At 39.6% G+C, this 72089-nt stretch overlaps 2 protein-coding genes and 1 non-coding gene across 3 annotated transcripts; 2 read left to right on the forward strand and 1 right to left on the reverse strand.

Moving 5' to 3' along the window:
* Positions 1-12369: 12369 nt before the first annotated feature.
* LOC149832610 (uncharacterized) lies at positions 12370-14739 on the reverse strand. Its single transcript, XM_090012527.1, has one exon. The coding sequence runs from the start codon at positions 14526-14528 to the stop codon at positions 12660-12662; it is 1869 nt and encodes a 622-aa protein (XP_089868653.1). The 5' UTR covers positions 14529-14739; the 3' UTR covers positions 12370-12659.
* A 2139-nt stretch (positions 14740-16878) lies between these two features.
* TRNAI-AAU (transfer RNA isoleucine (anticodon AAU)) lies at positions 16879-16952 on the forward strand. The gene has a single exon. It is a non-coding gene; the product is annotated as a tRNA-Ile (tRNA).
* Positions 16953-19846: 2894 nt separating this feature from the next.
* GEX3 (gamete-expressed 3) lies at positions 19847-57902 on the forward strand. The gene is made up of 11 exons (XM_090013273.1): positions 19847-19993; positions 26725-26810; positions 28252-28433; positions 32351-32680; positions 53944-54187; positions 54754-55038; positions 55152-55238; positions 55573-55605; positions 56309-56371; positions 56461-56603; positions 57065-57902. The coding sequence occupies exons 2-11, from the start codon at positions 26732-26734 to the stop codon at positions 57695-57697; spliced, it is 2079 nt and encodes a 692-aa protein (XP_089869399.1). The 5' UTR covers positions 19847-19993; positions 26725-26731; the 3' UTR covers positions 57698-57902.
* The last annotated feature ends 14187 nt before the right edge of the window (positions 57903-72089 follow it).

The following is a 72089-nucleotide window of genomic DNA, read 5'->3' on the forward strand; positions in this document are numbered from 1 at the left end:
TTCCCCATCAGTAAGTCCTGAAAAGTGCAACAGGCAGAATCAAATATTACTCTACAATTCAATTCTTTTGCAATACGACTAATAGATAACAAATTTTGAGGGAATGAAGGGGCATGGAGAACATTTGATAACTGAAGAGTCGGGGAAACAAAGATATTTCCCAAGCCAACAATGGGAGAGGAACTTCCATCGGCAAGAACAACCTTTTTATGGTTAGCAACACTATCCAAATTTGAAAAATCACAGGCATTTTCACACAAATGTCTACATGCCCCCTAATCAATAATCCACCTACTACCTTGGCAAGATAATTCATCACCTGTAGAACATGCAACATCAGCCACGAGGGAACTAAACGGAAGATGTGCCAACAAATCATCATACTCAGCACGAGTGAGTGTAACCGAATCACTAGGAGGAACAGTGGGAGACTCGGGTTTGGCAACTTGAGTAGAAACAACTTTAGCTGAAGATGCGAGAGGTCGTCCATTCTTGTCAAAGCAACTATCTTCTAAATGCCCAAATCTCCCGCAGTAGGTACACTGAAGCTTGCCTCGTCCACCCGTGCCTCGACCACGTCCACGACCTCGAGGATTAGGAATAGAACCTCGGCCTCGGCCATAGGAAACAGACATAGTAGAGGTTTGTGATTCCGATTGAGATGAAGGAAGGGACATGGCAAGCCTGCTCAGTCGATTATATGCCTCAGCAAGAGTGGGAACATCTGAGCCTGTCAACATTTGAACTTTGACAACTGAGAATTCAACTAACAAACCAGTAAGGAATCGTGCGACCATGGTATGCTCCTGATGTAGTTTCTGTTTGTCACAACATAATGGTCTATGTGCATTTAGGCCCTCAAAAGTTGCCTTCACAGAGGCATAGTATTGGGCTAGAGTTTGCTCTCCTTGCTTCAATTTATAGATTTCTTGCTCTACTTGAAAAATACGACTTACATTAGTTTCTTGAGAATAAGTATCTTGCAAATTATCCCACATTTGTTTTGCAGAGGTGTAATAAATAAGCTCGTTGGCTATGTGAGGTTGCACATTATTCATAATCCAAGACATGACAATATCATTGTCCTCTTCCCATGTAGCATACTTTCCAATTTTGCCTTTAGGCTCATTTTCCAACAAAATATGTTTTCTACGATGCCCTCAAACAGACATCATGAACGTACGAGATCATCTAGCATAGTTAGTCTCATCCAACTTTACAGATGATCCATATGAAAAGGGATTTGCAAAGGCTTTATAATCAACCACTGTTTTGGTCTTCATGTCTGACTCTACATTTCAGCCATGGAAATAGATGATGGGTCTGTTCCAAAAACATAGATACAACCACACACAACCACAACCTGCTGAAAACTGGGATCTGAAGTGCACACCAATTACCAACTATGAAACCGACTATATCAGATTTTAATCACACTAATAAAATATGGTATACAGGGGATAGTAATACGTTGTTCAGATCCAAAACTTGTATATCTAACTTGAATTGGACTTTACCTGAACCATCCACCTTACAAAAAAATTTTGTGACAAGCTGCATACCACGACCACACCCCCAACTTCATATTTGAATTACACATATTAGATCTGATCTAACCACGACTGCATCATGACGGAAGCTGCAGGCCTCTTCGACGTCCACACTACCATCATCGGCCACCATCGACACGATCTGAAGTCAGATCCAAAACAGTCTGGTCACCATAAAGAGAACGTGATCCAGACTGCAATTTGGGTCTGACTTCAGGTCTGAAAAAAAAGCAGGAGTCTCCCAGCTCCTATGTGCACAGTGATCGCTGAAGGCGCTGTAGTCGTTGTACATGCCACCACCCGATCTGTGTTCCTGGGTCTGACTTCAGATCTGGAAAAAACAGGAGTCTCCCTGCTCCTATGCGCACATCGATCGCTGAAGACACTGTACACGCCGCCACCCGATCTGCGTTTCTGCTGGAGTGGCTTCAGTTCGTTGTACACGCTGGCTACAGATCGTTGTGTTTCTACTGTTCACGCTGGACCCGATCTACATGTGGGTCGATCAAATCAGACGCCCAGAGCTACGTCCTGCTCTGATACCATGTTGAAGTCGGCTAGGGTTTTGAGAGGAACCAGGAGAGAGAGAGAATCATATATTTCTCATTAGGTCTAATCTCACTTAAATAGAGAGATTAGACAGAAATTAAAGCATGTACAATAATACCCTTTGCTACACTAAGAAAATACGATAGACCCGACCTATTAAATAGTTACTAAACTACCCTCAAGCATATGCATAGATACAGTGACTGCTTCTCAACAATCACCATCAGCCACTACCACAAAAAAGGGATCCATGTTTCATCTGCGTAATAGTGGTGCTAATTTACTACTGTTTTTAGATTAGGAATAAGGGTAAAATATAAAGAGCATGTCATTTAATAGTAATAAATTACCAAGAAGCAAGAAAATGTCTTATGAGAAAAAGAAGGAATTTTTTTTTCATTCAATTGGTTGAAAAACAGAATACACAACTAATTTCCAGTGTTGCATCTTTTGTACATGAATTCTAAACACCATCACCGCCTCCAAATCCACTTCTATACCTCCACGCTTCTTGAATCCACCATTGCCACATTGATGACCCATAATAAGCCTTAGAGTTTTCTTATTAACAAGAGATAATTAGCTAAAGAAAAGAAGAGGGGAAAGAAAAAAAAAACACTCAACCTAATATAAATGAAGTATAATCCGTTTATACAATGAAGAATGTTGTATACATCCTTCCATAACAGAGCACACTATTATTGGTGTAATTCGATTCCAACCAGAAATAAATCAGGCCCAAGCCTGTGCAAATTACATACTGGGAATATCAGATTGGTACTGAAGAGTCGAACTGCTAGTCAGACCTAAACTTATTTGGGAGTTTTTATCCTTGAGCTAATCCAACCTGAGATTTGCCTGGGTCCAGGAAAAACATGGATGTTACCAGAGTCGCGCGGTTTTGGTTTGTACTGTACCTGTTCAAACACCGAGCTGGACCATTACCACAAAAGTAGGATCTAGACTTGGATACACCTTGCTCTGCCCCGGTCTGTCTTATTGACAACTGAATTCCTTTCATATACTGGCTCAAGACTCGTCATTTTGAACATGAAAAGCTTTTTATTTTGATGCAAATCAGAAAAAGAAATTTATATGGTTCATAAATGTTGGCCGTAACAATAATGTGAACCACTCCTAGTGTAAAACCCGCAATTTAAAAAAAATTTGTTTTGGAACCGGGTCGGGTCGGGTCCGGACCCGACCCGAGCCCCTTTTCTTTAGGGTTTTAAAATAACCCGACTCAGGATCCCGAGCGCCGCGACACCCCCCCTTTTCTCCCCCTTCATTTTTGGATGGATTAGGGAAACCCACGGGGGTTTCCCCTTTCATCGCCCCCCTGGAGCTTTTAAAAGCTCTGCGGGAGGGCAAAGGGAGGCACAACCCTTCGCCCTCCCTGTGCCGCCTCCTTCCCTGCGCTCGCTGCCGCTGCTGTCACTGCGCCCCGCCGCCGCCGCCGGCCACCGCCTCCCAGGTACGCCGCTCTCTTCTCCTCCCTCTTCTCTTCCTCACACCCCCCTCTCTGTCACCTCGTCGGGAGACCGACAGGCGGCTCACAGCCCCTGCCGCGGCCTCCCACCTCCCCTGTACCCATCGGGGGCCCGACAGGTGACCTTTGGGGCCCCTATCGTTCCCTTTTTCATCTGGGGATTCGCCGGAGTGTCGGCAGGGAACCGAGGCCCCTGCGACACCCCCCTCACCCCTGTGGGTGATGGGGAAACCGACGGGAGGTCGGTTGCTCTCCCTGTCACCCCCGTCCCGAGCCCTCTCTCTCTCTCTGGCAGGGTTTGGTCTCCCTTGCCATCTCTCGATCACAGGTAGGTGTAATGAAAAGAGGCGGAAGCACCAATAGAGCAAAAGGTCACTCTTTAAGAGTGACTACAAGAGCCAAGAACACAAACACCAAATGTGCACACACACAACTCACAAATATAGAAAATGACTTAAAGTCATAAGTTGGATTTATTGAAGAAAGGAAGAGAAGGGTGTAAAAACCCATACATTTAAGAGGGGAACACCTCCTCTATTTATAGAGGAGGAGAGCACAAGAAGGGACCACAAGGGGGCTCCCTTGTAGTCGTTGGGAGCCCCCAACGGTCAGAAATCTGACCGTTGGGGCCCCAACGACTACAAGAGTGGGGCCCCTTGTGGTTCAAACAAAAAGCAAAAAAGAAAAAGAAAAAAAGGAAAAAAAAGGAAAAAAAAAAAGAAAAAACAAAAATATAAAAAGTACATTTTGCAGTTTTACAAGAATACCCCTATCGGGTATTTTACTAAAAGCAATATGTATATATATACATATATGTATATATATACGAATGTATATATATAAGTATATATATATATATATATATTTTAACACGCCCCCTCAAACTTTACGGGGAGAAGACCGAAAGTTTGCTGAGGAACATAAATCGTGGAGTTGGAAGCGCTTTGGTGAAGAAGTCAGCTAGCTAATATTTTGAAGTAACATATGGTAATGAGATAGTCCCTCTGAGATATTCGTCTCGAACATAATGGCAATCCATCTCGATATGCTTTGTCCGCTCATGAAAGGTGTGATTGCTGGCAATGTATATCGCACTTTTGTTATCACAGCAGAGCTTGGTAGGAGTGGAAATGAGGACTCCCATGTCAGCAAGGAGACTTCTGAGCCATACGATTTCCATAGTTGTCATCGCCATAGCCCGATACTCAGCTTCAGTAGATGATAAGGAGACCTTCTGTTGCTTCTTGCATCTCCACGAGATGAGAGATTCACCTAAAAAAATACAAAGACCCGTAATTGAGATACGATCATTAGGATTTCCTCCCCAGTCAGCATCAGTAAAAGCAGTCAATTCAAGAGATGAGGAAGAGGATAAGAAGAGTCCCTTGGAGATGATATTTTTGATATATCGCACAATTCTCATTACGGCCGTCATATGAACCGTGGTAGGTGCGTGCTGGAACTGGCTCGCTGCATGAACCGCATGAGCTATGTCAGGACGGGTGATGGATAGATAGGTGAGGGATCCAATTAATTGACGGTAGGGAGTTGGATCTTCAAGAAGAACACCATCTTCAAGTCTTAGTTTCGCATTGATAACTTCGAGAGTCTCAACTTTCTTTTCATCAGATATTCCTGATTTGGTACAAATTTCAGCAGCTAACTTCATTTAAGATAAGATGTATCCACGTTCGGAATAAGCTACTTCAATTCCTAAAAAATATCGCAAATAACCAAGGTCAGACATATCAAAGGTATCTTTTAGCATAGACTTAACATCATTTACTCCCTTTTTGTCATTCCCAGTGATGATCATATCATCAACATACAACAGAAGCATGATAATGGAGTCACCGGTCCTTTTAACAAAAAGAGCAGTGTCAGTATAGCAAGAAGAAAAACCTAAATTGATTAATACATTACTAAACCTGTAATACCAAGCTTTAGGAGCTTGCTTAAGTCCATATAAAGCCTTTTTTAATTTCAAAATTTTTCCATTTAAATTCATACCTGGAGGTGGTTCCATATAAACTTCTTCATTTAAATTGTCATTCAAGAAGGCATTTTTAACATCAAGTTGAAAGATAGGCCATTTTTTAACAGAAGCTATAGCAATAAGGGCTCGAACACTAGTCATTCGAGCAACTGGGGCAAAAGTTTCATCATAGTCTACCCCATACTCTTGGGCATATCCTTTGGCAACCAACCTAGCCTTATATCTTTCTAATGAACCATCACTCTTAGTTTTTACTTTAAACACCCATCTACATCCAATGGGTTTCTTGCCATTGGGAGGATCAATGATTTCCCAAGTTTGCGCCCTTTTAAGGGCATTAAGTTCAAGTTCCATAGCTTCATTCCAATGAGCATATTGTTTGGCATCATTGTAATGAGATGGTTCGTGAAAGGAGTGAAGAGCAAGAAGACATGCTCGATAATTAGGAGAAAAAGAGTCATAAAAAACAAATCTATTTGGTATCTTGGGGATGCGATTTGATCTTCTTTGAGAGGTTTCTTCTATCGACTCACTTTGAGAAAATCTTTCAAGAGCACACGGAGGATTTCTTTCATTCCTTCTAGAGTAGACTTGTATTTGTCTAGACACATTTTCTTCTAAGTTTTGATCATTATTTGGATGTTCAACAAGATCTTCATTAAGAGATTCACTAGGATCAACATGATCATCTATGATGTTTTCTTGAGGTAACAAATCAAATAAAAAGGAATAGTCAATATTCTCATTTGGTTGATGCGAAAAACCATTTTCTTCTTCGAGGAATGTGACATCTTTTGAGATATAAAGCTTATTCTTAAGAATGTCAAAACATCGATATCATTTTTGTTTTTCGCCATATCCCAAGAAAATACATTCAATAGCCCTAGGAGAAAGTTTATCATTTTTGCGAGTTAAAACAAAGCATTTACATCCAAAAATTCTTAATCTTTTATAGTCGGGAGACATATTGTAAAGTTTTTCAAATGGAGAAAGATTTTTCAAAGAGGATGAAGGGATTCTATTGATGAGATATGTTGAGGTTAGAACCGCTTCGGCCCAAAAGGATTTTGGGATATTTTTTGAAATCAATAATGTTCTTGTAGTTTCTATTATGTGCCTATGCTTTCTTTCCGCAAGACCATTTTGTTGCGGAGTGTTGGGACAAGAACATTGATGACAAATTCCATTTTCTTTTAAGTAATTTTGAAAATCATTAGACATATATTCACCTCCCGAATCGGTCCTAAGAATAGATAGATTTCCCAAAAATTGATTTTTAACCATTGCATGAAATTCTTTAAAAAAGGAGAAGACTTCGGATTTGCGACTTAGGAAGTATATCCATGTAAATCTAGTGAAGTCATCAATAAAAACCACATAATACGAAAAACCTCCTTTAGACAAGATTGGGGAGGGTCCCCACACATCGGAATGAATAAGTTCAAATGGCCGAGTGGTAAAGTAACTCCTTTGAGGAAACAGAATAGCTTTAGATTTCCCAAAAATGCAATCTTTACAAGTCATGTGATTGTCTTTACAAGTATTGTTCAAAAAAGGGAAAAGAAACATTTTTACAAAATTTGGATGACCAAGTCTCTCATGCCAAATTCCAATACTTTTGTCTTTAACAAGATTGCAAGATGACTTAGATGGAAGCGTCAAAAAATCCATAAAATAGAGATCACCCCTTCTATGGCCTTGCCCAATCAGCTTCCCTGACTGGAGATCCTGCACGGTGCAATCTTTAGGTGAGAAAGAGACTTGGCATCCATGGTCAGTGATTTGAGAAACGGAAAAGAGATTAAAATCAATTTTTGGGACGACTCTTACTTTAGGAACAAAAAAGTTTTGAGATTTTTTGAAGTCAAGAGTTCCAATACTTTCAATTTTCAATGACATTCCATCGGCCGTTGAAACATAGGAGGACATGGGTTCGGAAAAAACATTTGAAAGAGAGGTTTTATGAGATGTCATATGAAAAGAAGCACCAGAGTCTAGTATCCACATACCTGGAGGTGATGAAGAGTAGGCGATGGCGGCACCGGATGTTGAAGGAGAAGACTTGAGAAGATGTTGGAGAACTTCGGAGATATGATTAAGAGTTTCTTTGATATCTCCTTCTTTGGTACTTTCTTCCTTCTTTGGAGAACTTTCTCCAACCGCGGCAACCTTTCCTTTAAGCTTTGGACAAACCGGTCTAATATGCCCCGGTTCATTACAATAGTGGCATATAATTCCCTTTCTAGGCCCATTACTATTTTTGTTAAAATGGGGAGGTCTATAAGCTTTAACATTTGATCCGGGCCTATTAACGGCCAAAACTTCATCACTCCTAATGCTCAAGCCAAGTCGAGTTTCTTCTTGACATATCTCGGCAAGGGCATCTTCAATAGGTAGGGCTTTGCTTCTATGGAGAAGAGATGCCCTTACTTGTTCGAATTCCGGGCGAAGACCATGAAGGAATTGGAAAAAGTGCTCCTTTTCAATTTGTTCCCTTCTTAGTTCAATATCTTGTGGAGCAACCCATTTGGGTTCAAGAAGGGCAAGCTCATCCCAAAGAGGGGTTACAGAGCTAAAATAGTCCCGGACACTCAAATCCATTTGTTTGGTGGAACGAATTTTTTCTTGACAAAAAAATTGCCGAGCAAGATCCTTTTGGGTATACATACCCTTAAAGAAAAACCAAACCTCATTGGCTCTTCTAAATTTGGCAATATTGGCACAATTTTTAAGGTCTACATTGTTCATAAACCATGCCAAAATTTTGGCATGGTTACTTTTCCAATCCTCAATTTTGGATTGATGTTCATTAATGGCTTTGATGCGCTCATCGCCATCTAAAGCCTTTTCAACTTCATTTTCAATTTTGGTAAGAACAAGAGAGGGTTCGAGAGTAGTTCCCATAACAAAGCCCCAAAGTTTTTTACCTCTTAGATGATTTTCCATAGCGGAGGCCCACATGAGATAGTTGGACCCATTTAGCTTGAAAGAAAGTTCCACTTTAGAGTCACGTTCCATCGGCACCAAATATTCTTCCTTTCTTCAAAACTTTGAGAGGCACGCGTTCCAAGATGTCAAAGAAAAAAGCCCAATCACCAACCGTGCTCTGATACCATGTAATGAAAAGAGGCGGAAGCACCAATAGAGCAAAAGGTCACTCTTTAAGAGTGACTACAAGAGCCAAGAACACAAACATCAAATGTGCACACACACAACTCACAAATATAGAAAATGACTTAAAGTCATAAGTTGGATTTATTGAAGAAAGGAAGAGAAGGGTGTAAAAACCCATACATTTAAGAGGGGAACACCTCCTCTATTTATAGAGGAGGAGAGCACAAGAAGGGACCACAAGGGGGCTCCCTTGTAGTCGTTGGGAGCCCCCAATGGTCAGAAATCTGACCGTTGGGGCCCCAACGACTACAAGAGTGGGGCCCCTTGTGGTTCAAACAAAAAGCAAAAAAGAAAAAGAAAAAAAGGAAAAAAAAAGGAAAAAGAAAAAACAAAAATATAAAAAGTACATTTTGTAGTTTTACAAGAATACCCCTATCAGGTATTTTACTAAAAGCAATATGTATATATATACATATATGTATATATATACTTATATATATACGAATGTATATATATAAGTATATATATATATATATTTTTTAACAGTAGGCAGGGGCAATGCCCCTGCCGCTGCATGTTTCCCGGCAAGCAGGGGCTCGCCCCGCTGCCTCTGGGGTTTTGGCGCGCAGGGGTAGTGCCTCTGCCGCCTGCCTGTCTCTGCTGGCAGGGGCAATGCCCCTGTCACCCTTTTTGTTTTGCTGGGCTGGCAGGGGCTCGCCCCCCTGCTGCCTCTTGGCTTCTGGGAGGGCAAGGAATACCCCCCCTGCAGCTCTTGATCCTCGGCACGCAGGGGGCCGGACCCCCCCCTGCGGCTCCGTGATTTTGCTAGGCAGGGGTTGAGGCCCCTGCCGTCCCTTAATTCGTCAGGCAAGGGTTGGGGCCCCTGCCATTCCCCATTTTCGTCAGGCAGGGGCTGGGGCCCCTGCCATTTCCCCATTGTCATCAGGCAAGGGCCAAGGCCCTTGCCATTCTTTCTGTACCAGGCAGGGGCCGAGGCCCTGCCTTTCCCTGCCACTTTGTTGTTGTCGGCAGGGGCTCAACCCCTGCCGCTTCGTTGTGATCGGCAGGGGCTGATCCCCCCTGCTGCCTCGGTGTTTTCGACAGAGGGCTCAGCCCCTGTCACCCCGCGGTTGTCTGCAAGCAAGGGCTCACCCCTTGTCGCTTTTCTGATTTCGGCCAGCAGGGGCACACCCCTGCTGCCTCTCTCTTTTTCGATCAGCAGGCCTGTTTTTCTATTTCTCCGCATGATAAATAGAGTAGCGCTGAATACTTATACTTTTGCAGACTTCGTATCGAACCCCGCTTTGGCTCCGTGGCCTGAGCCTCGTATCATCTACACTCGTAGACGCACACAGCTGCACGACATCCCGAGGTAGGGGAAAGTCGCACGAGGATTTTGGATGAATAAAATAAAATAAGACTTCTGAGATAGAATAGTTATTTTACATACCTGCTTATCTGAAGAAGTATTTAATTTATGAATTGCTATTTAATGTTTTACTCGTTCTGATTCTTTTAAAACTACATGTCTAGAGTAAACTCTATGGGTAGACTCATTCTAGAGAGAATCAAGTAGTTTAATTGGTTTACCAGTAGGACTTCTTGACTTGTGATTGTCTGTTCTGCATGCTTATCCTTTTGAAACCACATACTTAATGCATAGACTCATTTCTGGAGAGAAACCACTGCAATTACTATTATAACCAAACCTTAAGTCAGGTATGGTATAAATTTGACGAGAGGTCATGGAGAACCTTGAAGTAGGAACTCAACACTTTATATAGATGAGTAGGCCAAATTTCTCAAAAGAGCAATACATGTCATTTATGAACCAAAAGAATCATAAAACATTATATGTTGCCCTCTCATCGTAGTCGTACCTCTAAGGAGGTACAACCGTACTTTTGGACAAGTACATCCCATGTGGGTTACGATGGTTGGAGGATGAGATTGTAGCAACCTCGATGCGTGCAATTAGCACAATGCTGAGATCCCATAAATGGTGACAACTCGCCTTCACAGGCAAGATGCTCGAGGGGGTCTAATAGACCAGAGCATGTAGGATGGGCGGCGGTTAAGAAACCCCCGTCGTACACATTCGACCTTCACGGTTCATCAAGGGAGAGGATGGATGGTACAAAAACTCCGATGGACAGGTTGTTAACAACCACCCCACGGGCAAAAGACCCGACTTCCCCAGTCATCGGAGTTAGGAGAATTGGGATTACCATAAATTATCCTAGGTGGTAACTCCCAAGTACTTCTGCAGAAGTCGGATGCATCCATGGGCCACGAATGCCTTTGGGGATTTACTCTCTTGGTCACTGACCGTCTCCTTAGGAGCGGACTCAGTCAGCCATCCGGGTTAATGAAAACACCTAACATAATAAACCCTCGGATCGGTCTCGGCTGTTTCTACGTTTCGCGTATGTGCGTACCCACAGGCCAGTTAATATCAGAACTTAAAGAATATCGTCATGGATAGTTGCAGATGATCGAAACTTACACTGCTCGAAATGCTTCAACTAACAACTCTTTGCACATATTACACTTGTTAGAATAAATTACAATTGTATTGATTGCTTAAATATCATAACTGCTTATCTCATGAATGTCCTGTTTTATTTTTATTCTACTTATCTGTTCGTGCACCTACTGGTTTGTTATGAAACTGACCCATTTCATGGGCAGGTGACGAGTAGGACTTCACAGGCGGCCGATGGCGTGGTGCAAGATGGATCAAGATTTATCTTCTTTCTGCTGGCGGCTTGGCTCTAAGTCTTTTTGGAGTTTTCTTTAGTTTTATTGAACTTTGGAACAAAATGCTCATTTTGTAATAAACTGCAGATTTTTAATCTATTGCCTTATTTCTTAAATTTCTTTAAGTTGTTGTACATGTGAATGATGATTTTCAGCTAACGTACCCAGGATTGTTGACTTGTGCTCCTTTCTAAATATCTTCCGCTGTCGTTTTTAAAAATTAAAACTTTAAATCTTTGAAAGGTTTTTCGATAAGGTTTTCGAAATCACAAGTCGAAATTTTGGGGCGTTACACCTAGTCTATTGAACGGATCCCTCTTCAGTTTCATAATTGCAGTAAAGAATAGTTTTACATGATACAGCAAAAGAAACTGGTTTTCTTAACAAAAACACACACCCTTTCAGAGCAAAACCATGCCATGATGCCACAATAAGAAAATTCCATCTTCATAGGAACTTGGATTTTGATCATAGAATACAACCACGTGAATAACCTCCTCCCAATGCAGATATTCAATATAAAGCTCAATCACCTCAACAAAAATACCTTTAAAGTCCAAAGGAACAACAATATGGAGATAAATCCTAAAACTTCCTTACATGCCACATGAATCTAACATTTGATAGCCAATCTATTGAATTGCTCCATTAACAAGAATGGGGCTTCATATTAATCTAATGATCTACTCTAAGATAATGATGAAGATAAGTAGCATGAAATGCTTAATCAGTGACAATATGTTAATTGTATGGAAAAAGCAACTACTTCCCTTCCAGTACCCTAGAGCAAAGCAGATGCAGTTAGGTGGAAACGGAAAGCAATCAAGAAATTAATAGACAAGAACTTTACATGATATTCAGGACAAGATATTGATACTACAGAACTACGCAAAATATTTCCAAGATAGTGATTTATAAGAAGGAAAATAAGAAAGTTTAACATCTTGAGAATTCTTGCTCTAAATAAAGCACATTATACCATGTTACAGAAGCATGTACTTAATTAATGGGGTGAAGTATAAAGCATAAAGAGCTGTAGCTGCATGAGAAAGAAAAAATAAATAAGTAAACTGCAAGACTCCTTCCAATAGTAAATTCACCATGCATATCTCAAAAACGAGAGCAAAATTAAAGTAGATATGGATGGCTTTACATTGATAAACACTGGTAAACACGAGATTAATAAAAAAAAATGGATGGATTAAACCTTCACAGTGACATCCTGGTCTATGATTGCATGCCTCATTAAAACAATCTCTTTTAACAGGTTTTTGTAAGTAAAGGGGCGAACAGCTGCCCTTAGAAACAGTTCAGGTGGGATTTTGCTTTTCTTAACTCTCCTCCTGCCATAACCCACATGCTCCCACTCTGGTATACTCTGCTTAGCTTCAGGTTTCTTTATACTAGCAATTTCCTTCTTCTCCATTACATTCTGCTTCTCAAACTTGGAGTTGTCATTCATCCACTCCAGTTGCCTCTTGTATAATTCACCAGTCACTTGCATACTTTTCTGAACCAGGTTTTCCATGGCTTTTGGGTCCCTAATGGCCTTCTCAAACTCTTCTTCCCAATATTTTTCTGTCTCTTCTTCTGCAAAAGTCTCTTGTTTAATCCCCACGTCCTCATCTTCATCCCCAATTCCATCCTCCTCCTCATCATCATCCGCTTCCTCCTCCTCCTCCTCCTCATCATCATCATCCTCTTCCTCCTCAATCCAGTCTGTAAAATTCATCTTAGCCAGTTCATCGTCTTCGTCTTTCGAATCACAACCCAACTCCATTTCTTCCAACTTGGCCTTCCACTCTTTAGTATAAGGATGCAAGAGTGGCACAGGATGGTTTGACAACAAAAACTCCCAGAATACTGTTTTCCTCTCATCATTCAGCTTCACATACGCCTTCACCACATCATCGACGAACGTTTTCGGGTTCGCTCTCACAATCTTACAGAGACCTCCAAAGTAGGTGCACATCTCACTCCTACCATCTTCAAGCTTCACCTCAAACATGTAATTTCCCTCTGTTTCGGGGTCAAGCAGGGGGCCAAGCACCTGAAAGAACTCATCCTGTGGCTCAAACCTACACTGGAAGATAGGCCTCTTCACATACAATATATCAGGTCTCATCCAAGCTGCACACTGAGTGATCATAGCCCTAGTCTTGTTCCCGAGCCTACCCATCAAATTCCACTTATCCAATTTCTTCTCCCCTGTTTCTAACGCCACTTCACACACCAGGGTCCATTGTTCCCACGGCAATTCACTCGGTTTCCACTTTGGATGCCTAACAAAAACCCAGAAATACTTCAACCCAGCACTCTCATCCAACGAACTCAAACGCTTACTGTAATCATTCACCATGTCAAACTGCTCGATCTGTTCCCATTCCTCATGGTCCTTCACCGAAGAGATTATGCTCACCCGCTCGTCGGAAAACCGCCCTTTGATCGGATCGCCGACGACGACTCCCCTCCACGAATACGGCCCGTACTCGCCATACTTGTACCAATCGTAAGGGTGGCGCAATGCGGGGTCGTCCTGCTCCATGAATCGAACTTTCCGGTCGTAGCCGAGGCCGATCGTTTCGAGCTCTTCCTCGGTGAATTCGTCGGCGTAATTCTTGCTGGGATCGTTCTTCTTGAAGAAGAAGTTCTCAGCGATTCTCCGGCTCCGCTTCCTGGCGTTCTTCTTGGCTTCCCTTCTCACCTCCGCGTTTCCTTCTATTCGGCCCGGTGAGGGGCCGCCCGGCTTCTTCTTGCTCCTGCCGGCGAACGCTATGGTGTTTCTCGGGGTACCCACAGTCTTGAAGCGTGAGGAAAGGGGGTCCTTGGCGAAAGTGCTCCAAGTGGGTGTCGGCTGTCTGCAGTATATTCGTTGTGTTCTTCCAATTGTAGAAGTTACAGAAGGATTGGGATAAGGTTGCAAGGTTTGGGTTTTTGGGGGCCATGGGGTGAAGGATTTGTGGCTGAGAAATAGGTTTGAGACAGAAGAAGAAGAGGAGGAGGAAGACTGCAATCTTTTGAGCCCAACCCAATGGTTTAAAGAAAGAAGGGGATCGAGAGAAGACAACATTCTTGGGTAGTGTTGAAAAGGCAAGACGCACCTCTTTCTCTGAACTAGTACTTCAACAGTTCAGCTTCAGCTCATCTTTCACGTTGCCTGATGCTTATACACAATGAGGAACAGTGCGAATTCAACGAAGAGGGCGTTCGTTTAGTGCCCTTTCCTACGAAAGAGACCATCTTTCTTATAAAGAGTGAAACAAACATGCCCACAAGAAATATACGATGGGACTTACCCATCAGCTTTTCTGTGAAAACGGGTTCATACTTTCTTCTGGGAATACACTTTTCCTTCACGTTTGGAAGAGAGAAAAACTCTAAGAAAAAAAAATTGCCTATGAGAATTTTTTGTTATGAGAAGTTTTTCAATTTTTTTTTTCATTTGTTTGTCTAACATGAGAAAAACAGTGAGAAAATGTGAAAAATGAGAGAAAGAGAGGAGGACGAGGGTGGTGAAGAGTATAAAAATAAATTTTCTTTTGGTAAGAAACATTCCTACTTACTTTTTAGAAAAACTCTCTCAGCTAAAAAGCCTATATCATTTTGCATCACTTTTATTAGCTTCCAAATATACGCTTAGAATGGCTGGTTCAAAGGAAAGAAGTAGCACTTTTCCTCTAAAGTGGTCCTTTCAAAAGAAAAAGAAAGCTTTCCTTAGTTTGAGTGTAACAATCGTCCCTTTTGAGTATTTTGAAAAATAAGACACCCAGATGCATAATTTTAATCTTAATATAAGATTTTTGATTGAATCTTTGAATGGCTGTGGACGTGAAAAATGGGACCCTACCCCGCCTCACCCCATTTGGACAGAAGATGGAGGACATGAAATGGGGATAAAGGTTAAAATCAAAGCTGTGTAGGGATGGAGGTGGGTATAGACTTATGTTTTTTCTCATCCCACCCCGTCCTTATCTCTAATCCCCTTCCTACCCCCCACCTTACCCTATCCGTGATCCTTATTTAGGGATGGCAGTGGATCGAGAGAAAATGGGGTTTCGCCCCGCCTCAACCCATTTGGATCAAGGATGGAGGACATAAAACAGCGATGCAGGTGGGGATGGAGGTTAAAATCAAAACCCGTGCAAGGATGAAAAGCAGGATTTTGAGATGGGGCCAGAGTGGAGACCTTGTCCCCCACCCCAGCCTTGATCCACTACCATTATAGATGGCAGAAGATCGGGGGACAACGGGGCCCCACCCTGCCTCACCCCATTTGAATCGAGGATGAAAGGTATGGAGGTGGAGATGAAGGTTAAAATCTATCCCCATGCGGGGATGGACTTACACTTTTCCCCGCTCTGCCCCGTCCCCATCCCAATCTCCGCCTTGCCCCATCCCGTCCCCAATCCTTCAAGGGATGACTATAGACCCAGGAGAAATAGGGTCCCACCCTTATTTGGACTGGAGATGAAGGACTTGAAATGGGGATGAAGGTAAGAGTGGAGGTTAAAATCAATCCTCGTGCAGGGATTTTGAGATTGGGGCGGAGGTGGAGACTGCTTTGCTTTATCACCGTTGAGTTATGTAAGGTTGACAGGTGGTGTCCTCAACCAGGAGTTTTACCCCAATAGTAGTAAGTGAGCCTATTAAATGACCGGATTCTTTGTGAGGGTCTTTTTATCATTTTTTTTTTTTTGGGTCGGGCACCGACCGACAGAAAGGCAGAACCCCTTACACCAATCGTTGCCCTCCTTATTGGCTATGAAAAAAAACTGCGCAATAACATAAGGACCCATGACTATTTTACTAAATAAAAAAAAATGGATATTTTAACATATTAAAAAGTACATTAGCTACTCGGATCGGAGTTCAGTTTTACCTGATTCCCCGTCTAACTCGGGATCCTAATCCAAGTACGATTATTCAAGATCCCATTAGGTCAAACTTGGTATTTGGTGTTGCCTAGAATCCGACGAAAGTAGATCAGGTCATGCTGAACATGAGTGTTTTTTCTCATGCTGACATCGTGGCCATCCGATTTGCATTTTAAAAAGGTCAAAAGTCAACCAAACCACGTGGCATTCATCCAAAATGCAAACAGACGGCCACGATGTCAGCATGACCTGATCTGCTTCCGAATCCGACTGCATGAGATTGCCATTTTATCAAATATCAACCAGATAAGGAAGAAAACCACAAAACGCTGAGTCTACCACCAATAAGTGATCACTATGACAATTCCAACGAGTAGAGAAGACTTCATGCCAACTTTAAAGTTTAAATTAGATTTCACTTTATTACCGTGCCATTTAGTGCTATAAACCCAATTATAATTTGTGTTGGGGTTTTGTTCGGATTGTGACAGGTTGCATTTGATTATTATCTTTTATAACAAATGGATAGACCAGCCAATAGCAACTGGCCTATTAGCTCAGTTGGTTAGAGCGTCGTGCTAATAACGCGAAGGTCGCAGGTTTGAAACCTGCATGGGCCATCCAATAAGAAAAGACTTGTATTGGTTCTCCCTTTTTTGGTGGATATTGCAGTAGTTGTTCCAGTTTTATTGCTCAATCAAACCTTATGGATGTACTCAACATAGTTTATTTGATAGGAATCATGTTTTTGGAAAGATAAAAATAAGATTTTTTAAGTCATGAATTTTTGATACATGGTGAGCAGTTGATTTTTAAAGGTCTTAACAAAGATACATGTAAGCTACAATCACATTATCCAAAACTTGTTTTAATGCTTATAAATCATATCCATAGGGTTTGAGCAACAAAAAAAAGTTCAAGAAATTTAAAAATCTAAAGCTCCAATTAAGTGGGAGGAGGTACTCTGGGAGCACCCCTATAATTACCAATTTGAGTAATGCTAGGGTGCTCCTGGAGTACCTACTCCCACACATTATAAATCATGGTTGTATCTTCTCAATCAAATCTTATGGTTATACTCAATATAGTTTATTTGATAGGAATTATGCTTTGGATCATGTTTTTTAACATAAAAATATGATTTTTTAAGTAGTAAAATTTTCTTATATTGTGAGCCATTGATTTTTAAAGGTCTTAAAAACATACATGTATGCTGCTATAGTCACATGATCAAAACTTGTTTTCAATTAAATAATGCTTATAGATCATATCTATAGGGTCTGATCAACAAAAAAAGTTCAAGAAATTTGAAAATCTAAAACTTTAATTTAGTGTTACCATTTTAGATTTTTAGTAAGACCCGTTTGGATGATCAGCATCAACCGTGTTTTCCAGTTAAAAGTGATCAGTGCAAATGCCTTTCAAAAAAAGTGGCTAGTGCAAACTCTTATTAGCCAAACCAAGCTTGAACCATTTAAAGTTCGGCTTGTTTATACCATAACTACACGGCATGACATCGGATATGGCGACAAGGGTTAGGAAGTTCATCAAGCAAGGATGGGTCTGGACCCAGATCCAACTCTGAAGTGCTGGTATTGGATCTGGATTTGGGCCTCACTGGACCTACTCTGGGAGAAATCTATCCATAACCAGGTCTTATATACCTTGTAAAATAATTCATTATTTTAATTTTTATATTAAAAAAATTACCCACGAAGTCTCATATGGTTTGAGGGGCTTGTACCTGCAGGTATACTGTATAAGTAGTAGGAGTTTAAACGGTTCAGATTCAGGTTGGATATCCCATTGAATCTGAATCCCTTGGTTGAATTCCATAGCCAAAATGAGATCGTGTTAATAATCAGATCCGGATTCAGCATCACGTTTCGCATCCGAAGAGCCAACTAAATTCCGAATCCGGATTTTGGATTTTAAGAAAGTAGTATCAGGCTCCGAATCCCTTTATACTAGAACCAATTAACTTGTGTGTAGACCCTATCCGTGTCCGACCTGTTTACATTCCTAGCATAACGGCAGTCTGGCTTGCCTATCAAAGAAAAAAATATGAATTTTAATCCAAACTTGGATTAGACCAAGGTCTAACATGAAATTTCATAAACCATATATGGTTCCATATATTAATTGGATCTTATGACCTTGATTCCAATTGTTAATTAGACCTTCTTCTTTTCTTTATAGTCAAACCAGGATCCTACCACATCTGGTACGGGTCTGTACCCGGTCATACCCGATCTGTTAACACCGCTACATGGATGGTCACATGTGGATATAAGAGGGTTGCATATGAGCACATGAGTGGCAGTCCTATCAGGAGAATGCTAATCGCTACTAGCCTGACCCAACTCTTTTTGGATTCATACTAGACCAATGTCTTATCGGGCCAAGATCCAAGGCTTGAGCCCATGTTTACATGTGATTGGGATAGGTTTGGGTTGGCAGAGTCACTCCATGGAAGATACCTACCCAGCCCGAAGCCTCACTCTATGAAACCAGGCTTGCTAGATTTACCCTAGGGGCATAAACGGGCTGAAGATCTAAGCATTGCCAGATCCGGATTTAGATTCAGAGTCCAGTGGGGATCAGCCAAAAATGAAGTTGGATCTAAGTAAATTAAAATCCAACATTTACATAAATGCGGATCCGGAGTTTTCTCTGACTCAAATGCAAAACCCAATATTGATTCTGGATTTAATTGTTTATCAGATTCAACTTTGGCTACTGAATCTGACTAAACAGAAATGGGTTCAGTCAGATATCCACCTGAATCAGACATCCTTAGTTGAGCTTTAGCCCAAGCTTGAGATCCGATTTGGCTGAACAAGTTTAGTCAGGTTACTAGTTCTAACCCCGCGATGCGTTTTTTCTCATTGTCACAAATCTGGTTATTGGGAAAATCTTGCAAATTGCAATCTCTTAAAATTTTTTGTTTTTTCAAAAGATCTTAGGGAAACATTTTCTGATATAAAATGCACAAAAATATATAAAAATATCAATAAAACATAAACGATATAAAAACAAATACAGTTTATATCTAATCTAACTATCTAATATTTATAAAAAATAAAAAATAAAACAAATTCTTTAAAATTTGAAACCAAAATCCATTTGAAATGCATCCTACCCTTTCCTACCAATCCATTTGAAAAAAGAAAAGTTGTTGCCATAAGTAACTCACTCCCTCAACTCCCCGTCCCCACTTCCCTCTCTCTCTGTTATCAGTATAGCGGATATACGGAATCTTTTTTATTTTTTAGTACATTGCACAAGCACATTACTAGCAGCGATAACATCAGGATAAGAATATGATATTTTAAAAAAATTAAATAATATAATGAAAACATTACAATTTTCTCTGCATGAATTTTGAAATTTTCATGATAAATTCATGATATTTTCATGAGTTTGCCGAGATTTGTTGCTAAGTTGCGATATTTTAATGAGTAAGCCGATATTTGTGACTATAATCATGGAAAAAAGAACAAAAAAAAAATCTTGGGGGTTGGTTCGTGCAGTAACCGTTATTCTCTCTCTCTCTCTCTCTCTCTCTCTCTCTCTCTCTCTCTCTCTCTCTTGTTGTGGGCATCCATCGTTTTTGACCGGTAACGTACCTCCGACACCGGCGACGCACCTCCGGCAGATGGTGGGACTCATCCCCCCCCCACCCACTCTCTCTCTCTCTCTCTCTCTCTTCTACGTGTGAGATCCTGTTTGTAGCTCTTTCTCTATCCCTTTGGTTTTTCTAATAGGCATCGGCCGTGATTATGCTATCCTCCTTCAATTCTCTATATCAATCGCCCTTTGCAATTTCTCAGGATTTTTCGTTTCGTTGGTCTGTTTTTTACATATTAACCCCTCCTGCTAACTTCATTAATTAACTAGAATAAAAAAAATAGTAGTTCTGTTATGCCGAAAAAGGGGAAAGGGTGGGGTTGTTGAACTTAACATCGTGAAATCGACTCTATCATCAGATGGGAAGTCCATTCCATACCAGACCAGAATACCGGAAAAAGGAGTCGACCCCCTTTTCCCGATCACTTTGTGTGTGTGTTCATCTTGATGGAAAAAGACGGTCGAGATCGCAGAACATGAAGCTCTCTCTCGTTTATAATAGTTTTGTTCATTTTTCTAATTATTTTATCCTTTGTTTGCTTATATTTTGATTGTTTGGGTTTCATGAGTTTATGGTCTGCATATGTATGATGATGGGGTTGTTATGATTGGCTTTTTAGCTATATTGTGGAATGCATTTTTGTTGGTATCGTGTAATGAGCCATTTCCTTAAATGGGTATCGTGGATAACTGGCTTGAATCTAGAACTTAGGTTGGTTAATAAATGGGTGTCTCCATAACTGGTTGAGTTTGAAACTTAGGTCAATTTGCTAATGGTTGCCATTCGTCGTTAAAAACTTTGGTGTTTGATTGATTCCATTAGAAAGGGAAAGGTAAAAGGGATTATTGTCTAATGGATGTAATTTACTTTGTGTGAGTTTGCATTGTTTTGTAATGTTCCACACTTTTAGTTTTTGTTTGTTAACCATAGAGCGTTGGAATGTTGATTAGGTTTGCCATTTTTGTAGGTCTCCATTTAGTTGTGTTGTTAATCAGATTCGCTGGGTTCACTTGATTATGGAGGTTTATCATTTTTTCGGTCTCCATTTAGCTGTTTAGTTAATCAGATTTGTTGGGTTCACTTGATTCTGGAGGAAAAAGGATTGCAAATGAAGGTAAGAGTAGTCATTTAGCATAGTTTATTCTGTTCCTTCTAAGTGTAAGACACTATTGTCTAATCAACAAATGCTTAAGAACAGGCTAGCCAAAATGTTGTGAACACACACACCAATTTCCAACCTCAAATTGATGGGATGCCTATGTAGGAAGCTTGTGGCAATGGATTTCTTTCTAGAAATAGCTGTTCTTAAATTTATGCCTTTTAATTTTTTTACAGATAATGAGCGCATAGGGAAGAGAGAGAGAATATGTTCAATTGCATAAAAAAACTAATCATGATTACTCAAACAATAAATTTTTAAGTTATTTGTGTGAAAAAATCACAAAACAGGTTAACTATTGTCCAAACAAAGATATTATAGAAACAGGTTAACAACTACTTAATTGTCTGTCATTCAAGCAGTAAAACCAGGTTTCCAAGGTTTTCATAAATATGATCTTACATGCCTTCCAAATGCCCATGAAGGATTTCTTTTGAACTCTTATAGCAAATTCTACAAAAGGACAAGGTGCATTATACGTGCCGTTTGTTAATTGAGAAAGCTTGGAATGTCAGTTGTGATCTTCCTAGATCATATGTGAATGATCTCAAGTGCATGAAATGTAAGGGGAAAGTTGTGTTCGCGATGTTTTGGGAACTTAGTCTGCGTATCTTCCTTTGGAAGAACCTTTGTATGACATGAAACACCCAAGGAGTTGTTAGAAAGATAGCTATGTCCTCGAGGAGTAAAATAGTCACTAATCTGTGTAGATAAGCACCAAGTACCCAAATCATCATCGTTCTATACACAAAATATACCAAACTTCTACTCATCTATACTCTGGACCTTGGGTTATAGATTTAGGAACAAACAAACAAACAAACAAACTGCATGACTCACTATGGAGGATTTTTGTTCACTTCCGTTCCTTGGAGATAAATGGTATAGAACTCTACTTGTGTCCGAATCCTATGCTTCAAATTAGAGAAGTCATTACATCTACGTTCCTTTCAGAGTGCATCTTGCATTTTCCTGAAAAACTTCTTTTAGTCATCTTGTTGACAGAAGACCTCACATTTTGTTGCTTATATTATGAATTTTAGAATATGAAGGTATTGAGGGATTGGTTGTGGACAGGCACCTAAGGATTCTCACTTGATGATGTCCAATGTTTGTGAGTGTCGTGGAGTTAATTCTTTCTCTTGTGGCACCATAGATTCGGCATCTTCCTATGATTAGATTATGTTATTGGTCACCAGACGTGTAAGTCTAAGGGGAAAATTCATGCTATATTCTGATGTCTCCCTGAAGGCTAAATATTGTGGTATCTTTCTCATGTTCCAAGTTTAGATGTGTCATTCGCTTTGATATCATTCTGCTGTATGGCCTAGCCTCTATGGTTTCCTTACTTGGCATAGATCTTTTTTTATTTCGCATTTTGATATCTGTTCCATAAAATTAACTGTGTAACAAAATTCAAAGATGAAGCTGATAATCTGATCCATCTTCAAGGTGCATCACAAAATGGTTAAAAATCAATACTTTATGTTTATGAAGATATTTTATGATAATAGAGAGTATTTGCTCGTAAATAATTCTGAAAACAGTAAAACAGTGTTGCCACTACTGACTGGCATAGTGACAAAAGTTTGAAACAACAATTTCTCAGGAGATTTTCAATTTTTTAATTTATTTTTCTTGAGTTATTATCAGCAAATCTTGGGGAAAATATAAAGAATCAAATAATTTCTCAAAATTCCCCCAAAATTAAAGAAAACCAAATAAAAACAGACTAAATATACATTTACATTTGACTCAAAGAAAACCTTAATTGTTACTGCTTTTCAAGATTATTCAGTATCCTAAACAAAACTGGACACTATAGCTAGCTATAAATTAGTCAAATGAAACCCTAAAATCTCATTGTAAGACTTTAAAAAAAAAAATTGGATCCGCTCCTGCCTCCTCTCTTGCCTCCCTGATAAGGCACGGCCTTTGAGCTCTTATATGAGATTTGATAAGAGGGGCAGAGAAATGAGAGGGGTGGACTGGCAGAGAAATGAAAAAAAGGAAGGGAGAGCGGCATATCGCTGCCGGAAGGCTGGGAACCTCCCTGCTGCCGATGGCTTGATGCCTCTGAGTTCCAATGGCAGAGAAGCAGAGATGAGAAGTAGAGAGGGGCAGAGAATGAGAGAAACGAGAAAGGGAGTTAGGGGCTTAGGGCTTCATTTTTTGTTTGGGAAAAAAAACATAAAAAAAGCTAACATGATGTTAGCGCAAGATTCTCCTCGTGATAATATCAAGATATCTAGTCAAAAATACCAATCTCACGTGAAATACTATTTCTCATGAAAAAATGCTGTTTTTATCATTCACTCAATTTCTCACGAGATTTTCACAAGAAATTTGTATTTCTCATGTGATTTGTCACAATTTTGACTGGGTACATTTTACAAAAATCTATTGACCCTAAAAAGGGTGTGAGCCATGAGCCTGAAGTGGGTCACTTCCACATGCACATGCCATGTATATGCCATCTGTCTTCCAAGGTGTGATCAGGGTTTAACTAATGGTTTAGCATAATTGACACTGAAATGGATCCATCTATGAGACCTGATTTCTAATGATTAACACTGCCAAAAGTAGGGATGCACACGAGCCGGGTTCGAGTCGAGCTTGGGCTGGCTCGGCTTGTGAAGGAAAACAGGTTATTCAAGCTTGTCTTGAGCTCGAGCCAAGCTTGAACAGCCATGGCTCAGAATCGGCTCGAGCTGAAAACCTTTAAGTTTAAAAATGTTCTTAAATTTTTTGAAAATTATGTAAAATGCCTTTTTGAAAGAGATACAAATGGTGGGATTTGAACTCATGCCTCTTCCAAAGATGACCAATGCATTATCCACTAAGGTAAACCCTTGTTTACTATGTCGCATAGGTGTGAGTGCTGGTGCAGGTGCGAGTGTGGCGATACGACACTTTAAAAAAACTTGGGTGCGGGAGGGTATATATATATATATATATAATCTCGAATAGACTTAGCTCTGGATACCTAGACTGATTCAAACCTGAGTTTACTTTGACCCAGGTCTGAATCCAACTGAGTCAAAGTAAATCCAACACATTCAGGTCCAGATACAGGAGAAGAAAAAAGCAAAAGGTGTAAATTTCAACAAAAGAGAACACTTATTTTCCTGCTCTTCACAGCAAAATTATTAAAAAAAGGGAAATATGTGGTGCTGTTATTGATTTAAATTAAAAAAAAACATTAAGGGCAGGCAGGTTATAGCTGGTTGAGGATGACAAGCTATGTCACATGGGTGCGGGGATGCGGCACTTTAAAAAACCTTGGGTGCGGGAGGGCAAAAATATAAATATATATATAATATTATATATATATATATATATAATTTTGAAGTTTTAACAGTTAACAACAGTAACACTAATGAAATAAAAAACAATTATCATAATATCATTCATCATGCATGCAATAAATCAAATTAACAATCTACAGTTCTATTCTACATCATAAAAACTAACACCACAATTAAATCAACCTAAATATATTATAGAAACAATCAAATAAGTAAAGAAGAAAAGAACTAAATTACATACCAAAAGTTTATCCTACAATGTATATGGCGATGAAGTAATGGATCGTTTAATCAAGGAAGCTGTACAAAACAACTATACCAACAAAGGAAGTACACCAAATATGGAGAGAACACTAACAATTTAATCAAAAACACAACAAGTACGATATTAAATAAAGTTATAAACCTTCAACAAAAATTAGACCAGCAAAAAATATGACTCAATGCTGAGAAAAACAGCCAGCCAATCATACCAATCTCAATGCTGTGAAAAAAAGCACTACCGAAGCACCAAATATACTTGAAAACAACCCAACAACTGCACTAACAGTATCCAGAATCAAACTAAGGTAGAAAACCCACAAAATCAGTCTATCCGATAGCCTATATAGATTGAAGTCTGCTTACCACCTCTAATAAATACACAAAAACTTTACCAAAAACAGAGAGACAGAGAGAAGAGGCAGTGAGAGAGACAGAGAGAGAGAGCGAGTGAGAGAGACAGAGAGAAGAGAGGCAGTGAGAGTGACGGAGAGCGAGTGAGAGAGAAGAGAGAGTGTGAGTACCTAAGGAGTTAGGAGGAGAGGTCGGAAGGCGTCACTTTCAGGAGAAAAACTCGGGCAAAAAAAATTTGCCCTAATCCTCCTCCCCTAAGCCTTTTTATCGGGCATTTTTTTTGTCCAAAAATTGGACACAAATGTTCCTGGGTGTGTTGACCGCACCTAGGGTCCGGTTGACCGCATTGGGTGCCGCACCCACACTCTCACACATGTCGCATGGCGTCGATGTGGGTGCGGCACCCGATTGGTCGAGTCCCTGTGATATAGATGACAAGTGTCAGCTGATGTGACAATACAAGGGCCAGGCCACATATCTTCCTTCCTTTGACATTTTTTTTGAGATAACTCTCATTCTCTCCCTCTATTCCAGCGAGATAAAGAAGAAAGAGGAGGATGACCCTAGCTGTGTGTGTGTGGGTAGGCAACCCTCTCTCTCTATCTATTCCAGCGAGATAAAGATGAAAGATGAGGACAACCCCAGACCTCTCTTTCTCTCTCTTTGTCGCACTGGGTGCGGCACTTGCACTCGCACCCGCGTCGCGGGTGCGAGGGCCCTTTTGCCAAGTCCCTGTGACTTAGCTTATTTGTGATATAAATATGAACAAAATACATAGATATATAAATCTATTTTTTTTATAAACTATGTAAGCTGAGCTAAATCGGGCTTACCGAGCTTATTCGAGCTGGACTGCCAATTCAATCTCGGCTTGTTTATGTGTTCTGAGCCTGAAACCTTGTTCAATCTCGGCTCATTTATTTTTCAAACGAGTTTTAGCCGAGCTTAAATGAGTCGAGCCCAAGCTGAGTGCAAGCTAGCTCGGCTCGTTGTGCATCCCTAGCCAAAAGTAACAAAGAACAATTGCAAACCCCAATGCAACCTGGGAAATAACCGAACTTTGAGTTTGATCAGTCACTTTCTTGGATATAGGTTTAGTTACATATTCTGTAGTAGTTCATGACTTCATGTAGCACTCTAAACTTGTGTATTATACAAATAGACCCCCATCCTATGAAAAAGAAAGGCTAATATGCATGATGGTGTCCATTAAATGCTGCAATTGCCTATGGATAGTACAAGGTACAATCAGGTGCAATTACGTTAGACCAACTACATAATAGGAAAAATAATATTAGTTGTCTTTCATCATGTGAAAGCTACTTTATAAGCCAGACGATGTGCTGAAAATTTCTCTATTCCTACTTTTGTCGTACAAAGTCATCTGGTGCTACCGTACTTTATCATTCACTGGTGTCATCTGGCACTGTGGTATCTCATTCTCCTTTCCATTTCTTTGTATTTTTGGTTTTCAATTTGCTGTGGTTCAATTTTTAATCTTTGACAAATTTCCTGTTTAGATGGCATAGTTGCCTCCTTTTTCCTGTCTTTATATGAAACTTATTATTTTCTTGTAACTGCTTTTATGTTTCATACGTGCATCTACATGTACTTGATTTATTTGTGCTCCTGCTGCTGCTTATTTACAATATTTGCTTCAATTGTCTCTTTCTTGACAGCTGTAACATGGCCAACTCCATGATGACATTGATGTTCAAACTTCAAGCTTTTACCGTGTTTGTGCTTTCTCTGGGCATGCTCAAAGGTTTGTTTGTATCTTTTTACTCGTGTGTTTGTAAGTCATTGCTTGACATCCCTGAATCACAATGCAAAATTTCTAATATTTTGCAACTAGCTAGTGTTTGTGTGTGTGTAGAGAGAGAGAGATCCACCTTTCAGTAGAATATGTGTTATTTTTATGGGCTTATGGACCTCATACAGTTCCAGCGATTAGCCCAGCAAACACCAAAGTCTGAGTAGGTCTATCAAAACTTAATTAATATGGATGAAACCCCAATTAACTAGTAGATGATATGTAAAGGTAAGGGAAATTCAGTGGAATTAGTATCACTTATCTCAGAACAAAAATAACCTACAATAGGTTTTGCAGCTCATTAAATGAGATAACGGAGCATAGAAGATCTCAAAAAATGATCGTAAGATACAGCTTGGACAAACCGCAGGTGAATTGCTTGACAAAACCCTAACAAATAACTGAAAACATTTGAAACCCCCATAAGTATCATACAAAACAACCACAAAGTCTCTCAATAAGCTCTTTCCAGAAGCATAGTTGGCAAACTCGTGACTGGGGCTCGGATCACCCATTCCTTGACTCGCAAGTCAGCGGGTGACTCAGATGAGTCAGGACTCTATATTTTATAGTGTAAGCACATGAATAAGACATGGAAAGAACTATACTTCAAGCTAATATGTCAACAGTTAAGTTGCAAAAACATAGAATTATACATGATTATTAACTTTTTTCATTGAACAATATTAGATTCTTCATAACAAGTGACTTTATATAAGAATTGTGCATTAAAATCATAAAATACATGATAAAAAAATTACAATCGGCATTAGGACCTGTAACCTGAATCTGTGACCCATTAGGGGTCCGATCCAATCCAAGTTGACTCGGGCGATTACCGAGACAACTTGCTGGGTTTGCCAACTATATCCAGAAGCCACTTTGGGGGGTAAAGGAGAAATTAAATGATATGAAAGCCAACTTGAGAGAAATCAGAACACACCTAAATTTTGGGACGAGCAGATTATATCAAACACCAACATTGCAGATTAAAGTCACAGAAAAAATAATTTTGAATAGGAAAGCATGGGTACTTTTTTCTTATAAAAAAAATGAAGAGAACTTTCCAGAATAATTTTGTCTCAAAAAACAAGTTTTTCTGGAGAAAGAGTTCAATCTAAGGAGTTCTAGAGGTTGGACCCTTCTCTCCAGTAAAAAATTGCCTTTATGCAGTCTAACCAACAAAGGCCTTTCCATTTTGTATCAAACAGATCAGAAAGTTTGTTTGGGTAAAAAAATGCTTGACAGAATTGTTTCATGTTAAAATTCTGTGACTAAATGGAGTTGAATATTTGTTATTTTTAGTCATAACAGTTGGCTTGTCATCTCTTGGATGGTTCTTTTCATTCTTGAGATTCTGTCAGGAAATTATATTTTTATATTTTTATTACAGCTGAAGTTATTGACAAAATAAGCAAGCTATCAAACCCTCTTGTGGGAGATGATGGGCGAATATATACATGTGCTGGGAAGAACTTCTTTGCATTTGAAAACAATGGCACTGTTGCATGGACAATTCGCCTTGGCTACCTTTGCCATACTGATATAGCACCAGCCTTTGATTGTACTGGAAGGGTAAGCACACCTTGCATTCTCATGGTAATTCTAGGAGTATGGCGTGGAATATTATCACCAAGTGCTAAAGGCAGGTTTATCAAGATTGTTGTGCTATCATGTCTAAGCTGATGCTATTTTATTGCCAGCATACTCTTAGTAATTTTCATTGTCAGGTTCATATTTTGATGTAACTGAATAATGACACTTCTGTAATTTTATTTGTATAATCCTAGTATTCATATGAATCAGTGTTATTAAAAAAGCGCCTCAAGGCGCAAAAAGCGTGTCTCGCCTCAAGGCGACGGCCTTTGTGCCTTGAGGTGCAGGTATAAAGCGCAATACCCCTGAGGCGTGCGCCTCATAGGCCTTGAGGCGCACGCCTTGAGGCGAGGCGCGCCTCGGACTGAGGCGCGCCTCGGACTGAGGCGCACACGCCTCGATTTATTTGGCTTCCAAGCCCTTATCTTACACCGTTTTCAAGGGGAAGGCTTAAAGGCTTCCATATTAGTGATATCTCCATGTATCTCCATAGCAATAAGGGCGAAACACGTTGCATTTCACAATCGTTGCGGGCTAACATACTTCCAAGATCGTTAACCTCTGTAACGGTTTGAACGTCGGAACGTTGGAGCCGATTCTCAATGATATGGAGCACGACCCAGGGTCTGGCCTAGCATTGCCAAGTGGGTATTCAAAAGTCCAAAATTGGTTCATTGGATAAGTCTCTCATGGACGAAATATGGAGGAACTGCAATTACACGGTGCGTCCAGCAATAGGTAGGGCAGAGGGAATTATAATGGCCTGGCACGAGGATTTGGTTGGTCTGTGGTGAATTTGGGAGATTTCTCAATTTTCATTCTTTTCCTGAATGGTGATCCCTTATCGTTCATCTTAACGGCAGTCTATGAACAGAGCATAAGTGCCCGTAAAGAACTTTTTTGGAGGGAGATTTAAGAGGTTGCTAGAGTATTCACCCCCACAAACTTTGAACTGTTGGTGTGGAGGGTGACTTCAACTCACTCTTGATAGTTGACGATTCCAATGGTGTGCAACAATACACAAGGAATATGCGGAGGTTTGCTAAATTCTTTAGATTTCAAGTCTATCTGATATGCCTTTCCAGCATTAAAAAAAATTATAGGCTTAATGATCTGTGCGATCGTAGAATGCCATTGCGGTTGAAGGGAAAGTTTTATAGGACGACTATTAGACCCGCTTTACTATATGGTACGGAATGTTGGGCTGCCAAGAGACATCATATTCAAAAAATGAGTGTAGCTGAGATGCGGATGCTTAGATGGATGTGTGGAAATACAATAAAAGATAAGATTCAGAACGAAGAGATACGTAAGAAGGTAGGTGTTGCACCCATTGAAAATAAGATGCGAGAGAATCGTTTACGGTGGTTTGGACATATTCGGCGAAGGCCTAATGATGCTCCAGTTAGAAGGTTGGAGAAATGGGAAAATATATTAGTTAAAAGAGGTCGGGGTAGGCCTAGGAAGACTTGGATGGAGATGATAGGAAAGGATATGAATGCTTTGAACCTCACCAAGGACATGGCGTTGGATAGAAATGATTGGAGGAAAAGGATTCATGTGGAAGACCCAAAATGAATTTCTTTTTTGGTTCATATCGCTGACCCCAATTGTTTTGGGATGAAGGCGTAGTTGTTGTTGTTGTTGTTGTAGGCTTAATGATCTGATACGTGTGTTTGACAAAAAGAATAATTATGTAGAAATCCCTACTTTGCATGTTTTCGGTTTTGATGAATTTTTGTATTAAGGATATTGACAGAAATTTATTTATGTTAAGTTCTATAACAGGATATAGATGTATTAAGCCTAATGACAATTTTGAATTTTTGTATTAAGCACATTGACAGAAAGTGATCTATGTGTTAAGTTCCAGGGCAGTTTTGATTCTTTTTAGAAAAGAGTAATTCGTTTGTTTTTTGTCCACAAGGATGCTTACTGATATTCTATGCTGCAGTTCATGCGCAGAATAATTCCTTTGTTTTTCTCATATTTTTTTCAGTATTTATTTGAGATTTTTTATTTCCTGTTGGTTGTTGCTTCATCAATAAAGATTTTATTTATTTATTTATAATTTTAGATATTTTTTATAGTTTTTTTTAAGTTTTTTTAAAAAAACTTTGAGGCTTACGATTTACGCCTCGAGGCTTACGCCTCGCCTCAGATTTTGGTGGAGCGCCTCGCTACGTCTCAACGCTTTTCACAACACTGATATGAACGAATAAACTATCTAGAGCTATCTCTAACCAAAGGGGTGGGATCATTGGTTGCCATAATAACTCTTCTCCTTTTCTTTTGTCCCTCTTATCTACATGGCATCAGAACAACCTGCTTGACCAACAGGACTGAGAGACAAATCAAAGATTGATTGCATCAGGTGAAGGGAGAGCTTGATCTTGGCTCAGAATGAGTGCTGGCTGCATGCTTAACACATGCAAGTCAGATGGGAAGTGGTGTTTCCAATGGCCGAACGATCTTCTTCATTTCACTTCCCTTTGATACTTCTCAGTGTCCACTCTTTGTTTCAAAATCAAAACTTCTTTCTTTTTCCGACTCTTCTTTTTATTTTATCATCTATTTTTATTTTATTTGAAATAGAGTTCTTTTTCTTCTTAATGCAGATTTATCCTTCTTACTTATATCTGTATTCCTTTATTTTGCACCCTTAAAAACCCTTGTCAGCAACTCACAGCTTTAATGCTGGTTAGGGTTGGACCTTTTTGGATGTGCTTGACCAGCCCAGTCAAACCCAGCCTGTCAATTTGGCTGGGCCGGGCTTGAGCCCGGTTCAGGCTGGGTTAAGGCTTTATGACGAGCACACAGCCTGCCAGGTGTGCTCATGGGTCTAAACTGGCCGCGGGTCAGCCTGCGGTCCAAAGAATGATGGGGTCTTGTTTTTCTTATGAAGTAGCTTGCTTGTTTTTTACCTTTGTCAAATAAGAAACATTGATGAAGATTCAATTCACATTAGGAAGAATCTCAGGCAGTCACTATTAGGAACATAGAGTTTATCAATGACATAGCTTTGTAGTATTCTGATGATGTTTAATTTTCTCTTGGTAGTCCTATGCTGAAAGAATTTGTTCTTAGAGACTCGTATGTGTACAATATTGCACCACTTAATATTTAAAGATTTAAATGAGTAAATATAATCACATACTTGTAGCTTGCTTTTCATGCAATACCCCTATGACTAGAGGGAGCAACAGAGATGCTAACATGGTGACTTTGGTGTAGGGGAGGACGGGATGTAGTTGACATGCACAGTGAGAACAACTAGAGGAGGATGTGGAAGAGATTGAAACAAGGGATGGCATAAAGTAGTGCGGCCATTGAAGTTTATGAAAGAAAAAGTGATTCAATTATGAAATAAAATTATCTACTTGATTTTCTGAAAACAGACTGACTATTGGGATGACTTGATGTTGAACATATTGCTTTTTTTTTTTTTTTCGCGAAGACCTCACAAGGGATGCTGATTCATGAGAATCCTATTCAAGAAACTTTTTAGTAAATAATACTAACCCTGCCAATATCAGTGGATATACTCTTGCAAGGCTGTCAAACCAATTCACATCTTAAGAAGGCATTAAAACCCTACTTGGTGAAGCCATTCCAGCGCACTTGAATGGAAAATATCTTGCTTTCTTTGTTACTGAGCTTCATCAAACAGTTTATAACTCAGAAAACTGCATGCCTTACGAAACTATGCTCGCTCAATTTTGGCATTCTTCACTCGTTACTGTGACTCTTGCATGGCGGCTAGTTAAATTATGATTTTTTATTCTTGAATTATAAAGGTTACCATCAATTTCAGTTTCTAATCTATTTCTAAACCATGTCATTGGTTAACACGTGTACTACAACCACTACTGCCACATAACTTTAAGCTTTTGTAGATCCATTTGATTGCAGAAGACAGGGTTCTAACAATTGTACCTCCAAAGAATAGAACTTCCAAGCCTGTTTCCAAAATGTTCTTTGGTCCTGGAATGCCATTGGGAGTATCTGGTGAAATTGTTGGATTTGCATCGAGTCTTTGGACTCCAGCTTTATTTATCACTATTGCAAACAGCGGGATCTATGCATTTAAGCTGGATGGGACATCTCTTTGGAGTGCTGGAGCTGCATTTTATCAGTCAATTTATCCTCAAGCTTGTTGGAACAATGTAACCAGTTGTTCTTTTACTTCAGGTCCCGTCATTGATGACTGTGAAGCAAGTATCTATGTGAGTTTTGGATGCCATTTTGTTACTTTTATTTGCTTTTCATTACCTTTGTTTGAGAAGTTTACAAGTAGGAAATGTGCAATATTCCCAAGATGCTAAAATTTTATTCTTACACTTCTAGAACCATAACAGATTTTAAGTATAACAAATAGTTCCATTTTTTGGGATGAAGGCAACTTGCTCTAATTATGCGGCATTGCACATAAATGATTTTGTATGTAATCTGTTCATTGGATGTGTGAATTTTGGTATTAAAGACTTTTGGTGCTATTTGGAATCGTTTGCCATTTATGAAATTTTTGGTTCTTTTAATCTCTGCATGTCACTGGGTTGTTTTAGCTATTTTGTGAATGGTATACCATTTTCTTACCCACTGAAAATTCCTAAATCTTTATTGAAGTACTTAAGGATGCTAACCAAATTAAAAAATTATGATAAAAAAGGGCTTATGAAGCACTTTAATATCATCTCTATATGCTATTCAGTCAAAAGCAGGAACAGGTGCCTAGAAGTATCAGATGCCACCAAATGCTTATATCTGAGCAGTCTCAGCATTGGCAGAGAAAGTGGGCAAGGTGCCTTGGTCAAACTCAACGTAATTGTAATGAAACAAGAAGAAATACAAAAACAAGGTGCTTAAGCACAAATACAAATTCAGTAAGGGATAGTACAAAAGGAAAAGCCAATACACAAGCACCATAGTGCATACAAGGGCTACAAAGAGCCAAACAAGAGAATATAAAAAAAATATTATTCACTTCATAAAATGCTTAGAAAGCATTTGAGGAATACAAAGGGGAAAACCCCTATTTATAACCTCAGAAGAGAGAGAGAGTGGGGGCAAGAGAGAGAGAGTGGGGGCAGCCCAACTAGTCATTAGGCTAGCCCCCAATGGTCATATTTATGACCATTGGGAGCAGCCCAACAACTAGTTGGGCCGCCCCAACAGCCATAAAAAATAAAAAAGAAAAAAGAAAAAGAAAAAAGAAAAGAAAAGAAAAGAAAAGCAACCCCTATTAAGCTGACACTATTACAACACCAAAAAAGACTATATATATGTGAAAACAACTATGTGAAAAGACGATATATATATATATACATACTCCCCCCCCTCAAACCTTACGGTGAGATGACTGAAAGTTTGTCAAGAAGAAACATGAAGCGGGGAGCAGAAAGAGCTTTAGTGAAAAAATCTGTCAACTGATATTCTGATGTGACATATGGCAGAGTAACTGTTCCTCTTAGGTACTCATCACGAACATAGTGACAGTCCATCTATATATGTTTGGTGCGCTCATGGATGGTGTGATTGCTGTCAATGTAGATGGCACTTTTGTTGTCACATCGCTTTGAAGCACCTGTAATATCAACCCCCATATCTTTGAGAAGACTTTGAAGCCAAACAAGTTCTATTGTAGTAGTTGCCATAGCCCGATATTCAGCTTCAGTAGAGGATAGCGAGTCTTTCTGTTGCTTGTTGCATCTTCAAGCAATTAAGGAATCTCCTAAAAAGACACAGAAGCCAGTAGTTGAGATTCTATCATTAGGGTTACCTCCCCAATCTACATCAGTATAAGCAAGTAAATCCAAAGAAGAAGATGATGATATAAATAGTCCTTTAGTTATGGTGTTTTTGATGTATCGAACGACCCAGAGCAAGGCACTCATATGCACAGTTGTAGGAGCATGTTGAAATTGGCTAGCAGAGTGAACAACATGAGTGATGTCTGGTCTGGTGATAGTTAGATATGTGAGAGATCCAATGAGTTGTATGTAGGTTGTGGGATCTTCTAGAAGAACCCCATCCTTCAATCTTAATTTTGCATTAATTACTTCTGGAGTCTCCACCTTTTTATAATCTGAAATGCCAGATTTAGTACATATAACTGCAACAAGCTTCATCTGTGACTGTATATATCCTCGGGGAGAATATGCAACTTCAATGCTGCGAAAATATCTAAAGAAACCTAAATCAGACATGTCAAAACTATTTTTTAACATATTTTTAACATTAATAATACTAATTTGATCATATCCTGTGATAATCATGTCATCAACATAAAGTAATAAGATAACAATACTAGTACCTGCACTTTTAACAAACAGAGCAGTCCAGTATAACATGAACGAAATCCCAATTGGATCATGATGTCACTAAATCGATCATACCAGACTTTGGGAGCTTGTTTAAGACCATATAAGGCTTTTAAAAGTTTAAGAGTTTGACCTTGTCCAATATTAACTCCAAGTGGTGGATCCATATATACTTCTTCATTTAAATTTCCATTTAGGAATGCATTTTTCATATCGAGTTGATATATAGTCCATTTTTTGGTTGATGCGATAACTATTAAGGTTCTAATACTTGTCATTCTAGCTATAAGGGCAAATGTTTCCTTGTAGTCAATTCCATATTCTTGCGAATATCCCTTAGTTACTAATCTGGCCTTATATCTTTCTAAGGATCCATCGCTTCTGGTTTTAACCTTAAATACCCATCGGCATCCAATAGGTTTTTTATGTGGAGGGAGCTTGACTATTTCTCAAGTATTAGTCTTTTTTAGAGCATCTAATTCTGTCTTCATTGCTTCAATCCAATAAGGAAGAGGTTTTGCTTGATTATAATGAGTGGGTTCATAATATGAGTGTAAGGTTATTAGCCATGCCCGATAGTTCGATGCAAGAGACTCATATGACACAAACCTATTAGGTGGAATTGATTCTCTAGAAGATCGCCTAACGGGGGTCTCTTCTAAGGATTCGGTAAGTTGAGAAAATTTCTCCAAGGCACTAATAGGCCTTTCTTGTTCTCTTTGAGTATAAACATGAATATTTTCATTATTAGTATCACCATTATGTGGTGACATTTCAATATTGGATACATCACACGTATCATCTATACTTTCAAGATGATTCATAGAATCATCACATATATCATCTATAAGATCATGTAAAAACATGTAGTCAATTTCATTTTGTTTATCTAGTTTTTCAAATCCATTTTCATCTTCCAAAAAGGTCACGTCTTTTGAAACATATAGTTTGTTATTTTTGAAATCAAAACACCTATAGCCTTTTTTATTTTCCTCGTAACCTAAAAAAACACATTCGATTGCCTTTGAAGACAACTTATCTCTCTTATGTCAGAGAACAAAGCATTTACAACCAAAGATGCGAAGGCGATTGAAGTCGGGGGAAAATTTAAAAAGTTTTTCATAAGGAGAAACATTCTTTAATTTAGAAGAAGGCATTCAATTGATTAAGTATGTTGAAGTTAAGACGACTTCGGCCCAATTTTTTTTTGGAATATTTTTAGAAATAAGTAATGTTCTAGCGGTTTCTATAATTTGTCCTTGTTTTATTTCCGTTAGTCCATTTTGTTATGGTGTTGTAGGGCATGATTTTTGATGGAAAATTCCATTTTGTTTTAAGTAATTTTGAAATTCGTTGGACAAGTATTCTCCACCAAAATCGGATCTGAGAATGGATATATTACTTTGAAATTGATTTTGTATCTTCATATGAAATTCTTTAAAGAAAGAAAATACTTCCGATTTATGATCGAGGAAATAAATCCAAACATAACGAGTAAAGTCATCAATAAAAGTGACATAGTATGAGTAACCATCTTTAGACATGACCGGAGATAGACCCAAAACATTCGAGTGCACCAATTCAAAAGGTTTTGTGGAAATAAATGTTCTAGTTGGAAATGGAATAAACTTCATTTTTTCAAAAATGCAATCTTTGCAATTAATGTCTTTTTCCTTACAAAATTTGTTTCCAAATGGAAAAAGATACATTTTAGAATAACTTGGATGTCCAAGTCTTTTATGCAATTTTAAATGCTTTTATCTTGGACATAAGTATAAAAAGAATTTGTAGGAAGGTTTAGATGATCCATATTGTAGAGGTCTCCCTTCTTATGGCCTTACCCAATCCGCTTCCCGGACTGGAGATCCGGGTGATGATATAGACACAATGGCTGCACCTGATGTGGAGGAAGTAGCTTTGAGAATTTGTTGTAGCGCCATAGATATTTGACCAAGTGTTTCTTTGAGGTCACCACTCTTGCCTTCATCTTTTTTGGTGGTAGATTCTTTAAGTGAAGCCACCTTAGGCTTGAATGTCCCATTTAGCTTTGTGCAAGCGGGTTTAATGTGACCCAGCTCATAGCAATGATGACATATAATCATCTTCCTTTCTCCACTATTGTTTCTATGTTTTCCAAAATTGGGTAGTTTATAGGTTTTGACATTGTTGCTGGGTTTGGATACGACAAGCCCTTCATCGATGTTCTTACTCATGCCAAGCCTAGTTTTCTCTTGTGTGATTTCGGCAATGACATCTTCTATTGGTGGAAAAATAGATCCATGGAGGAGTGATGACCTCACTTGCTCGAATTTGGAACGTAACCCAAACAAAAATTGGAACAATCAATCTTGTTCCATTTGTTTTTGCCTTAGTTCAACATCCTTCATAGCTACCCATTTTGGCTCTAAAAGAGCCAACTCATCTCATAATGGAATTAATGCACTATAGTAATCTTGTATACTAGAATCGCCTTGTTTGGTGGTTCTATTTTTTTTTTTTTTGCAAAAAATATGCTCTTGCAAGGTCTTTTTGGGTATACATATCCTTCATAAAGAATCAAGACTCATTGGCTCAGTGAAATGTAGCTATATTAGCACATACCTTGAGTTCGACATTGTTCATGAACCAAGCAAGGATTTTGGCGTGGTTGCTCTCCTAATCTTCTACTTTCCTTTGGTTGTCTTCAATGGCTTTGAGGCGAGCATCTCCCTCAAGAGCCTTTTCTTGGCGAGCTCCAATTGAGGTTCTGGAATAGAACCCATTACATAACCCCAAAGTTTCTTACCTTTGAGGTTGTTCTCCATTGTTGATGCCCACATCATATAGTTTTTTCCATTGAGCTTGAATGATAGGTCTATTTTGGTCTCCATGATGCCACCAAAGTATATGAAGAAGATATACGAAAAAGTGAAGATGAATTTCACTTTTCTCCTTCTAAGAATCAAATGGCTCTGATACCATGTAATGAAGTATGCAAAAAAATAAAGAATGCAAAATGCATTCACAATGTCCAACAATGGACAAATACACAAAGACGATAATAGCTAAGTCCACTATGGGACAACACATATACAAGCTTTAGGAAGAGCACACACTAACAATATAAAAACTGTTTATTGAAAGAGAGCACTAAGGCTTAAAGAATACAAAGGGGTTCACCCCTATTTATACACCCACAAAGGGTCTCAAAAAGGAGAGTCAAAAGGGGGCTCCCATAGAGTCGTTGGGAGCCCCCAATGACTTTATGTGGGGCCCCTTTTGGCTTGGATTTTGAGACAAGACAAAAAATAAAAATAAAAAATAAAAAATAAAAAGGAATAAAACAAAAGAAAATACAAAAAATAAAATAGCTGTTTACTAAAACAACTATGTGAAAAGACGATAATACCCCTATCAGGTATTATTGTTAAAATAGAGCATGTGTATGGATCTGGATTTAGATCCATTCGCACGTCAATAAAATACGCACAATGCTATTGACGTCTTGACGTCATTTTCATTAATGGCATTTTTGTAATATCATCCTATTGTAAAATTGTTTTTTTACTTTATAACGATTAGGGCTTGGAGGTTGTGAGTGCTTTTAGCCGCCCTAGCCATTGTGCATCTCTCTCTCTCTCTCTCCTCTATTTTTCTGTTTTCTGTGCAGCTTGGACTGTGGTAAAGACTTCTCAAGACATCTCATATGGTATCAGAGCTGCGGTTGCGAAACCCTACCAGAGAAACGTTCAACAAGATCTGAAGAAGGAAGTTTTTTTTTCGATTCATCTTCGTTTCCTGTCATACTATCTTTTAAATCCCTGTCGGTAAAATTTCTGGTACTCTTTTCCTTAAACCTCTGCCGTAAATCCTCCTTAATTCCTTTTCTTTTGTTGTACGTCATTATCGTTTCTCTATACTGATTTCTTTAACTTAATGCTATCTGTCTTTTGTCCCTAAGTCAATAAGTTGTATCAGATAATCCTCATCCAATCTAAGTTGTGATTTTTCTTTTAATATACAACTTGCACTAGTCTGCATCGTTTCTCATTCATAGTATCCCATATTTTTTTATATTGTTGGACGTTCATATTTGTTTTTTTATATATATTGCTGTCGTAGTCCAACATTCACTATTATATCATTCCCGAACTTGTATTTGTGTGCTTTTCAATCAACAGTAAAATCAGTTTTATGCTTCTCTGCTCAACATCTATAGGCAAACTATAACTGTTTACATTCTCAACCCTAAAAAAAAGGGTTTCTTTTTCAAGTATTGGTTGCGCAAATACATGTTTTATTGAAGCTCTGCTGATTGATTAAGTGATCTCAAATCAGTTTGTTTCTTTCCTCCCGTCTTGTTTGCTTATTCGTTGTTTCATTGATATGGATTCCTTCTCGTCTTCCGGTCTCTCTGCACATTTCTTAAATCAGCTCGTTACAGAAAAACTTACACATTCTAATTTCTTGACATGTAAGAGACAAATACTTCCGTTTATACGGAGTCAGGATCTCGATGAACATCTGGATGGTTCTATTCCTGTACCATCACGGTTTATTTTGCAGGAAACCAAGGATTAGAAGGGTGACACAATTACCAAATCTGTTAAAAATCCGGAGTATACAGCTTGGAGAAAGCGGGATCAGTCTTTGGTTGCTTATATTACGTCAACACTCTCTCAAGAAGTGTTGGCGACTCTTTCAAATGATTGCACTGCAACAGATCTATAGAGTAAGCTCTCTCAGACATATTCCCAGATATCAGAAGCTCGAGTTATGTACTTGAAAAATGAGTTTCAAAGTTTGAAGAAAGGCTCAATGACAGTTATGGAATACATAGGCCGCATGAAGAGTATTACTGACCAATTGACTGTTATTGGAAGTGCTATTTCAGATAAAGATAAAGTACAACAACTTCTTAATGGATTGGGCCCTGATTTTGACATGTTTACCACAACTTTGTCATGTCTTCCCCACTTTCCCAACTTTGACGATCTTCAGGCGAAACTTCTCCAGCATGAGATGATTATGAAACAAAAGGTGAAAGGAAATGAATCAGCTCGTTCTCACACAGTTTTGGCCATGGACACTTCTGTAGGTTTTGGACGAGGGAATGGAGGAAATCAAGAAGGCAGGGGCCGAGGACGTTTTGGGTAGGGAGAACGTGGTATTTTGCCTACACCTAATAGTTTGGGTGTTTTTAATGCAGGGAATCAGAGGAGAGTGCCCACTTGCTTCTTATGTAACAAACGAGGACATGTGAAAGCGGATTGCTGGTTTAATTTGCAGAACAAAGGAAAAATAAACAAAATTGAGAATAAGTTAGCTACTACTGTTGACTTGAAAGCACCATATGCAGATGTGCAACAACTTTTGCTATCAGCATTGTCAAAGATTACGATCAAACAAAATGAACAAGGAGAATGGTATGTTGATTCTGGTGCTGCCACACATGTCACGAGTAATGCGTGTAACACCCCAAAATCGTGGACTTGAAACCTTTTATGAAAAATGTTGAAAGCTTTGAAATCGATCACTTATCAGAGTTTGAAATAGAAGTTCAGCTGAAAATCAGGTTTGAAATAGCAAATCCCTTGACCTTGGGCGCATTACAACACAAACTTCCCTTTACAAACCGTTTTGCAACTCGAATATATATTTTGTTGAAATGAAAAGAGCAAAGTTTTGGTAATACAGTTTTAGTAATTCAGAGTTTTATCAAAAGAGATGTTTTCAAAGAAACTTTATACCACATTTACCAAAAATGTCCTCAGGAGCGCAACGTCAGGGAAAGGGTCTCTCCTTGAACACATCACGTCATCATGCCATCGCAAGCTGTCTCAACCTGTTCACCACCTGCTCATGAAATGGGTCAGTCTCACACAAACTAGTAGGGGTGCAAAAGACAAGAAGGAACAAAGGCTGAAATAAGCAAGATATTCGCTAGATCAAGCAGGAAAAAGCAAGACTAGCAGATCTAACCAAACGTGTTGTGGTGTAAGCAAAACCCTAGTAAGACAAATAGCTAAATACAAGGGCAGTGAAGGCTATAGTGCTAAACAAGCAACTATAACAGTCCAACTGATTCTAAAGGTGAAGAGTGACTAACTCTATCCAACAGTCAAACAAAGCAACTGCATTAGACAAGCATTCATAGCAATGCTTGCAATACATACAATTACTATTAGATGATTCAATCCATCGGCAAGTAGCTACATTAATTGTAAGGCACAAGCTATTGCATCACAAGCAATTCATAAGCCACACATGATAAGCAATCATATGGTAGCAATTATATCACAATATGTAAGCAGCTTATAAGACAAGCGGCTACATCAGTCCTATTTGCCACCAGTTCATAGATTACGAGCTGTATGCAATCACATCAATCATAAGAGACTCAAGCCAACGAATAAACATTTAACTAGTATGAAAAGCTAGTTATTACTAAGCAAAGACTGCGTAAGCAGTTTAACCAACTAGAGTAATGCCTCGACAAGCGTGCATAGCTCAACGAGTAGCATACTGAACTACTGAGTAAGCAAGCAATCAATTCACGTCACAACACACATATCTCATAATCATGTGCGTAGGTTATATCTTTTCATTATGAGCAAGTCATTGTGGGTATGCACAAGGCAAAAAAGTAGAAACAACCGAGATCAATTCGGGGGTACATTATGCTATGTATCTTATTATACCCTGAATGACTGATTGAGTCCGCATCCTAAGGAGATGGCCAGTGACCAAGAGAGTAAGTCCTCAAAGGCAAACAGGGCCTATGGATGCATCCAACTTCTGCAGAAGTGTCAGGCGACTACCAACTAGGATAATTATGGTAGTCTCAATTTTTCGCTACCTCTGATGACCGGGAAAGCCAGACCTTTGCCCGTAATAGCCATTAATGGCTTGTCTATCAGAGTTTTGTACCATTCATCTTCTCTCTTGATGAACCATCCCGAACGGGTACGACAGAGGTTTCTTAGCCGCCGTCCCATTCTACATACTCTGGTCTTTTGACCCAATCGAACATCTTGCCTGTGAAGGCGCATAATTATTATTATGTGAATTACATGCGCCATTGTGCGTTCGAGGCAACCACACACCTCTCATCCTACTCATCACAGTATGCAATATACCTGTTCAAAAGTACAACTACGATGAGAGGGGCATGGATTTCTCAAAAGAAAATCCTCACAACAATGCTTTGCCGATAAGATATGGTGTACCCATTCAAGTTCAAATTTATCATGCTCAGGTCCTTTAGACCGTCACGAGCCTTTTGTCTGTTAGGCGAATAACGATATTACATGACTAATAGAAAGTGTCAAAACACGCCTCGAGGTTATTACAGACCTCTGATCCTGCTCCTCGTAGTCCAAACATACCGTACATGACCAAGTGTATGACTATGAGGAGAGGGGCATGGATTTCTCAGAAGAAATCCATCAACAATACTCTCGCGAAGAAAGGAAAGGTGCTAACTAAAACGCCTAGTAACTAAGTCTCGCATCAAAGGTGATATAGTGTCGATCTGGTAATGGCGTCGGTTCCTCAATAGAACTCTTGTCTAACTCATGCATATGCTTCTAAACAGGGTTATCTGAGTCGTATCGGATACGCGAACGAAAGTTGTAACACAGTTCTCTCAAATACATCGATTTGAGAGATCCAACCGCTATCTTGCAAAAGGCTTTCGAAATCTGCTTTATAAAGCTATACATTTTGAAAATAAGTTTACACCTAAGAACCATCATTTTTGGAGAACCAAAGTGCATAGGTGTGCGTCATGACCTTTAAAATAGAGAAGCGAAACCGTATATACTATACACTCAAAGCTGCACTGAAGGAGTACAAGCTGACAAGGGGCAAACTCATGCACATTATAGTGTCGTGGCAAATCGAGGAGCAAGACTCGATGTGCAAAGCTGCACCTCAAGCGTAAAACACACAAGCCACACGCAAGGTATGAAATCATACCTCGACCATCGAAACATACAAGTAGACAACTACGTAAGCAACTCACGGGGTATGGGATCCTATCCTGACTAAGCAAGTGCAAAAGATGACTCGCAAGGCATGGAGTTGTACTTCGATTAAACGATAAGCGTAAGCAAGTAAAGGAGCATACAACAGAGATAAGAATACATGCACGAACAAAGCATATGCACGAAGTGCGGAAGCAAAGTAAGGACGAACATCACATACAAAAAGTGCAAAAGCAAGCACGACTACAACAGGAAAGTAAGGTAGTAAGCAGTAAGGCCATGGCGCATAAAGCACGAGGCAACAAAAGTAAATGCAGAAAGTAAAGCGCGAGAACGTAAAGGAGGACCAGGATTGTATCCTGGAGTAAAAAGGCATACACATACAAGTAAATGCCATGGCGCAAAGCACGGGGCAGGAAAGTAAAGTACGAAAAAATAAAAAGGACAAGGATCGCGAAACCGCGTCCTTGAGTTAAAATGACATGAACTGTAAAGACATGAATTAAAAGCCTGAGCACATACAACGCGACAACAACAGAAAAGGAAAGTGCAAGAAAGTAAAGAGGACAAGGAAAGCGAAACCGCGTCCTTGAATTAAAATACATACATATATATATTTTATATGTATACATATATCATCGTCCTTTTTCATTTTTAGTTATCTTTCCTTATTTTAGCATTTATCCATTCATTGTCCATTTATCCAAGAATCCTCTACCTTGAGGGGTTGCGGGTCCTCGTACGCTTGCGGCGTAGGTAAGCACGAGCCACTAAGGCGAGCTGGATCCATCGTTCAACTTGCGATGCTTAGAATATTAGTAATATGCCATAATACAAACGAGAAGCGGGTCCGGTAAGACCTGCAGTGGTATCGGACCCCAAATACGAGGGTAGGCAGGGAGCTAAGCTCCCTGCAGAAAAGCAACAGAAGCAGCAAGTTCTCCTGCAGGCTGCAGAGGCAGGAACTCTGTACCCTGTCAACAAGGGTGCCAGAGGTAGGGGCCTCACCCTTGCCTGGCAAAAAGCAGCAGAGGCAGGGAGCAGGGGCTCCCTGCCTGCCAGAACAGAGAAAGGCAGGGGAGGGAGCAGAGGCTCCCTACCAAACCTGCCACAACAAGACAGGGGGTGACCCCTTGTCAGAACACAAACCAGGACAGGGGTGCAACCCCCCTATTGGGAAGGAGATAGGAAGGGGCTCTACCCTTGCCAACAGAAAGATTAAGGCAGGGGGCGAAGCCCCCTACCAAGAAACAAACAATATGTAGGGGGCTTCACCCCCTGCCCGAATACAGGAAGCAAAGGGGCTTTGCCCCCTGCCGGGAAACCAAAGGAGGCGGGGGGAAAAGTTTCGCCCCCTGCCGACATAACACAGGTGGCGGGGGGGGGGGGTGTGGAATCCCCAGCCGGCATAACACAGGAGGCAGGGGGGCAGAACCCCCTGCCGAGAAGCAATAGGAGAGCAGGGAGGCTTCGCCCCCTGCCAAAAAACCAAACGAAGGCAAGGGGGCCTCGCCCCCTGTCGTGAAACAAAATGAACGCAGGGGGGCTTCGCCCCTGCCGAGAAACATAAGAAAGCAGGGGGCGAAGCCCCCTGTCGAAGACAAAACAAAGGCAGGGGGCGAAGCCCCCTACCGAAGACAAAACAACGTTGGGGGCCTTGCCCCCTACCGAGAAACATAAGAAGGCAGGGGGGAGAAGCCCCCTGCGGGAAAACAAATCGAAGGCAGTGGGGCCTCGCCCCTTGCCGGGAAACACAAGAAGGGGGGTGACAAGGCTCGATCGGGCCTTGTCGACACACCCAGAAAGCCCAAGGTGGTGGCAGGGGCTTGGTCCCTGCCGACCCACCGGAACATAAGGTGGAAAGGAGGGGAGGTGCTCAACACCTCCCTCCCTGGCAGACACAGAGCCACCACGATGGTGGCTCTGGTCCACCGACCCGAGAATAGGAGGGTCGAGGGTGACAAAGAAAAGAGGAGATAGCGAGGAGGGGTGCTCGGCACCACCCTCCTGGTTGACCCAGAGCCACCCACGCTGGTGGCTCTGGTCCACCGCCACCAAACAAGAAAAGGGGTGGGGTTTACCTGGGAAGATCGTGGCGATGGGGGAGTCCATGGACGACATAGGCAAAGGCGATGGGCTGCCGATGGCCAGACGATCGTCGATGGCGATAATCGGGGGTTCACGAAGGAGATACTAGGGCTGCCGACGGTAGGTGGCCAGAAGCAGCGAGGAGTCGAGGGGTCGCTCGCATGGGTCTGTCAGACTGGGGTGGTTGCTGACGATAGGTGGTCGGAGGCGACAACAGCGGGTCGACGACCAAGGGAAACGGGAGGGGCCAGAGATAAGGTGGCTGGCATTGTTGCTTGGCGGCAGTGCTCGCCGACGACGACGAGTCAGGAAATGCGACGAGAACGAGGCTCTGGCGCCGAGGGCTCTGGTGTAGCCGACAGTCAGATGAGAGGAGACAGGGGAGTCAGCGACACAACGCCGACTCTGGTCGCCGGTGGCCATAGAGAAAGGGGCGATGACCGGTGAAGGGTGGTCGTCGGAGACAGTGGTTGCCGATGACAGCGATCGCGGGGGACGAGAGGAGAAGGGAGAGACGAAGTGGAGAGAGAAGAGGCGATGGCTTTTGCCCCTCGCCCGAAGCGCCTGCGTCCTTTTAAGGACACAGGCTTCTCAAGTATTCGAGAAGCCGGGTCGCGGGTCTGGGTCGGGCTCGGGTCCGGGTCAGACTCGGATCCGGGCCCGTCTGATACAAAAATTTTTTAACGGGCTTTATAATGTGGGTAAGTTGTCTCACTTATTGCCTTATCTTGAAAAAGGTAGTATAGTTACGGGAGATGAAACTTGTCACTCCATTATTCGTATCGGTAGTGCACATATTCCTATGTCAAAGTCCTCACTTCACTTGTCCAATGTCCTTCTTGCTCCTAATATAAAAAAAAAACATTGTCTCTGTGGCTAAACTTGTTGATGATATGATTTCTTCAGTCGAATTTACTTCCTCCTCTGTTTATGTTAAGGATCTTCGAACGAAGGAGACGTTCGTTAAGGGGGAGCGACGAAGAAACATGTACGTCTTCAAGGAGATTCCCTCAGTTCCAGTTCTCCAGTTGGAGCCATCCAAGCATTCTTCAGTATCTTCGTCTTTAGAGTCTTTGTCTTTTAGTCCATTGGAAGTTTTTGATTCATCTCATTGTAATAAGCCAGATATCTGGCACAGTCGCTTGAGACATTGTAGTCAGGGTTTCATTGAAAAACTTGTATATGATGGTCTTCTTCCAAAGTCTAGTTTATGTTCCTTTTTAGAGAATAAAAAATGCTCATCTTGTTGACTCTGCAAAAGCCATGTTCTTCCTTTTCATATTATTAATAAAATAGCTTTAAAGCCATTTGAGATTGTTTCTTCCGATGTTTGGGGACCCACCCCTATTCATTCTCTCTCTGACAGTCGTTATTATGTTATATTTATTGATTCTTATTCCCGCTATACTTGGATATATTTCTTGAAACATAAGCATGAAGTTTTCCAAACATTTTGGGAATTCCATTCGATGGTCAACACAAAGTTTTTCTGTAATATGGTGCATTTATAATGTGATGGTGGAGGAGAGTATTCATCGAACGAGTTTATTGCTTTTCTTCGGGATAAAGGAATAAGTCAACAGGTTTCTTGCCCCCATACCCCTTAACAAAATGGGGTTGCGGAGAGGAAACACCGACATATTGTTGAAAGTGCGATGAGCATGCTACATGACAACAATGTGCCAATTAGTCTCTGGACAGAAGTTTTTCACACATCTGTTTATGTCATAAATCGTCTTCCTATGGCACTTTTGGATCAGAAATCCCCTTATTATACTTTATTTGGGCAACATCCCTCTTATGATGAGCTGCTTGTTTTTTGTTGTGTATGTTATATACATATTGATTCATCTTTGCGAAATAAGTTCCAGGACAAGGCCGCTAAGTGCAGATTTGTTGGGTATGCGGATGAATACAAAGGCTATCGATGCTATGACTCTACTACAAAACGTATTAGGACCTTCCGGAATGCTGTTTTTTATGAACAAAAATTTCAGATCAATGACTCCGAACCGTTGCCATCTCGAAAAGTAGAGGTATATGATCCATAGATGAGTGCAGACCTTTTTGCCAATACAGAAGAGACATGTCAGGCGACTTGTTCTTCCTTCAACTTGAATAAGGAGTTGGGTGACACACAGATACATCTCGAGCCATCTTTCGTTGAGCCGCCTCCAGTTGAACGCTTCTCTGGACAGATCTACACTAGAAGGGACAGAAATACAGGGCCGAGAGATGTGGAAATCATCTCTAGTCATCTGGCTCAAAGGCCGTCACGCATTAGGCACCCTATTCAACGATGGGTGAGTTATGAGACCTTTTCTTTTGATTTTCAGTTGTTTATGTCTCAACTCACAAAGCAGAATGAACCCACTTGTTTTAATCAAGCTCTTCAATCCCGTCATTGGATTGAGGCTATGAATGAAGAAATGAAAGCTCTTCATGAGTGCCAGACTTGGGAAATAGTACCTCGGCCAGAAGTAAAGAATGTCATTGGCTCAAAATGGGTTTATAAGACAAAATATAAGCCCGAAGGAAGTATTGACAAATATAAGGCACGACTTGTTGCTCGGGGATTCACGCAACAATATGGTGAAGATTACGATGAAACTTTTAGTCCGGTAGTTAAAATGGGCACAATTCGTGTCATCATATCCTTAGCAGTCGACCGAGGATGGAAGCTTAGTTAGATGGATGGTAAAAATGCATTCTTGCATGGGGTTTTAAAGGAGAAAGTATATATGGAGCAACCTCCTGGGTATGTCGAGAAGGATCCTACTGCCTGGGTGTGCAAGCTAAGGAAATCTCTATATGGGTTGAAACAGGCGTCTTGCTCTTGGTTTGGAAGTTTCTTCATGCAAATTCAATGCTATGGTTTTAGAAGATGCTCTTTGGACCACTCGTTTTTTATTTACCAGGAGACAGACATCGTTACACTTCTTATATATGTTGATGATATTGTGATCACTGGGAGTTCAGATAATCATGTGCAAGAAGTGAAGCGGTTTTTAATAAAAACTTTCAAGATGAAAGATTGAGGGGAGTTGAGGTACTTCCTTGGTGTGGAGGTTGACAGACAAGAAAACACATTGACACTCATGCAACAGAAGTACACTCTTGATCTTCTGGAATGAGTCAGGATGACGAATTGCAAACCTGTCAACACTTAGTGTACTACATCAAAGGCTGAGCTCTGAAGATGACCACCTTTGTATCAATCCTACAACGCATAGAAGTCTTGTAGGGATGCTGCAATATTTGACTTTTACCAGACCTGATATAGTCTACGCTGTCAATCAGGTATCTCAGTTTATGCATGCTCCAACAGAAGGTCATGGAAGCTGTGAAGCGTATTTTGCACTATTTGAAAGGAACTATAGGAGACAGACTCGTTTACCGCAAAAACGATAACCTACGTACAAGACATAAACTCATCACTTATACAGACGTAGATTGGGCAAGGGATCTAGATGAGAGACAATCTGTCTCTGGATATTGTGTATACATTGGACACAATTTAGTGTCTTGGAGCAGTAGAAAACAAAAGGCAGTGGCACGATCGAGTACAGAGGCAGAATGCAGGTCGATGGCCGCAGGCATGACAGAAGTTACATGGATTAGACACTTATTGAGTGTTCTTGGGGAGACAATTATTCGATCATTTCTTCTATGCGACAATCAAAGCACAATCAATATTGCATGTAACCCTATTCAACATAGTAGAACGATGCATATTGAGATTGATCAACATTTTATCCGGCAGAAAGTCGAGATGTAAGAGATAGAACTACGTCATGTTCGAACAGAAGATCAAATGGCAGACTTGTTTACCAAGGGGTTAACAAGACGTCAATTTTGGCTATTGAAGAGCAAGTTGTACATGCTCCAAAACCACTTACAACTTGAGGGAGGGTGTTAAAATAGAGCATGCGTATGGATCTGGATCCAGATCCATACGCACGTCAATAAAATACGCACAATGCTATTGACGTCTTGACGTCATTTTCATTAATGACATTTCTGTAATATCGTCCTATTGTAAAATTGTTTTTTTACTTTATAACGATTAGGGCTTGGAGGTTGTGAGTGCTTTTAGCCGCCCCGGCCATTGTGCATTACTCTCTCTCTCTCTTCTCTATTTTTCTGTTTTCTGTGCAGCTTGGACTGTGGTAAAGACTTCTCAAGGCATCTCATAATTATATATATATAACGCCCTCCCTCAAACTTACGGTGTGATTACCGAAAGTTTGTTAAACTGAGGTGCAGGAAGAGATTTAGTGAAAAAATTTGTAAGTTGATACTCAAAGTAACATGCGACAACTTGATTGTCCCTCTCAGGTATTCATCCCATACATAATGACATTTCATCTCAATGTGCTTTGTTCGCTCATGGAAGATGTGCTTGCTTGCAATGTAAATTGTATTTTTACTATCACAACACATCTTTAAAGGGTTAGAGATGATTACACCTATATATCTAAGAAGATTCCTTAGCTATACAAGCTCCATGGTTGTCACAGTCATTGCACGATATTCAGCTTCAATAGAGGATAATGAGATTTTATGTTACTTTTTGCATTTCCAAGAAATTAAAGAATCTCCTAAGAAAACACAAATACCATATGTTAAGATTCTATCATTAGGGTTTTCTCCTCAATCTGCATCAATATAAACAATTAAATTTGAAGACGAGGATAAGAAAATCCCTATAGTTATGCAATTTTTAACGTATCTGGCAATCCTTAAAACGACACTCATGTGCATAGTGGTTAAAGCGTGCTGAAATTGACTGGCTGCATTAACAACATGAGTTGTATATGGTCTGGTGATTGACAAGTAGGCGAGAGATTCAATTAGTTGTCTGTAAGGGGTAGGATCTTCAAGCAATGTTCTATCTTCTACCCTTAATCTTGCATTGATAGCTTCAGGAGTCTTCGCCTTCTTGTTAATTGAAATTTCGAACTTATCACAAATATTAACAAGTTTCCCTTTAAGACAATATATAGCCCTTAGTGAGTAAGCAACTTCAATACCTAAAAAATATCTCAAAAAAACCAGATCGGACTTACCTATCAAATTTTTTCTTTAATCGAATAGAGAAATATTTTGCAAAGAGGATGGAGGCATTCTATTTATCAAATAAATTGAAGTCAAGACGACTTTGGCCAAATATTTTTTAGGAATATCTTTAGAGATAAGTAGGGTTCTAACAATTTCTATGATATGTCAATGCTTTCTTTCTGCCAACTTATTTTGTTGAGGAGTTTTAGGACAAGTTCTTTGATGACAAATTCTATTTTGTTTTAAATAATTTTGAAAATCGTTTGACAAATATTCTCTACCTGAATCAGACCTAAGTATAGAAATATTGCTTTGAAATTGATTTTTAGTAATTATGTGAAATTCTTTAAAACATGAGAAAGCATCCTATTTGAAGTTAAGTAGATCCATGCATATCTAGTGAAATTATCAATAAATGTAACCTAAATATGAATAACCACCTTTAGACATGATCGAGGATGGGCCCTACACATCTGAATTCTCTAACTCAAAATGTTTTTTTGAAATAAAGGTTCTACTTGGAAAAAAATTCATTTCATTTCTCAAGAATACAATCTTTCCAAACAATATCTTTTTCATAATTTTTTTTTTTTGCAAAAGTTAAAAGATACATCTTAGATAAGCTTGGATGTCTAAGTCTTTTATGCCAAGTTACAATATCTTTATCTTGAACATAATTACAAAATGACTTGGATGAAAGAGACAAAAAATTCATAAAGTAGAGGTCTCCTTTCCTATGCCCTTGGCAAATCAGCTTCCCTGACTGGAGATCTTGAACAAAGCAACCTTTCGATAAGAAAGATATTTTGCATCTATAGTAAAAAATTTGTTGAAACAGAAAAAAATAAATTTAATTTAGGACCAACTCTAATTTTCGAAACAAAGAATTTTTGAAAATCTGAAGATCCAATACTTTCGATTTTTAAAGATGTCCCATTGGCGGTTGAAACACAAGGTAATTTTAAGTTAATGGATACATTGAAAAGAACATTCTCACATGGAGTCATGTGAAAGGAAGCTCCTGAGTCAAGTATCCAAGAGCACATACATGGAGGAGGTGATGAAGCAATAACAACACCCGTAGTTGAAGAAGATGTCTTAAGGAATTGCCGTTAATTGACAAATAAAATTTTTCAGATCTCCACTTGACTCTTCACCTTTCTTAGATGTGGATTCTTCAATGGAAGGCACCTTTTTGTTGAGTTTTGGGCATGCCAGTTTGATATGCCTTGGTTCATTACAATAATGACAAATGATTTTTCTTGATCCTCCGTTGTAATTTTGCCTCCCAAAATATGGAGGCTCGTAGGTCTTTATATTGTTACCGTGTCTAGTCACAACCAAAATATCATGTCCATCACGGGTTTGCTCTTGTTATATTTCGGCAAGTGCTTATTCAAGAGGCATTGTGGAGGATATATGGAGGAGGGAAGACCTAACTTGTTCGAACTCAGGACGAAGACTATGCAAAAATTGGAAAAAAATGTTCTTTTTTCATTTGCTCATGCCTTAGTTCCATTTTTGCGGTGGCTACCCATTTAAGTAGAAGTGTCAATTTATCCCATAATGGGAAACTGCACTAAAAAAATATAGAACACTCGTGTCCCTTTGTTTAATTGTTCTAATCTTTTCTAGCAAGAAGTATTGCCTTGCAAAATCTTTTTGGGTATACATACCCTTCATAAAGAACCATATCTCATCTGCCTAATGTCAACATTGTTCATAAACTATGCTAAGATTTTAGCATGGTTGCTTTCCCAATCTTCTACCTTTATTTGATGTTCATAAATTGTTTTGGTTTGATCTTCTCCCCCAAGTGTCTTTTCTATGCCTCCTTCAAGTTTGATAAGCTTTAGAAGAGGTTCAGAGTGGTGTCCATCACGTACGCCCATAGCTTCTTCCCTTTGAGATGATTCTTCATTGTGAAGGACCACATTATATAGTTAATTCCGTTGAGCTTAAAGGAGAGATAAATCTTTGATTCATGCTCTATGACGAAAGAGAGGAGAAAGAAAGAGTGATAATGGTAGAGAAAGAGAGGAGAGGATCATGAACACTCCAACCACGAGCAACACGTCCCCTTGATTACCACGAGCAACACTTTCCAAGGTCCAAGAACCTAACTTGCTCTGATACCATGTAGTGAAACAAGCAGAAATGCAAAAACAATGTGCTTAATCACAAATACAAATCCACTAAGGGATAATACAAAAGGTAAAGCCAATACACAGGCACCAAAGTGCATACAAGGGCTACAAAGATCCAAACAAGTGAATATAAAAAAATATATTATTCACTTCATAAAATGCTTAGAAAGCATTTGAGGAATACAAAGGGGAAAACCCCTATTTATAACCACAAGAGAGAGTGGGGGCAGCCCAACTAGTAGTTGGGCTGCCCCAACTGCCATAAAAAATACAAAACAAAAAAACAAAAACAAAAATAAAGAAAAGAAAAGCAGCCCCTATTAGGCTGACACTATTACAACACCAAAAGGACTAAAATGCCCCTGATGGGCATTACATATATATAGTTCTATGTGACAGGGACTCCGCCAACTAGGTGCTGCACCCTGTGCGGTCAACGCCCCCAAAGTCATTTATGTCCAACTTTTGGACTTTATATATATATATTTAATTTTTTTATATTTTTACCCCACTCCCGCACCCTCTCACCCACACCCGCACCCACACCCACACCCACACCCACACCCATGTGACATAGATATAGTTTAACAGTAACCAGGTGCCCCCACAGTGCTTCATCTCATGCTTGGTGAAGTTTGAGGTTTTATAAGTTGGTAATCCAAAAAATGTCAGACAGTCATGACTTGTGGATCATCCATTTCCAGTCTTCTGGAAAACTTATTGCTTTTTGTAATGAGCTTTTCTGAAGAATTCAGAACGTACCAAGATTCTTGTAGTACAACAAAGACTGGGAATTTTAAGGCATAGAGGCAATGTAAACACTTCTGAAGAAGTTGAGTTGGAATCTGTGGCAATGAACAAGAAGGTAAAAGGAAAAACAAAGGTTCCTTGATTAGTAGGATGCTCAATTAGGATTTTAGGATTTCGTGTATGGAGGGAAGATGGTGAAAAGAGTCAAATTAGTCCTATATGTATACAAAAGATAGTCCCATATTGAAGGACATAAATAGGAGGAGGTCCAGTCTCATCCTATATAAATACAATTGACCCCATTTCCCATACAGCTTTATGTATGTGTGTTTTTAGGAACATGTGAGGGGGTTCTTTTTTTGTCAGTATGGTTGAAAAAGGTGAAAGTGACTAAATGCCAGAATGCACCTTATCAAAAGTTACTTTCAATAATCTTATTGTGATTTTATCATATTTTTAACAAATGATCACAATAAAATTGTGATAAATTTAATAGTGACAAAATCAATTTATTATTTTTTGTTTATTTTTCATTTTTATTAGTTTTTCATGAAAATTCTTGATAAAATCAAAATATTGGTGGTATTGTTTTACCAAGGCTAGAACAAAAGTGAATTGATTGCTCGACGGTTTCTACTGCCATGAAAAAGCTTGATAAAATCAAAATATTGGTGGTATTTTTTACTAAGGCTAGAACAAAAATGGATTGATTGCTCGACAGTTTCTGCTGTAACTGGGTACAGGCGATCTTGGCTATGAGAAAGATGAAATTAAAGCTGAGGGTAGATTCCTTCTGAGGTTACGCACTTCAGACAGCCAAGTAACCTGAAATAATTTAAAACTAAAAGCAATTGTGAAAGCAGGCTTCTTTTGGCTCTTATGTGGCCTAAATTTCTATGATGTAACACCTGGATCTCCCAGTAGTTTCAGCTTTTATAAATTGTAGACTCTGGTGATTTTTGTGAGCCATGTATGCATGTAATTCTTCACACCTTGGATAGATTGACGTAGGTGAGTATTGTTGGCTTTAGTTTTTCATGACCTGAGCAATGTGGGTGAGTGTTATTGGCTTTAGTTTTTCATGACATGAGCACTATTTGCCTCTCTCTCTCTCTCTGGCTAAGTTTTTTTCCCCATATTTTTCCTGCAATGGCAGACTGTAAACTCTGAAGGGCAGGTTTACTCCATCTCTTCTCTGAAGCCTTATGTCAACTGGGTCCAGGATTTTGGTGCTAGAGACAAAATGATCACTATTACAGCTGGAAATAATGGCCTTGTGTACCTTGCTTTTCCTAGAAAATCACTGGTGATTGCACTGGATGCTTCTGAGGGCACTGTTTTGTGGATGAAGAATGTTGGTCCATTAAGCTATAGGTGTTCTCTTCTTGTTGATTCCATGGGTAAATGCAAATACTTTGCATGATCTCTTACAGCAACATATCTGCTCTTGCAAATGTGTCTAACTGATCTTTCTTCCATGATCAAGATCAATTTCTATAGCATGGCCCCACATGCACTACACACACACGCACCTCTCTTCAATGGTCAATGTGCCATAGCCTGGCTCCTTGTGGAAATTATGCATGCCTTACAAATGCTAGGCCTAAGAGAGAATGAGAAGATGTCATTTGCAGTGCCTTGAATTGGTAGGCATATCCCAGCCTTGGTGTGTAAAATATTTGTCGTTCTTGCAGTCATTCCAGCTTCTATTAGATGCCATGAGAAGAATGAAATACCTGGCCCGTTACTTTAGCCTAGCAGGACTTTCATTTCTTTCAAGTGTGTCATGCCTCCCAAGAAATCTATGTTTTGTCTTCCTATTTGTAGAAAAAAATTCTCAAAGTGCTAACCAAATAGGCCATCTCCAATAAATAAAATTTTCTTTTCTCATGCACAGTGTCAGTGAGAGTTTCCCATGCTGATGTCATTTATGTTTGCTTCATTGAACCTTTTGTTTCTATGGTAGGATGGGTGTCTATTGGTTCATTAGATGGTTTTGTCTATTCCGTATCACCTACTGGAATTGTCCAGAAGAATCTAGAAGCAACTGCATTTGATTCAGTGATTCAAGTTGATCCAGTTCTTGATTGTGCTGGTCGATTAGTCTATGCTGCACAACTGAGGGTAACATCAAAGAGTATCCATCCATATGGTGACTACAGCTCTATCTCAGTGACAGGACCATTAAATCTCATTTTCACAATGTTCGTTCCTGCTACCGGGGCTGTTCATTGGACTGCACACTATCCTGGTAAGAAAACATTGTGCTTCAATTGTATGTCATTTTTTTCCTTTTCTGTATTCACTATATGTTTTCTCCCTAGCATATATGTTATCCATCTAGCTACGTGTTTGTGGTGACAGGTCAGTTGTCTTCCACATGGTCTGGGAGCTATCTCCACCACTTTGTATTGGATGCAAGGATTCTTCTTGCTTTTATAACTGCTGCTAGTAAGATTCTTTAAACATACGTGGATGGTCATGGATTTTTTATTCAAGTATCTATTTTATAATTAACAATCTATTTTTGTATATTGTGATTAGTATCTTTAATTTCAATTAAATCATATGACTTTAATGACTTTTTTGAGTTCTGTAACCAAAAAGGATTTTTGCAAGCTAAGGGGTGTGACATTTGAGTTCTATAACTGGATTTCCAATACATTAGTGAATTAAAACTTTATTTTATTTGGTTTATTAAAATGTTTCCTGTTCCATGTTTTATTTTGGTAGTGCCATATGCTAACTTACTGACTGACTATGTTGCATGTTCATGTTGATACAGATTTGGGCAAATCTCCATCATGCCATACAACCTGTAAGGATCCTTTTCGCTTGTTATCAGTAATATTAAGAACAGGATTTTTTTTTTTGGTTTCTAAATGTCTGTATACTTGGGGTTGTCTTAATATCCCCAATCGGTGGGGTGTCTCTGTGTCCTGCAGAAATCCCTGTTTGAATTAGGCCTCTGCATGTGAAACTTCCAAGGAAAGGGACTCGAGTTTCCCAACCTTTCTTTGAAACATTTCAAGCCTTGGTGCTCCTATGTTTGCAGAGTGTTTATGTTGTCCATGGTGGGGACTGCAGCATAGTGAGAAGAGTTCAAAAAGAGCAATGTATCTTGGGAAAATTTCAGCAACTTATTTCCTCAAAATTTGAGAAAATCTTGGCAAAATAAAAAATTGTATAAATCTCAAAAATACAAAAAAGAATAAAAAATATGTAAAAATCAGATGAATGCTTTTCTGATTGAGTTTCTACATTTAAGTGTATGTCAAGATGAAATCACGATTCTTTAAGTGTATGTCAAGATGAAATCACGATTCAAATGATCATTTTATCAGTGTTTTCAACTTTTAACAAAATCTCTCTTTTTTTTTCTGTGATTCATTTAAATCTTGTGATATTGTCATTATGGTCTGTAGCATGGCCCAAATGTACCATTCATGCTAATTTAACCCAGGATCTCTGCTTAGATTGGCGTCTTGTCTTATTCCTTTTTTTATGCTTCTATATTTCAGATGAGAAGCACAGATGGAGATGCTCCCATGCAAGATCCAACTTGCCCCAAGTCATGTACACAAGTGGGTAAAGATGTATTGATTCCCATGATCAGAGGATGCTAAAATCTTCATTTTTCTCATTTGCGAGTAAACTTTCTGTTTGCACACAGGTGATGAAAAGAAGATGTTCATGTTCTTGGGCTTCCAGGTTGTGGTTTTGATTGTACTTGCTGGATTTGTCCGTTTCTGTTACATATTCTGGGGGAAGAGAAAATTGCAAGATCAGGACCTTGATAAATTCTTTGAACAGAGGGTGAGCAAAGTCAAATATCTTTTTGAAAATAGTTATGGCAACTGATGACGGGAGAATATTTGACCACAGTCGAAATTACCATACTCTCTAGTGGAAAAGCGTAAGCTTTATGTGACCAATCTACCCACAGATGCACTCTGCAATTTGTTTTTTCAGTAATAGCATTATGGATTGAGACATTGAGTAGTTTGAATGTAAAAATACTATTCTTTTTCTATGGTAAAAGTTTTGCAGATTGACTTTCGAAGCTCTTAAAAAACCTGCTTACAACACTATAATTGAACAATTAAGAATGTGATTTTGACTAAACAAACCATGTAAATCATATCCATAGGGCCTGATCTGCAAAAAAATAAAGATGTGAACAGGGTAGTTTACTAGAGAGCATGGTGCAGTCAATTGTAGCTAATATTTTCCCGCTTATGACCATGACTTGTTTGTTCGTATATGTCTACTTTCAGCTTTCCCTTCGGACAAGGAAGAAAGCATATGACAAGATTATTTCAGAGCTCGAAGAAAAGGCATCAAAGGATCCTATTGATGAGCAAGTCCTAGAGCAGTTGCGCGATATGGTGCAACAGCGGCAGAAGATAGAAAGGAAGCTGTCGACCACATATAGTTTGGGTGGTGATGGACCTGAGCTGCCATTTGACACCATACTTCCTCTGCATCAGGGAAATTTGGGAGAGGCTTGCTCTTTTGGCAGAAGCAAAAGAGAAAGCGTGTCCATATTTAATACACTCAGTGCAACTTCATCCGATGAAAAAGATGGTGGTGGAGCTGGTGCAAATTATTACTATGGGGACAAGGGATCAGCTACAAAGATGAAGGAACCATTGGAGGTTGAAGAAAGCAAGTACTATAATGCATGGCGATCACATAGAATGGCATTTGAGGAAGGTGAATATTGGGACCCAAGATCTAGCGTATCATGTGGATTTACAAATCCTTTGTTCGATGACGAGCCGCCACTGAGTGGTGCAGTCATGGCTGTTGATGATGACGACGAAGAACATCAAATCGAGATAATTCAGCAGGGGTTGCATGGGAGTGGCTGTTTGAAGAGGAGGCGCTCAGTGACTTCTGGTGGCTAGCCTGCATGGCTGCATGTGCATGCACACTTTCACCATGTACGTCAGTCATGTATGTCATGTACATATTGTACAAACTGGGCTGCTTTTTACTGCCATGTATCAACTCACAGTGTGAAGGCTATCTCACAAATTCATGATGGTTTTAGTTTCCTTGTCGGTAGTAAGATCTGTAGTAGGAAGTTTCTTAGGGAAAATGTTCTTTACTTCTGCTTTGGGATCTTGAAGCTATTAGTATCAGAACTGTGTATTTGGTGGAAAAGAAAACTGCCTTGCATTGCCTGTATGTGGTAGGTATGGTGAAGCAAGTCATGGGTCTGATTTGTTTCATTTTTTTGGGTTGGATGTCTGGGGAAAACCATCTCATCCACTTGTGAGCTTGGTGTGAAAACCCGAGGTTCCCCTTTTCCACCAGGGGTTGCACCCGGCTTTGGCCCTTCAGCAAGGGACACACACCTGTGGGTTTTGAACTGATGACATCTCTTCAGTTAGGTGATGTTCACAAGTCAACTTCTTGTTCTGGTACACGTGAACAAGTTATGCCTCCCCTTAGATGTAAAATGACTTGAGACATCAATTCTTACCATAACGGTTGAGACAAGAATTTGCTCTATATTTTTTAATAACCTGAAGAAATCGCACCCCGTCACAAAGACCTGATTGTGCTGGCTCAGCCTGCCATACCTATGAATTTGCTCTTCTGTTTTTAAGCTTAAACAATTTTGTTATTAATTTTTAGAAGGCCAATGTATAAGATAGATTGGATTTGGACCCAAGGATTGTAACGCTTCAAAAATCTTGGACTTGAAACCTTTTATGAAAAAGGTTGAAAGCTTTGAAATTGATCATTTATCAGAGTTTGAAACAGAGGTTTATCGAAAAATCATGTTTGAAATAGAAAGTCCTTGGACATTTGACGCATTACAGCGCCAACTTTTTTTTACAAACAGATTTGCAATTCAAATATATTTATTGAAATAAAAAAAGAAATAAAGTTTTGGTAACACAGTTTTAATAATTTAGAGTTTAATCAAAGGAGAGGCTTTCAAAGAAACTTTATACTAATTTTACCAAAGTGACTTAAGGAGGCAAATGTCAAAGAAAGGGTCTAATTATGTCATCGTGTCATCGTGCCATCGCAGACCGAAACACCACATGTCGATAAAATGAGTCAATTTTGTGAAAAACTAGTAAGGGTGCAAAAGACAAGAAGAACAAAGATTGCAATAAGCAAGCTAATCACTAAACTAAATGCGAGAAACAAAACTAAGAGAGCTAACCATACATGCTATCGAATATGACAAGCAAAACTACAATAAAGCAAATAGCTAAATACGAGAGCAGTAAGGACTAAAGTGCTAAACAAACAAATTACGCAACTATAACAGTCTAACTAATTCTACATGTAGAGAGTAACTAACTCCACCAAGCAATATAGTAAGCCGAGTAATTGAATAAGATAGGCATTCATAACAGAGTTCACAATGCATGCAATTACCCCTGAATTTTTCAGTTCACCGACAAGTAACTATATTAATAATAATGTACAAGCCATTGCATAACAAATAGTTTATAAGCTACACATGATAAGCAATCACACAACAATAGTTATATATTAACCACAAAGTGTAGGCAACATGTAAGACAAGTAGCTACATTGGTCCTAGTTGAAGACAGTTTGTATATTACAAGTTGTAAGCAGTCACCTCAAACATAAGATGACTAAGTCAACAAGTGCTACCTTACAACAAGCACAAATAGTTCAACAAGTAGTAAAGCAAGTCGCATGCATCCTATTGGATCTAGCATAATGCTATTATCATAAGTATTTAACTAGTCCGAGTAGCTAGTTATTACTAGCACGAAACTAGCGAAATGCTACAATAGACGTGCATAGCTCAATGAGTAGTATATTGAACTATTGAGCAACCAAACAAAACATGTCACAACATGCACATCCCCAATAATGTGAATATGTTATATTTTGTTCTGATTATTAGTTGGCCATTGTGGGTACGCACAAGGCACGAAATGTAGAAACAATCAAGATCGATCCAGAAGTTTATTATGCCAACGTATTTTAGATAACTCGGATGGCTGATTGAGTCTGCTCCTAAGGGGACGACCAATCACCAAGAGAGTAAATCCCCAAAGGTAAAGGTGACCCGTGGATGCATCCAAACTTCTACAGAAGCAGCCTGAAAACTATCTTTGTAGCATTTCCCCTAACTTTGATGACTAAAAAAGCCAAGTCATTTGCCCAAAATAGCCATTAATGGCTTGTCCATCAGAGTTTTGTACCATCCCGTGCGGTTCGAATGGGCACGACGAGGGTTTCTTAACCGTCGTCCCATTCTATATTCTCGAGTCCATTATACCCACTCGAGCACCTTGCCTGTGAAGGTGAAACCATCACCATTAGGTGATTAAACATGCCAGTGCACGTTCGAGGCAACCACATACCTCTCATCCTACTCACCGCAATACGCAACGTACCTCTTTAAAAGTATAACCACGATGAGAGCAATTAACTTATAGTGAGGGTGAAAACATCACCATTTTGTGGTCTCAAACACGTGCCATTGCACGTTCAAGGTAAACATAGACCTCTCATCCTACTTATCGTAGTACGTAATGTACCTATTCAAAAGTACAACCACGATGAGCGGGGTCCAGATTTCTCACAGGAAATCCCCAACACTTCTGCTTTGCAAAAGTCCATAATGTAATCATTCGAGTTTCAACTTGTGATGCTCTGGTCCTTTAGACTGTCATGAGCCACTAGCCTGTTAGGCGAATATCGATATTACATGATTACTATAAAGTGTCAAAACATATTTCGAGGTTACTACAGACTTCTCATCCTGCTCCTCGTAGTCCAAACATATCGTATATGACTAAGAGTACGACTATGAGGAAAGGGGCATGTATTTCTCAAAAAAAAAATCCATTAGCAATAATCTCGCAAAAGAAGGAAAAGCATCAACTATCTTAGTTTGACCAAAAAACCCAATAACTAGGTCTCGTATCAAAGGTGATGTAGCAATGGTCTAGAGATGGCACAGGTTCCTCAGTAAAACCTTCTCCCATCCCATGCACATGCCCTTAAACAGTGTCATCTGAGTTATATCGAATACATGAACTGGAGTTGTAAAATAGTTTTCCCAAACACATCGATTTGGGAGATCCAGCCGCTATCTAGTAAAATGCTTTTAAAATCTGCTTTACAAAGCTATACGTTTCGAAAATAGGTTGGTGCCTAAAATTCATCCTTTTTGGAGAACCAAAGTGCATAAGTGTGCATCGTGTCTTTTACCACAAATGAACGAAAAAAATACGCTCAAAGTTGCGCTTAAATGCAAGTTGACAAAAGCGATCTCATGCACAATACAATGCAACAAAAAAGTGTGATCGATCCTCATAGTGCAAAACTATGTGTTGAGCATAAAACCTCGTAAGCAGTGCATAAGGTATGAAATCATACCTTAGCTAAACAGTCGAGCAAGTACGTGAATACTCATGGAAATGCATGAGGTACGAAACTGTACATCAGCCAAACAAACATGCAAGCAAGTGAAATACCCTGGGCAGTACATGAGGTATGGAATTGTACCTCGGCTAACCAGACATGCAAGCAAGTAATACACAAAGTAGAAGAGCATCAATAACTTAAAAACCAAAAAGGACAGAAAGGAAAGCCTTGTCGCATAAAGCGCTGAGCAACAGAAAGAAAAGTGCAGAAATTAAAAGGGACAAAACGTAAAAGCTGTGGCGCATAAAGCGCGGGGCAACAAAAAGAAAAGTATAAAAATTAAAAGACAGAAAGTAAATGCGAAATAGAAGCCTGGGCACATAAAGCGCGACGACAAAGTAAAGACAAGAACGTAAAAAACCATGGCGCATAAAGTGCAGGGCAACAAAAAGGTAAAGTGCAGAAAAGTAAAAAGGACAAGGGTCGTGAAACTGTATCCTTGAGTTAAAAGACATCAAATGAAAAGACATGAATTAAAAGTCTGGGTACATAAAGCACGACGACAAAGTAAAGACAAAAAAGTAAAAAGCTATGTTACATAAAGCACGGGGCAATAGAATGGTAATGTGCAAAAAGTAAAGAAGGCAAGGATCGCAAAACCGCGTTCATGAGTTAAAAGACATCAAATGAAAAAACATAAATTAAAAGCTTGGGCACATAAACCACGACGACAACAAGAAAGTAAAGTGCAAAAAAGTAAAAAGGACAAAGATCGCGAAGCCACGTCCTTGAGTTAAAAGACATACATATATATTTTATATGTATACATATATCATCATCATTTTTTATTTTTAATTATCTTTTCATATTTCAGCATTTATCTGTTCATTGTCCTTTTATGCAACATTCTCCTACCTTGAGGGGTTGCAGGTCTGGGTACGCTGGCGAGCTTAGTGCGAATGGGCTCAAGCCACAAAAAGGGTGAGCATGCTCCGTTATGCAACCTACGAGCGTAAAAGCATTGGCATGGCATGATCCAAAACAAGAGGGGTCCAATAATACCAGTAGTGGTACCAGACCCGGCAGGCAAGGAGCTCAGCTCCCAATAGAAGAGCAGCAGAGGCAGAGAGCCTTAGGTCCCCTGCGTGCTGGAACAAAAGGCCTCCTGACAGCGCCTTGCTGACTGCAGACGACAGACAACCACAGAGGCAGGGTGCCTGGATCCCTACTTGCCCGATCAACATAGAGGGGTCGGGGGGCTCGGCCCCATGCCAGTCCTGCAAAAGGCACAGAGGCAGGGGCGGACGGAAGTCGACAAGGGCAGAGAGCTTTGCTCCTAGACTATCGTGATCCATGCGACAAGGGCCAACCCCTGCCGGCCTGCTGAAACAAGACAGAGGCGGCAGAGCTATGCCCCTGCCGGCCTACCATAAGAATCAAAGGTGCCAGGGCTCAACCCCTGCCGACCTACCTGAAGACAAGCGACAGGGGCTCTGCCATTGCCGAAAGGGAAATCGGCAGGGGCAAAGCCCCTGCATGAACAAGATGAGGCGGGCCTTCTCCCTGCCTACCGGGAGACCCAAGCGATAGGGGCGAAACCCCTGCCGAACAAACAAAGGCATAGAGGGGCTCGACCCCTCCCCTGCAACAGAGGACGTAGGGAAGGGCTCAATCCCTCCCCTGCGTATGAAGGGAATAGGGAGGCAGGGAGGGGGCTCGACCCCTCCCTGACAAAAGAAGGAACGGGGGAGGGGTCGAATCCCTCCCTTGTAACCCAAGAGAACATGGAGGGGGCTCGGCCCCTCCCTTACAAAAAAGAGAAGGAGACATAGAAGAAGAAGAAGACAATGAGGAGGAGAGGTGCTCGGCACCTCTTTCCTATTTGACCTAAAGCCACCCACGATGGTGGCTCTGGTCCACCGCCAACAAAAAAGGGCAGACAAAGGGAGGCAGGAGGTCGGTGACCTCCTGCCGATGTCTCTAATGAGAAAACAACGAGAGAGGAGAGAGGAGAGAGGAGAGAGGGAGTTACCTGCGAAGACGACCGACGATGGGCTTCCGATGAAGGCTATCCCAGCAAAAGCAGCGAGGACAACTCCGAATGGTCGAAGGTACTAAGAAGAAGGAAAAAAAGAGCAACGACACTGTCGTCGGTGGCTGCTATCACCCATCACGATGGTCACCGTTAGTAGCAGAGGAAAGAAGAGGGGGGGGGGGGAGGGGGGAGAGAAGAATGGAAGAAGGTCGGTGAGGTCGCTGGCGGCGATTGTTGTCGGGGCCTGCCGTAAAACACAACAGAGAGGCCAAGGGCCGAGACAAAAGGGGGAAGGTCCAAAACGCTCTGACGAGCCGTCAACCGGAGGTCGAACGGGAGGAGAAACCAAAGCTGCCGACACATGTAACAGTGGGAGAGCTGGGAGGGTCTCATCACCGAGACTCGCAAAGGAAAGGCTGCGGTGGAGCAATGAGAACACAGAGAGAAGTGAGCGAGCGACATAGAGGATGTTCTCAGGGTCGTTGGCGTCAATTGCTAGAATACGCTACAAGAAAATACGTTGTTAGCGACGGATTAACGAGCGGCAAACATCTGTCGCTATAATTAATGAAGCTTACGAAAATAGAGATGGAATATAGTCTGTCGCCCAGTTCGTCGCTACTTAGCGATGAATTTTGCGACATACTATTTTGTCGTTACGGCCACACCATTTGCCGATGAAGTTTGCGACAAAATCTCATCAGTCGCTACTTAGCGACGAAATATAGTCCGTCGCTCGTTTCGTAAATTTGATTTATGTTGGCTTAGCGACAGATTAATTCCGTCGCTAAGTTTCGAATAACCCTAATCCCAGACAACTTTTCCTTTTCTTCTTTCGCTGCTTCCGCCGTTCACCGGTCCTACTCCCGCCGTTTGCCGGTCCCACTCCCGCCGTTTGCCGGTCCCACCGTCCGCTGGTCTCACCGTCCACCATTCGCACCGTCCGTCGGCCCCACCGCCCGAAGACAGGTAAAGGACCCCCCCCCCCCACGCATTTTTCGGCAGGGGGTTAACCCCTTGCCGGAAAACGCGGGGGTTAACCCCTTTCCTTTCCGGCAGGGGGTCGACCCCCTGCCCGAACAGGGGGTCAGTTAACCCCCTATGTTCCGTAAGGGGGTTAACCCCCTATGTTTCGTAAGGGGGTCGACCCCCTGCCAGAACAACCTCTTTTTTTTTCGTGGTGACTTCATTTTAAAACAGTGTTTTTTTTATGCAGATTTTTCAACAGAACCAGCTCGTGCTCAGCGACCTGTCGTAAGTAAGTGACAAAAACAATGCAAATCGGGTAAATACCCGTGGTGAGTAAGTGATGCAAGTGTATCACATGTTATTTAATTTATTAGATGTAACACTTTATTGTTCACACACTTACATAGTTGTTGATATTTAGGGTTGCTTTGTTGGAGTTCGGAGATCATGCTGAGCATGATTTTAATGTATGAATATTGAAGTGTTCTTATTTTTGGAGTATGGATTCCATGCTAGGCATGGTAGTAGTTAGTGAGATATTGAAGTGTGTTTGTTGCAGATACATGTTTACCATTTGTTTGATATGAATGATTACGATGTATTGCAATGTTTGATGTAATTGTATCCATGCTTGCATGTAGTTACTTTCAATTTGATTATGACTTCCATGTGAAATTGTATAATGAAAGCATGTTTCAAATGATTGTATCGTGTCATTAATAGTTTGCACATGAAAATATTAAGTTATCAATACATGCATCAAAATTCTTGTTATTGAATGACATCATATATTGCATGATAAATTTGATATTTTCTTCATCGTAGCATTCTGATTGTTCTCTTTTAATTCGTTAGGCTATTATTCGTAACATCATAAGAAAATGACTGGAAACCGTGAATGAATGTACCGTAGGATAGTGGACAATGAGTTATCGCATGAATATATGGATGGTGTTGACAGTTTTATTGAATTTGCAACGGCAAGTGTCAGTACAGTGGATCCCACAGGTCAGATTAGGTGTCTCTGCAAGATTTGTAAGAATAATTGATTTGTAGAACCTCATAGCGTTAGACATCTCCTATACAGGAAGGGTTTTGTGAGTGATTATCAGAATTGGATGTTTCATGGAGAAGAATTTAGAAATGATTTTGATGCACGGGTGAATGTGATGCACGATAATCCATATACGGATTTGATATTTGATGCCGCAGAAACATAACTGGGTTCTTCTATAAGTTCTAGTGATGTAAGAACTGTCGTAGATGAAGAATCACCAAACGATGCAGCTAGTAGATTTTATGATTTACTTAGAGATGCTGATGAGCCACTTTGGAACGGTTGCGAGAGTCACACTATCTTGTCTGCAGTTCTTCAACTAATGAATTTGAAGTCCGAGTAAAATTTGAGTCAATCATGTTTTGACTGTTTGTGCATGATTGTGAAGAGTATGTTGCCCAAAGATGAGAAATTGCCACAAAATTTCTATCGTGCGAAAGTTATGGTCAACGCTCTAGGTATGGGTTACAAAAAGATTGAAGCTTGTCCAAATCACTACATGTTGTATTTCAAGGAACAAGAAAACATATCATGCCCATCATGTGAGTATCCTCGATCCAAGCCAAAGACAAGAGGCAATGGTAGCACGAGATCAAAGGAAGTTTCATACAAGTCGCTTCACTACTTTCCTATCACTCCTAGATTGCAACGATTGTATATGTCTTCAAGGACAGCTAAACATATGAGATGACATGTAAATAAAGTTTTTAACGATGAAAACAAGATCACGCATCCTGTTGACGCTGAAGCTTGGAAGCACTTTGATCGTACTCATCAGAACTTCGCAATGGAAGTGCGAAATGTTAGACTCGGTCTATGTACAGATGGATTTAATCCATTTGGGGGTAGATCAACTCCATACTCATGTTGGCTAGTATTTGTAACTCCATACAACCTTCCACCAAGCTTGTGTATGAAATGTCTTGATTGATGAACTAAAAGTACTGTGGGATGACGGTTTTACCACGTATGATGCCCCAAAAAACAAAATTTCAACATGAAGGCCGTTGTTCTATGGACAATCAGTGACTTCTCTGCATATGATATGCTATCTGGTTGGAGCACACATGGGAGGTTGGCATGTCCGTACTGCATGGAGGATTCTAAAGCTTTTAGATTGAGGCATGGAAGGAAGCCTTGCTGGTTTGAGTGCCATCGTCGATTTCTACCCAGCGACCATCCGTTTCGATGCAGCACACATCTATATTCTTTTTAATTGCTCAGAGATTGACCCATACATCGAGTAAGTATATGTAGACGCAACACAATTATAAATCCTTTTATGTTCTATATGTGGATACATGACTCGGTAATATAAGTATTTGTGGTTTGCAGACGATTTGATCGGGAGTTGCAAAGAGAAGTTTCACATCTCACTGATGTAGAAGTACAAAAAGAACATGAAACTAAGTTTGTGGAGTGGTTGAAATAGTTGGTAAAGAAGCTAACATAAATTTTGTACTTATAAACAACACTAAGTTACGTAATTGATCGTGATCACAATCGTTGTTTATGTCTGTGCGTAGGTCCGTCATGGTGATGTTAAAGATCAAGGAATATGTGATTTAGAAAATGGCCCGACCAAAGTTGTACAGTGCTACAACGGGTACATCGTAAATGGTTATCGATTCCATACAAAAGATTACGGTATAAATAAATCAACGATGAATAGTGGCGTGTGTGTCAAGGGTAGCAGCTACGGTGAAAATGAACATGATTACTACGGTGTTATAGAGAAAATAATGGAGTTGACTTACTTAGGCATAAATAACAAGGTAACTTTATTCAAGTGTCATTTGTTTGATCCAACTGCAACAATACTCGACAAAGCTTCAGGCATTGTGGAGGTGAATCATACATCCATGTTTGAAACATATGAACCATTCATATTAGTCTCGCAAGCTAAACAAGTTTATTATACTTTATATTCGAGTATAAAGAAGTCAGATAGAAATGAATGGTGGGCAGTTTGCAAGGTGAAGTCCAAACTATACCCTGAGTATGATCAGTTACAGGAAGATGAGTTAGCTGAAGACAACGATTACTATCAATCAGATGATGTCTATGACTTCGCTTATGGTCACGATGTTGCGCATGATATGCATGCCATATCTCCATTGGCAGATGAAACATTCATAGAGGAATGTGATCCAAATGATGTACCAAGTGGATGGGCAAACAATGAAGAAGAAGAAGAAGAAGAAAGTCAAACAAGTGACGAGGAAGAATTCTCAAGCTAGTGAGCAAAATCTTGTAATACAATCGTCTATTTAAATGCATTGCAATACTTGATGTGAATGATTTGAATTATTTGAATTATTTGAATGTATTGTAATACTTGATGAGAATGAATGAGTTGTATTGCAATACTTGATGTGAATGATTAAAAATTTTATTTGAATGTATTGTAATACTTGATACGAATGATTCGAATGCATTGTAATACTTGATGTGAATGATTTAAATTATTTGAATGTATTGTAATACTTGATGCGAATGAATGAGTTGTATTGCAATACTTGATGTGAATGATTAAAAATTTTATTGGAATGTATTGTAATACTTGATACGAATGATTTGAATGCATTGCAATACTTGATGTGAATGATTTGAATGTATTGTAATACTTGATGCGAATGAATGAGTTGTATTGCAACACTTGATGTGAATGATTAAAAATTTTATTTGAATGTATTGTAATACTTGATACAAATTATTTGAATGCTTTGTAATACTTGATGTGAATGATTTGAATTATTTGAATGTATTATAATACTTGATACGAATGATTCGAATGCATTGCAATACTTGATGTGAAAGATTTGAATTATTTGAATGTATTGTAATTTATGCAACAATTGATTTGAATTATTGCAATACTTGATGTGAATGATTTGAATTATTTAAATGCATTGTAATACTTGATGCAAATGATTTGAATGCATTGCAATGCTTGATGTGAATGACTTGAATGCATTGCAGTACTTGATATGAATGATTTGAATGTATTGTAATACTTGTTGCGAATCATTTGAATGTATTGCAATACTTGAAGCGAATGATTTGAATTATTGTAATACTTGATGCGAATGACTTGAATGTATTATAATACTTGATGTGAATTATTTGAATGTATTGTATGACATATGTTATTTGTTAGAATATGGTTCATGGAGGTTACAATGGTCGCTCATCCAGTAGTAGCCATGCCCAACCTTCATCTTCATGGGCTCCTGTGATAGGTATATCAATTAACTAATTGGATGCTTGATTAGTTCAAATGCGCATTCTGAGAAAGTCTAACGTATTTTTTTACAGATGATGTTTCGCCTGTACACGACCCACATACACCAGTTGATCACACAAGTCATGAGCCAACACAAGAAGCAGGGTCTTCTCAGTCTGGAATAAGAAGACTCATTCGAATAGTGTATATCGATAATCGATCGTAAGTATTTCGTTTTCAATTATTGCATATCTTATAAATATTTTATATTGATATTTACTGTGTACCAATTCATGTGCAGCACGAAGTTTGAGCCACAAGAAATAGTACGGAAGATTAGGAATTCACTTCTTCAACATCTACGAGGATCGGTTGCTCAATGAAAAGAGTACCCAAAGGAGGTGTTAGACAGATTGTGGTCCTTATTCATGGTATATAGTTGTTCCTCATAGTTAATGTGTTTCATATTTAATTTATTTAAGTAATGTCTACTAACTTTCTGAAAATATTTGTAGGCTTCGAATCGCTTCGCAACTACGGTGGAAGAAAATGATGCAAGGAAGGTGTGGCAGAAGGTGGCTACCAATCGATTTGCAAACATGCTGCACAATATGAAGACTGCAGCAAAAAAAACATCTGGCGTAATAGATGATCCACTACAGTGGAAGGGCCATGGCCCTATTACTATCAGGAGAGATTATTGGTATGAAATGTGTGATAAGTGGGCGGGAGATGCATTTCGAAATCGCTCTGCGAAGGCTGCACAAAATCGAGCAAAATGCCCGAAGCCCATCTACAAACAGGTGGATCTAAGACATTTGGGAGCCACCTGAAGAAAATGGTAACTCATTAATATATAATATTAATTTTATAAGTATTGTTGCAAACTTGTTAACTAAATCTTTTGTCATTTAACTTCGCAGGAAGCAGAAAAAGGAGGCATTGTACCATATAAGGATGTGTTTGTTGAAACACATAAACAGAAGACCACGAGAGTCTTCGTATCAGAGAAGGCGAGAACGACAACGGTGTGTATTTATTCTTTTAATAATCATTGCTATATGCAAGTTATCATAATATTATTATTAATTATTAATGCATACGTTAAACATTATTTTGTAGGAGGCATATGAGCAACAGATGGTAGAGCGATATGGCGATGACGCTACTCAGCATCCATCATTTGATCCTGCAGCATGGGTGACTGCAGCAGGTGAACCCAAAAAAGGTCGCGTGTTCGGGTTTGAGAGTAATCTGAACACTTCACCAGTTATTGCTTCTTCCAGTTACGGCTCACAGACTTCTTCCGCCGACATAAGATCCAAGCAGCAGCCTATTCTTTCCGGTGATGATGTACGCCAGATCATTAAGGACACAATGAATGACTACTTCCATGACACCGTCGCCCCCTTTCTCCGAGATGAGATCAACAATCTTGTGCTGAACAGGGGATCTTCGATTGCAGGTCCCTCTCAGGTATAATCACATATTCAGTTTTTTGTCTGTCTGCCTTAGAACACATATGAGCATAATCGAATCACATATATAATTTTTTGCCTGCCTTAGAGCACTTATGAGCATGATAGAATCACATATAGAGTTTTCTGTCTGCCTTAGAGCACATATGAGCATGCTATAATCACATATAAAGTTTTTTGACTACCTTAGAGCACATATGATCATGATAGAATCACATATAAAGTTTTTTTGACTGCCTTACAACACATATGAGCATGCTATAATCACATATTCAGTTTTTTGACTGTCTGAGAACACATATGAGCATGTTATAATCACATATTTAGTTTTTTGACTGCCTGAGAACATATATGAGTATGCCAAAATCACATATAGAGTTTTTTTATTGCCTTAGAACATATATCATTCATGATATATGCACATATAAAGTTTTTTGCTTTGCCTGCCTTAGAGCACATATGAGCATGATAGAATCACATATAGAGTTTTTATGTCTGCTTTAGAACACATATGAGCATGCTATAATCACATATTCAATTTTTTGACTGCCTTAGCACACATATGAGCATGATCGAATCACATATATAGCTTTTTGCCTGCCTTAGAGCACATATGAGCATGGTAGAATCACATATAGAGTTTGTTTAGTTGCCTTAGAACTCATCTGACCATGATATAATCGCATATAAATTTTTTTTAATGCCTTAAAACACATATAATTCATGATAGAATCATTTATAGAGTTTTTTGTATGCCTTAGAGCACATATGAGCATGACATGCAGAGAAGTCACTGATTGTCCATAGAACAACGGCCTTCATGTTGAAATTTTGTTTTTTGGGGCATCATACGTGGTAAAACCGTCATCCCACAGTACTTTTAGTTCATCAATCAAGACATTTCATACACAAGCTTGGTGGAAGGTTGTATGGAGTTACAAATACTAGCCAACATGAGTATGGAGTTGATCTACCCCCAAATGGATTAAATCCATCTGTACATAGATCGAGTCTAACATTTCGCATTTCCATTGCGAAGTTCTGATGAGTACGATCAAAGTGCTTCCAAGCTTCAGCGTCAACAGGATGCGTGATCTTGTTTTCATCGTGTCGAACTTTATTTACATGTCATCTCATGTGTTTAGCTGTCCTTGAAGACATATACAATCGTTGCAATCTAGGAGTGATAAGAAAGTAGTGAAGCGACTTGTATGAAACTTCCTTTGATCTCGTGCTACCATTGCCTCTTGTCTTTGGCTTGGATCGAGGATACTCACATGATGGGCATGATATGTTTTCTTGTTCCTTGAAATACATGTAGTGATTTGAACAAGCTTCAATCCTTTTGTAACCCATACCTAGAGTGTTGACCATAACTTTCGCACGATAGAAATTTTGTGGCAATTTCTCATCTTTGGGCAACATACTCTTCACAATCATGCACAAACAGTCAAAACATGATTGACTCAAATTTTACTCGGACTTCAAATTTATTAGTTGAAGAACTGCAGACAAGATAGTGTGACTCTCGCAACCGTTCCAAAGTGGCTCATCAGCATCTCTAAGTAAATCATAAAATCTACTAGCTGCATCGTTTGGTGATTCTTCATCTACGACAATTCTTACATCACTAGAACTCATAGAAGAACCCAGTTATGTTTCTGCGGCATCAAATATCAATTCCGTATATGGATTATCGTGCATCACATTCACCCGTGCATCAAAATCATTTCTAAATTCTTCTCCAAAAAACATCCAATTCTGATAATCACTCACAAAACCCTTCCTGTATAGGAGATGTCTAATGCTATAAGGTTCTACAAACCAATTATTCTTACAAATCTTGCAGGGACACCTAATCTGACCTGTGGGATCCACTGTACTGACACTTGCCGTTGCAAATTCAATAAAACTGTCAACACCATCCATATATTCATGCGATAACTCATTGTTCACTATCCTACGGTACATTCATTCACGATTTGCAGTCATTTTCTTATGATGTTACGAATAATAGCCTAACGAATTAAAAGAGAACAATCAGAATGCTACGATGAAGAAAATATCAAATTTATCATGCAATATATGATGTCATTCAATAACAAGAATTTTGATGCATGTATTGATAACTTAATATTTTCATGTGCAAACTATTAAT

This window comes from Nuphar pumila, chromosome 7, assembly GCF_984573655.1.
Source record: "Nuphar pumila chromosome 7, dmNupPumi1.hap1.1, whole genome shotgun sequence".
Lineage (NCBI taxonomy): Eukaryota > Viridiplantae > Streptophyta > Magnoliopsida > Nymphaeales > Nymphaeaceae > Nuphar > Nuphar pumila.

What these genes read in the sequence shown, in the direction of transcription:
- GEX3 (XM_090013273.1), top strand. Translation starts at nt 26,732, where the DNA reads ATGGCCAACTCCATGATGACATTGATGTTCAAACTTCAAGCTTTTACC. An exon ending in TTCTCTGGGCATGCTCAAAG is followed by an intron (nt 26,811 to 28,251) that starts GTTTGTTTGTAT and finishes TTTTTATTACAG; the next exon opens with CTGAAGTTATTGACAAAATA. An exon ending in ACTGTGAAGCAAGTATCTAT is followed by an intron (nt 32,681 to 53,943) that starts GTGAGTTTTGGA and finishes CTGCAATGGCAG; the next exon opens with ACTGTAAACTCTGAAGGGCA.
- LOC149832610 (XM_090012527.1), bottom strand. Translation starts at nt 14,528, where the DNA reads ATGTTGTCTTCTCTCGATCCCCTTCTTTCTTTAAACCATTGGGTTGGG.